Source organism: Myxocyprinus asiaticus, chromosome 17 (genome assembly GCF_019703515.2).
Source record: "Myxocyprinus asiaticus isolate MX2 ecotype Aquarium Trade chromosome 17, UBuf_Myxa_2, whole genome shotgun sequence".
Classification (NCBI taxonomy): Eukaryota; Metazoa; Chordata; class Actinopteri; order Cypriniformes; family Catostomidae; genus Myxocyprinus; species Myxocyprinus asiaticus.
Genome location: NC_059360.1, coordinates 13712240 through 13784328, shown reverse-complemented (window position 1 = coordinate 13784328; position 72089 = coordinate 13712240). Strand labels below are relative to the sequence as shown.

The following is a 72089-nucleotide window of genomic DNA, read 5'->3' as shown; positions in this document are numbered from 1 at the left end:
TTTAACATGTGTATTTTGTCTTACTGTACTGGCAGAGTTTTTATAGTCAAAACAAGTGAAAAAATCTACCAGTACTGAAGAAGTAATCCAAAGTATTTAGAATACGTTACTGACCTTGAGTAATCTAACGGAATACGTTACAAATTAAATTTTACAGCATGTATTCTGTAATCTGTAGTGGAATACATTTCAAAAGTAACCCTACCAACCCTGAGTATGAGCCATGCTTATCAGAGCACAACAAGTCTTCTTTTAGCCCACCCTGAGATTTATGTTTTAAAAATGGCAAAATATTGCTGGTAAAGGAATGTAAATCTGAATGCTTCAGTGGAATCCAGTTGTACTCATCATTTGCAGCGGTGGATTTTTTTGTGCACTGGAGCTTAAATGAGCAGCCATCATAAACTTTACCATTGTCATGACAATCACAGCAAGAGTTAAGAAATGTGTTCTCATAAGGCAACATGTTTTCAAAAATGTAACGTAATGCTTTACATACATAAAAATAACTTTTTAATTACTTTTGTTACTTTTTAAGGAGTAACGCAATATTCTAACGAGTTACTTTTAAAAGTAACGTTACCCACCACTGGTGCTAAGGATGGATGCTATATAATTTGCAGTGTTGCCAGATCTCCCAAGAGAAACAAGTGACCTGTTCTGGAAAAACAAGCCCAAAATAAGGGAATTGCCTCACCAAAAACAGCGAAATAATAATAATATTCGCTGTTATATTAATAATAATAAGTGACACAACTACAACAGGATGACATACTTAAAAAGAAAAGCAAGAATAACAACTCCACACGACCATATTTTGTCATGGAATATAGTACTGTCTCAAATGAAATCAAGCGTATTATCAATAGGAACTGGGGGATTATTCAAAGTGATCCAAGTCTTTGTGAGATTCTTCAGGAACCTCCAACTGTGAGCTATAGAAAGGCTCCCACGACTAAAGATAGAGTTGTGAGAAGTTACTTGCCTGCTATGAAACGGACTACATGGTTGGACAGAGAAATACGTGGAATGTTTAAGTGTGGACGCTGCAATCACTGTGAGAATGTAATTCAAACTAAATCCTTTGTAGATGTTTGCACGAAGAAAATGTATTCAATCAGATCCTTTATTAATTGTAAGAGCACGTGTGTAATCTACAGGCTTCAATGTCCTTGTAATTGTTTCTATGTGGACCAGACTAAGCGTAGACTGCAAGATAGATTATGGGATCACAAAAATGCAATTCGGACAAGAAACGAAGATTACCCGATGACAGTACATTATGCATCCATACATGATTACAATCCATCTACTTTAAAAATTATTGGTTTGGAAACAGTGACTGGATCTATTAGAAAGGGTGATAGATTACAAAGACTTTTACAAAGGGAAGCCTTTTGGATTTTTCAGTTAAAAGCTACCATTTATCCTGGGCTGAATGAAGAATTTGATTTAACTCCATTCTTATAAAACTACTATTTATTATTATGATTATATATATATATATATATATATTTATTTATTTTATTTTTTCCTCTATGCTTTTTTGTTTGTTGTATGTCATATACTTTGTAATGGTTAACAATATTAGGTCCCCCTGCAATGGTTCTTTTGGTTTCTCCCATTTCTATTGAGCAATTAATTACATCTACACCTGCGACTCATTTCTACCTGACACATTCTGAGGAAGGCTGAAGGCCGAAATGCATCAGTGTGCAGTGTTTTAGTCATTTTAATGTTTGTATTGTGATAGCCATGATCTGAATAAAGGCTTTTTAACTTTCTGGGACTGGAAGATGTGCCTTGGACTTTCTTCTAGAGTATATGTTTGAAACTCAACCAAAGAGCACCTTCTGGGATTACTTTACAAGGTCCTTTCAGCAAGTAGCATTCCAAGAAGCTTTCTTTGATCAAGTAAGGATATATATTTAGACATTTTCAAAGACATTAAACAGTATTTTTGTCAAAGTTTAAAAAAAAATTTTGTTTTTGTTTGAGGTGTTTTGAAGGGTCAGTTTTTGCAATGATGCCCCATAAATAATTACCATGGTACTACAAAGACAAGACTTAGAGTAAGATTTTAGTCACTTATTATTTATTTCAAACATCCCAATTTAATAATTCATTAAGTTAATAAGAAGAAATAAAACATGTCAAGAAAACCAACAGCAATAAATGGAAATGAACAGAAATCAACAGGAGTGAACAGTGAACGTAGTACTAGAATAACATTTTGCAATGGCAAACTTGTCATTTTTGCAGGCATCACAGTTCTGAACATTTAGTGAACTGAATAGCAATAAAGAGCAACAACAAATTATTTATAAAATAAAAAAATAAAATAAAACAACCATGGTTAAAAAACAAAACAAGAACAGTAAAGAACAGTGAGAATGATACTAAGTATCAGAAACTATAGTCTTTCATGAATCCACGCACATCTGGCAGAAGGTCACGAAAAAGGTGTGAGCCTTGCAGATGTTTTTTTTTTTTTTTTGCAGTTTGCGCATATCATGCTGCCTTTCACATCCTTTTTACAGGGACACACCTGACACCTTTTGTGAGGCTTAGCTGCTGTGGAGGGGCCTGCAGCTTTGTCATCTTCTGAAGAAGATATATATCAGCCTTTGAACTGTGTGTGTGTGTGTTCATTGTGGATGTGTAATGGTCTCATCCTTTCATCTCTCTCTCTCTCTCTCTCTGTGTGTGTGTGTGCGCATTCATTGTGGATATGCAATGTTCTATAAAAAATGCTCTCTTTTGCAGTCTCCCCTATTCATTCCTGTGTGTGTGTGTGTGTGAGCACATGCGTTCCGCAATGTGGATGTGTTATAGTACGACCCCTTTATTTCTGTGTGTGTTCTGCATTGTAGCGGATTTTATTAAATTTGACAAATAAAATAAAAAAAAACTCTGTTTTTTCATCATTCCCATTCATTTCCAATGTGGGGTCAAATTTGACCCCAAATACCATGAAAGGTACTTTTTTTCACACCACCACACCAACAGAATCCAGCCCAGTTTTTTTGTGTGTGAATAGATAGGTAATGTCAGCAAAGTCATGAAATCTCATGCCACTGAGATGAAGGAAACCATGTTTTTTCAGTTCAAAAGTTCAAAAGGGGTCATTTTTTACCCCAATACCACACAAGGGTTAAGCTTTACTATCGTGATGTACATTGTTTGTTGTTGGTAGATTTTCACTTTAAGGAAAATATAAAAACGGTCCATTCAGACTTTTAGATTTTCCATATTTTCTCTCAGGGGGTACCCCTGAATCTTTCTTTAGTAACATGGCCTGCTATGCCCCTTATTTATCTTGTAACACAAATACTGGACTGCTGTCAATCAGCATAAAAACAAACAGTTGATTTTATCTTTTAATATTCATATCAAAGTGCACTCGGCTGATGAACTAATTGAAATATTTAATCTTTTGGTAGAATATTCCCCAAACCCCAATACTTTGGCTTTGTCTCTGGGGCCCCAATGTCATAACCCTTGCCTAATTTTAAAGAGACTGTTTTGACTTTATGATTTTTATTTTACAAAGTATTATGCTGCCAACTTGTACATTTATAATAACTATTTCATAACATTTATTAAGCATTCCTTATGTCATTTCATTGCTACAGCATACTGACTACTGACACCATGTAAGTTACTGACCTTTGCTAGGAAGGAAATGTAGAGACCGGACCTCTTGAAACTTTAATTGAATACCCCTGCAGTAGTCTATATAAAATAACATATTTTAATAAATATATCCTTAATTTTAAATATATCCCCAAAAATATTTTACATTTACACCTGGCCATCTAAAATCAATTAATACCCTAAATACCCTATCCGATGCTGGTGAGGGTGAGACCTGTGATAGTATCTCAGACACATCAGAATTTCTCCAAGGCATACAGCCATCTTCCTCCTATGCAGGTGGACTAAATAACATGTCTGAGAAAAACCAATGCAATCACCCCTATGGAGGAGACTGCCTCCACAAACCCCAGCATAGACATTGCAGATGGTAAAGTTGTAGGCTGATGCCACCTAGTGGTATTAAGACACTTTTGTAATTTTCAATTTGATGCACTTACAAATGTTCTTTATTTACTTTTTTCAGAAGTTCCTCTTGTGGAGGATGGTGAAAAACACTGCTGATGGTTACCTCTGATTAAAAATGTGACACTGATTGTTTAACCTGACTGTTAATTCAGCATTCTTTTCTGATTTTGTTAAATTACATGGAAAAGGCCAAATTATTTCTCATAGGGAATCACTGCACACTGATATTTAATAAAGAGCACACCAGGGAATGATAGGCAATACAAATAAATCATTAAAACAAAATAAACTCCCAATTTCTTCTCATGGACAAACTATGCATTCCATCATGCCATATTAAGTTATCTATCCAGGTATTCTAAGTTATTTTCACAAGTAACTGTGCTGCAGGGACAGCTTTCAAATGGTATGGACTGTAAGAAGAACAATTTTTTAAATAAATGATATGTCAACTTTAAATTCATTCAAAGTTCATTGTGATTTAAACTTTTTAGCTAATTGTGAATGAAACAAGGGACAAGCTAAAACCAAAACATTATGATGAGCTGGATCCAGAGTAAAAAGTTATGAAAATGGTGTTGGATTGATCCAAAAATCAGTTGAATTGCAAAATGGAAAAAGTTGGAGTGGAGCAAAAATGTTGGCTTGAATCTTGTTGTGGTAATATTTTGGAGCTTGGCCTGCAGCTATATCCTTCTACAAAGTTTGGTGAGAAATCTCACATTGATATGTTCTACGCTTATGGAATCAAGACAATATCAGCGTATATGGAGTGATTTGCAAAAACTTGTATTATTATGAGCAGATTCATAGGAATAGATTCATCTGGTTGAAATTTTCTAGAGCCACCAATTCAGAATGATAAGGTTCTTTAACTGAAGCAAATTAAGCACTGTTCCTGTTGCCGGATAACTGCATGTGGACGGATTATATGAGGAATGTAATAAAGTTTGGGAGCTATCATTTGAGCTCTTCTGTCCTGGAAGAGAAACAGATGATTTATGCATAAGACGGAGCTATGTGGCTTTGAAAGGATTTAAGTTATTGCTCAAAGATAATATCATTATTTATAATAAATTAGAATAATCTTAAATGATAGTGCACTGGCCAGGTTAGGACTATAAATTGAATACTGTATAATTTACAGTTGTTTGAAAGTTAGTCAACTGTAAGGTGGCAAGAATTTGGAAGACTTGTACAAGAGCAACTGAATACTTTAAATGCTTGCTTATTGCAAAGTCCACTGATTGTGTTAGATGGAACCATGGTATATTTAACGTATTTGTCATTAAGCAGGTGATTTTTCTACAAAGCAACTTACAGCACATTACTAGCAGGAACACTATGGGCTTCTCAGAATCTCTGTAAATTCTCATTTCCAGTGATCAGATCTGAAATATCTGAATCAGCCCAGATCTCAAACTAGGCTGATCACTAGATTTACAGAAGGTTTGATGGTGTATAGTTTAAGCATGTCTTCAGAAGAAACTGAGGTTTTAATTAAACCTATTAAGTGAGACTTATCTTCACAAGACAGCATTGAGAAGATATACTGTTCGGCTCAGTAAACAGTAAATCAGTTTTCCCATTATATTACACTCACAGACCACTTTATTATGAACACCTGTACACCTACTTATTCATGCAATTATTTAATCAGCCAATCATGTGGCAGCAGTGCAATGCATAAAATCATGCAGATATGGGTAAAGACCTTCAGTTAATGTTCACATCAACTGACTGGCAGACTGGTTCGAGCTGACAGAAAGGCTACAGTAACTCAGATAACCACTCTGTACAATTGTAGTGAGCAGAATAGCATCTTAGAATGCACAACAAGTCAAACCTTGAGACGAATGGGCTTCAACAGCAGAAGGCCACGTTGGGTTTCACTTTTGTCAGCCAAGAACAGAACGCTGAGGCTGCAGTGGGCACAGGCTCACCAAAACTGGACTGTTAAAGACTGGAGAAACATACTGGTCTGATGAATCTGGATTTATGCTGAGGTACACAAATGTTAGGCCCACTGCAGCCTCAGCTTTCTGTTCTTGGCTGACAGAAGTGGAACCCGATGTGGTCTTCTACTGTTGTTTTTTATCTAAATCAAAGTGATTAAATTTTTCCCCATTCTGATTGTCGATGTGAACATCAGCTGAAGGTACTGACCCATGTCTGCATGATTTTATGCAATGCACTGCTGCCACAAGATTGGCTGATTAGATAATCACATGAATATGTATGTGACCAGGTGTACCTAATAAAGTTACCGGTGAGTGTACAAACAGTGTATATATATATATATATATATATATATATTTATATATAAAACAGCATGAACACAATGACTTACTGACTCACTTCATATATATATATATATATATATATATATATATATATATATATATATATATATATATATATATAACAGTTAGTTCCGGTCATCGAATCTGATTGGACGAGAGACGTTCCGTGACTACTGATGGTCTCACACCATCACTGTGTGTATCATTCCGCTTGTGTTCATGCCGTTTTAAACTAAAGTGTCAGAGCAGTGCAGATGTGTTAAGAGCTGTCTCTTTACATTTAATTTTGTGACATTACATATTTTAGCCGACAGGTGGAGGCAAAAGACCATTTTTGCATGTAATATTAGCCAGTTGGTGACATGAAGTGAGTCAGCGTCAATCAAGTGTTTATTTTCAACAGCAATCCGTGATCGCTCATATTACTACTACACTACTAAAGCTAGAAAATATCTTTAAACAGCTTAAAACTAACAACTTCAGCATTAAGGCTCATCATAGCTGAGAGACACAACAGACTGATTAATTACACAATCTCAAGGTGTTTACCGGAGTTTCCACACTGGAGAGGACAATATGGTGGAGAAGATTGCGGTTTCTATAGGGAAAGACTCTTGCGCACCAGCTAATGCGAAATAGAGAGGAATACCCCCGCTTGGACGGCTATTTTTCCACTGAGAAAATAGAATGAATTTCACCAAAATGACATCATTTTCAGAAAGCTGACTAACAGACTACAGCATCATCAATAGGTGATCACACACGCACATCTCTCTCTTTCTCTCTAAATCTCTTTCTTTCTCTCTCTCTCTCTCTCTCACGCACACACACACACATCCTTGTTTCTCCAAAAACATGTTACAAACAGCCCAGGTTGTGATACAAGTAGTTCTGAAGTGATGTTTTTGAGAGGCTTGGATGCATCATTTGGTTTGAACCAGCAACGGCAAATTCTGATCCATTGCGTAAGAAAGTAGTTTTTTTGTTCATTGAACTGTTGTATATAAGCAATATCACACTCGCAATCATGCTATATGGCCCTGAATCAGCACTGCTGTGATTTGGCCGTAGGTGTCACAGCAGTGCTGATTTAGGGCCATATAGCACTCTTGCTCATGTGATATTGCGTATATATATATATATATATATATATATACACACACACACACACACACAGTTGTGCTCAAAAGTTTGCATACCCTGGCAGAAATTGTGAAATTTTGAAAATATGACTGCAAAAAAAAAACAAAGTACATTTTCAAGGCTTTGGATATCTTTTTATATCCTTTTCCATCTTTATAAAGTTCCATTACCTTGTTACACAAGTCTTTTGACAGTTCTTTTCTGCTCCCATAGCTCAGTATCTAGCCTGCTCGGTGCATCCACGTGAGCGTTAACAAACTCATTGACTATTTATACACAGACACTAATTGCAATTTAAAAAGCCACAGGTGTGGGAAATTAAACTTGAATTGCCATTTAAACCTGTGTGTGTCACCTTGTGTATCTGTAACAAGGCCAAACATTCAAGGGTATATAAACTTTTGATCAGGGCCATTTGGGTGTTTTCTGTTATCATTATGATTTAAAAAGGAGTCAAACAACTATGTGATAATAAATGGCTTCATATGATCACTATCCTTAAATAAAAGAAAAAAGTTTTTTTGCATGATTAGTCATATTTTCAAAATCAATGCCAAAATTTTACAATTTCTGCCAGGGTATGCAAACATTTGAGCACAACTGTACATCTACAACAACTGACCAAGGTTACATAGACATCTGGGCAATATATTTACATGGATAAATGAGGTAAATGACACACAGGTGAGAACGATAGGGAACAGCTGGAAGTGATCAGGGCAGGGGATTATGGGAAGTGGAATCCAGGAGGAACAGATGACAGGTGCCAGGTGTATTTTGTTGATTCATTTCTTTTATTTTGAAATTCTAGTTCCTGTTTCATGTCATGTGTCCCTGTTTCCCTTGTCATGTGATTTCTGTTTTCCCTCCATGTTCTTGTGTCATGTTTTCATTGGGTTATTGTTTAATTAGCTTGTTATGAGTTCTGTTGTTCATTGGTTTATGTTCTCCCATGTCTTGTATTTAAGCCCTCATGTTTTCATTGTCTGGTTGTCAAGTATTGAATGTGATGGTATGTGTTTGGTATGTTGTAGTCAAGTCAAGTCTAGTCTAGTCTAGTCTAGTCTAGTCTAGTCCATGTTCATGTTTTGTTTTGTAGTCAGGGTTATTGGTTTTCACATTCTGTAAATAAACTGCACTTGGGTTCTTCATCTTCACGTCATCTTCGTCATTGTCATCACTGTCAGCAGCCAACATCGTTACAGAATACTCGACCAACCATGAACCCAGCAGTTTTACTTCTGCGCCTACGTCAGGGGAATCGTCCCCTGGAGGACTATGTTGAGGACTTCTGTGGTCTAGCCAGCCAGGTGGACTTTAATGAGGTTGCCCTCAAAGACTGTTTTAGATTTGGACTGAATGAGTCCATTTCTTTTTTGATGCCTGGCGGTCGCAGTTCCCTCAGCCTGGCTCAATATATCGACCTCGCCCTACAGTTCATTGGTTCCCCGTTCACTGTGGGGGAGGCGGATGCCGAGCCAGAGTTCCACGTCATGGCCGCCGAGCCAGAGTTCCACGTCATGGCCACCGCCGAGCCAGAGTTCCACGTCATGGCCGCCGCCGAGCCAGAGTTCCACGTCATGGCCGCCGCCGAGCCAGAGTTCCACGTCATGACCGCCGCCGAGCCAGAGGTTCACAACATGCACGCCGCCGAGCCAGAGGTCCACGACATGGCCGCCGCCGAGCCAGAGGTCCACGACATGGCCGCCGCCGAGCCAGAGGTCCACGACAAGGCCGCCACCGAGCCAGAGTGCCACGTCACAGCAACGCCTCAGCCTGCTCCATGCCAAGTCACAGCAACGCCTCAGCCTGCTCCATGCCACATCACAGCAACGCCTCAGCCTGCTCCATGCCACGTCACAGCAACGCCTCAGCCTGCTCCATGCCACGTCACAGCAACGCCTCAGCCTGCTCCATGCCACGTCACAGCCACACCTGAGCAGTGGGACCTGGAGATGGTTCCCACCCTTATACCAACCCTTAGTTCTCCTGAGCAGGCAAGGGGAACTTTTGGCCCTCCGACCCCGCCTGGACCCTCCGAGCCCTGGACTTCGCCTTGGCCTGTCGGTCCCTCGACATTGCCTCAGCTCGGCGTTCCCTCGGCTCCACTACGGTCCTTCAGCCTGTCGGCTGTGCCAGGGTCCCTCGTCCCTCCAGCTCCTCCTTGGTCTGTCGGTCACCTGGCTCCGCTTTGGCTCTCCGATCCTCTGGCTGCACCTCGTCCCTCCGATCAGTCAGCTTCACCGGGGACCTCCTTCCCTACGGCTCCACCTTGGTCCTCAGTCCCACTGGCTCCACCTCAGTCTTCCGATCCCTCAGCTCTGCCTTGCTCCTCCGAGCCTCCAGCACCGCCTTGGTCCTCCCTGCCATCGGCTCCACCCTGGCCCTTTGAGTCTTTGGCTACTCTCCGGGCACCATGTTCCATGGCTCCGCCCCTCGAGCCTCTCACGGCTCCGCCTTCCATGGCTCCGCCCCTCGAGCCTCTCACGGCTCCGCCTTCCATGGCTCCGCCCCTCGAGCCTCTCATGGCTCCACCCCCCACGGACTTTGCCTTGGTCCCATGCCCCTCGCCCTTTCTCGCCATGCCACGCCCCACCCCACACCTCAAGTCACCTCCCCCAGCTCCCTACAGAACTTTGAATTTGTCATGTTTTACGTATTTTGTTTATGTGTTGGGGTGTCAGGAGCCACCCCTTAGTGGGAGGGATATGTCAGGTGTATTTTGTTGATTCATGTCTTTTATTTTGAAATTCTAGTTCCTGTTTCATGTCATGTGTTCCTGTTTCCCTTGTCATGTGATTTCTGTTTTCCCTCCATGTTCTTGTGTCATGTTTTCATTGGGTTATTGTTTAATTAGCTTGTTATGAGTTCTGTTTGTTCATTGGTTTATGTTCTCCCATGTCTTGTATTTAAGCCCTCATGTTTTCATTGTCTGGTTGTCAAGTATTGAATGTGATGGTATGTGTTTGGTACGCTGTAGTCAAGTCAAGTCAAGTCAAGTCTAGTCCATGTTCATGTTTTGTTTTGTAGTCAGGGTTATTGGTTTTCACGTTCTGTAAATAAACTGCACTTGGGTTCTTCATCTTCACATCATCTTCGTCATTGTCATCATTGTCAGCAGCCAACATTGTTACAACAGGGCAAAACACAAGGCAAACAACAGTGAATCGTCACATAGCCCCCCCTCTAATCAAGGAAGGCTGGTAAGGGAGGTAGGACCAAGATGAAGCCGTAGACCAAAGAGACGAGAGCGGAACAGGTGAAGGGCCGGAAGCCCAGGGAGACCAGAGCAGATCGGGCGGATGGCTGAGGGACCAAGGAGACCAGAGCAGATCAGGCGGACGGCCGAGAGACCAAGGAGACCAGGGCAGATCAGGCGAACGGCCTTGAGACCAGGGAGACCAGAGCAGATCAGGTGGACGGCCGAGAGACCAAGGAGACCAGGGCAGATCAGGCGAATGGCCAGGAGACCAAGGAGACCAGGGCAGATCAAGCGGACCACCATGAGACCAGAGAAGATCAGGCAGATGACCAGGAGACTCAGAAGACCAGAGTAGATCAGGTGGATGCCCATGAGACCAGAGAGACCAGAGCAGATCAGGCGGACAGCCTTGAGACCAGGGAGACCAGAGCAGATCAGGTGGATGGCCAGGAGACTCAGAAGACCAGAGCAGATCAGGTGGATGGCCAAAAGACCCAGGAGACCAGAGTATATCAGATGGATGGCCAGGAGACCAAGAAGACCACCTCAGGAGGCCTGGTTGGCAGCCACAAACTAAAGACAGGGTCAGGAGACCTGGGAGGTGGCCACAGACTAGAGACAGGGCCAGAAGGCCTGGGGGGCAGCCACAAACTAGAGACAGGGTCAGGAGGCCTGGTTGGCAGCCACAGGGCTAAAAAAGGGTCGGGAGGCCTGGGAGGTGACCACAGACTAGGGACTGGAGCCATGGGAGGCTCGAGGAGTGGAGCTATGACAGGCGGAGCCATGAGAGGCTCGAGGGGCGGAGCCGTGGCAGGCGGAGTCATGGGAGGCTCGAAGGGCGGAGCCGTGGGAAGCTCGAGGAGTGGAGCTATGACAGGCGGAGCCATGAGAGTCTCGAGGGGCGGAGCCGTGGCAGGCGGAGTCATGGGAGGCTCGAAGGGCGGAGCCGTGGGAAGCTCGAGGGGCGAAGCCGTGGAAGGCAGAGCCGTGAGATGCTCGAGGGGCGAAGCCATGGAATGCGGAGCTGTGGGAGGCTTGAGAATAAGAGTCCTGGATGACTGGGAAATGACCTCCGTGGTTGTGAGCATGGGCAGAGACTCGGGAACGAACTCTGTGGTCGTAAACATAGGCAGAGACTCTGGAACGACCTCCATGGTCGTGAACACTGGCAGTGACTCGGGAACGACCTCCGTGGTTGTGAACACTGGCAGCGACTCGGGAACGACCTCTGTGGTCGTGATCACTGGCAGCAACTCGGGAACGACCTCTGTGGTCGAGAACATGGGCAGAGACTCGGGAACGACCTCTATGGTTGTAGGCATGGACAGAGACTCAGGAATGACCTCCGTAGTCGTGAACATGGGCAGAGACTTGGAAATGACCTCCATGGAAAGGAGCTCTTAATGCTACTTGTTGTACAAAACAAGACTAGATGGAACTTGTGAAAGGAATCAAGAATTTTTCAACCTAAGTAAGGCACATTTTAATTACCACAGAGGCACATTAAGTCTTGACTACAGTATCACCAACATGCAGAATGAGAAATTTTTGTCTGCAAGTGCTTTTCATGCGGAGTTCAAAGCGCCGCTTGACGCTGGCGCCCTGACATGAATCATGAACGGGCTTCATGATTGCTTTAACAAAGCGGATAGCCACTGTCTGCAGGCTGATAAATATTGTGGAGGATGAGACTTTAAGAGATTTAATGTCCATTGCAATGAATATGCAACCTATGTGGGGACTAGTTCTTTTAATTAGTCAAACACCCACTTAGGGTGCTTTCACACTAGCACTTTTGGTGCGCACCTGGGGTTGAATGATGTCAAAGTTCGGTTCGTTTGGATAATGTGAACTCTGTTTTCCAAAGCGAACTGCACCCGGGTCCACTTGAAAAGGTGGTCTGGGTATGTATGGCTCACGTGAACTCTGGTATGGTTTGCTGCTGATATGAATGCATTCCATACCAAATCACGGAAGTGAACCGCTTGTGATGACCTTTAATTTTCATCTTTGCAGGCTCGCGATCACAATTATTATGGTATAATGCATTTCTTCTACCTGCTTGTGTCCAATACACCGCCTTCAGAGAGCAGCTCACATTCTTCACATCTCTTGCAACGCATCCATGGGCTCGTGGCAGACAAATGCTAATATTCATCACATCATTATCACATTCAATGCATCTGCAGGAGACAAACACAAGTGTTGTTCTGTGCATGGCAATTTTTTGTGGTAAATCCAAAGAGACAAACTTTAATACTTCACTTAACACAGTGACTTTTTCTCGAGTTGCTAACTAGTTACAGTGGTAAAAAGCAGCCACTTGTCCTCATGTTGATGACGGAAACGGACGTGGTTCAGACCCAAAGTGGGTCTGAGCCAAGTGTGAAAGCACCCTTAGACTTTGGGAAACGTTTAATGTTACTTGAATTGGTGATTTTTAGTGCATTTCTATCTTTATAGTGTGGAAGGCTTTGTTTGAAAATGTGACGAGGAGGAGGGTGGGGCCGGGCTGTGACTATGCACGCCCGACCCCCAATCGGGCTAATCAGCCGAGGAGAGGATAAGTGCTGTGGGACACGGCAGTTTGAGAGAGAGAGAGAGCCACATGCAGCTGCCATGTGTGCATTTATGTTTTGTGTCTTTTTGTTTAAATTAAATATTATTTTGACTGTTCAGCCGGTTCCCGCCTCCTCCTTTCCCATGTCAACCTTAACCTTGTTACAGTTTTTTTTAAATAAAGCATTATATTGGGGCCTGGGTAGCTCAGCGAGTAAAGATGCTGACTACCACCCCTGCAGTCGTGAGTTCAAATCCAGGGCGTGCTGAGTGACTCCAGCCAGGTCTCCTAAGCAAACAAATTGGCCCAGTTGCTAGGGAGGGTAGAGTCACATGGGGTAACCTCCTCATGGTTGCTATAATGTAGTTCTCGCTTTCAGTGGGGTGGGTGGTGAGATGTGCATGGACGCCACAGAGAATAGCGTGAAGCCTCCACATGCACTATGTCTCCGCAGTAACGCACTCAACAAGCCACATGACAAGATGCGCAGACTGACAGTCTCAGACATGCAGACAACTGAGATTTGCTCTCACTACACCACCACGAAGACTTAGCGCACATTGGGAATTGGGCATTCCAAATTGGGGAGAAAAATGGGAGAAAATCAACAAAAAAAGAAAAAAGAAAATGAAAAATATTTAAACAAAAATAAAGCATTATATTGTTATATATTGTTTTGTTTTCTTTCCTACAATGGAAATAAATGCATTTTGACATGAACAGAAATATATATAGTCATATTTCAGCACTTTCAAAGTCTGCAATTAATTGTAATTAAATACCAAAAAAATATTTAATCGACTGACAGCACTACTGATTATCTAGCTATCTTACATGTAACCTGTTACTCCTATATCTGTTACTATATATATATATATATATATATATATATATATATATATATATATAATTTTATTTTTTTAATTTTAGTTTTATGGACTGAAGTAAGAAGTTGTAAAGTAATTGTTGTGTTTCTACTCCAAACCATTTCAGAGTTATAATCACTTAAATTTTGGAAGATATAATCCACTTCATTTGCTTTCATTTTTACTTCAGTGCATAAAACTCAAAATGTGTCTCAAAATGATTAGTACATCCTCTGACATGTGTTTACTGCATCCCTTTTGTTTCTGTAAAATATTTGTATGTTAAGCATACTGAACTTTTTAAAAACCACTTCAATAATGATGTAATGCTCCTGGTCCATATAACTATTTGAGAAAAAACTTTTATGCAAAGAATGTTTGGTGCAATACTTCTAAGATAACAAAAGACATATTCTGATGTTACTCTGTATTCACTTTGTAAGTCTGTAATTTACTTGCCATTTCTGTGACGCTTTTCATTGTAAGTGTCTCACAATATGCTAATTACAGGAACAGTCCACCTGGAGCAACCTTAAGTGCTTTTGGAAATAGAGTGTAAAGATGATTAAAATGACACTCATTGCTCGGGCATAAAAACAATATAATATTCAGGAAACAGTCCTGGCATGCTCATGGCAAAATCCTTTAGAGAAAGTTTTTTTAACACATCATCTGGACGAGACTGTGTCAACTTTAATCTGCCCTTTAACCTAGAAAATGCAAGCTGAAGAAGCAAAAAAAAAAAACAAAATTAAAAAAATAAAATAAAAAATAAATAATAAAAAAAATTAACAGTTAATAACAAAATTATAAAAACCTCATAACGGACACCCTAAAATCAAAGGGGAAGAAAATGCTTGCATATGTGACCTGCTTTATCATTCTGAGTAACTTTGTTAAAATCTTTAACATTTTTCAGAGTATTGTGCACTAACGTAAAAAGGGATGAGTTATATCAATCAACATTTAAATGATTATATCTCTGCAATGGTTGGTTTGGATTCAAAATATAATAATACTGTTAAAATGCTGTAACTTTTCTTTTTACAACAGTGAGAAACAAACTTAAGATGTTTCAAAATCAAAAAGACTCCAAATCATGGAGCAGGTCACATATGATTGTTAAGTAGGTGAGCTTTACCATTGTGAGCTTAGTGAGATTTTTCAAATGGATATGCTAACCTCCTTTAGGAAACAAATTATAACATCTCTTTACCAGTTAAAACTGCAGAAGGAGCCTGTTTGGCATGTTTACTGCAGGAGCCTTTTCCCCCTTTAATGAGCTACTCTTTCTCCTTTATTGATTATGGGTGAATTTAGCAGTATACAATGCATATTCAAATTATATACATGAAAATTAAAAATAAAAATATGCTTCTACATAACTCAACATTAAAATATATTAACAGAAATACTGTGTAGGCATCAATACATTGTTATGGTAATTGAATTTCATTTGAATTATTATTTCATATTCATTTATGTAAAATATAGGACATTATTGGTTTTATTTTCAGGAGCTGTAACATTTTTGCATTACTATTATTTAAGCAAATTAATTATAGACTGTCCATCTATAATTACAACTTATATCTAAAAGAATTTGTGAGAAAGAGGAGGATTTTGTTGTCTTGTAAACTACAAACAGTTGTATTTGTACTGACAACAAACTGACAGACCAAAGAAATTATGAGTCGTAGACGATCTCTGACCAATATCTGCAATGCACATGTAGAGAAGAATGGAGAAAACCTGAGAAAACAAATGTGGTCTTATCTTCACCTAAGTCCTAAAAAATAGACACACAAACTGATTAAAGTAATGACAAACAAATAATTGTAGTTCTCATGTTTTCACTGAAAATGTTGTTTAATTATTCACAGTCCATGCTGGAAGAAGTAAGTGAACCCTTGTGTTTAATAACTGGTAGAACCTTCTTCAGCAGCAATAACCTCCACCAGACGTTTCCTGTAGCTGTTGATCAGCCTTGTACTGTATATCATGGAGGGATTTTACACCATTCCTCCTTACAAATTTGTTTCAATTCATTAATATTTCTTGCATGACTAACCCTCTTCAGGTCATGCCGCAACATCTCAGTTGATTTAATATTGATATTTTCTTCCTCTTTAACCATTCTGTTGTTGATTTGCTTGTGTGTGTTTGGGTCATTGTCTTGTTGAATCACCCAACTTTTAGATGATGGACTGCTACCCTGACATTGTCCTGTAAAGTGTCTTGATTCACTTTTGAATTCATTGTTCCCTCAATTATTGCAAGCTGTCCAGGCCCTGATGTGGCAAAACAGCCACCAACTATGATAATTCCTACACCACACTTCACAGTTGGGATGAGGTTTTGGTATGCAGTGCCTTTTTTCTCCAAATATAGTGTTGTTGTTTCTGCCAAAAAGTTACATTTTGTTCCATCTGTCTGAAAATTATTCCAGAAGCTTCGTGGAGCATCAAGGTGGTCTTTCGCAAAATTGAGTCATGCAGAAATGTTTTCTTTGGAGAGCAGTCATTTCCTCCGTGGTGTCCTCTCATGAACACCATTTTTGTTCAGTGTTTTTCTTATAATTGGCACATGAATGGAGACTTTAGCAAGTTCAAGAGATTTCTGCAGATCTTTTGCTGTTACCTTTGGGTTCTTCCTTCAGCATTGCATGTTGTGCTCTTTGGGTGAATTGTGCAGGACGCTCACTCCTAGGCAAACTAGCAAAAGTGCTGAATTTTGTCCATTTGTGGACAATTGTCGTACTGTGGATTGGTGAATATCCAGGTCTTTTAGAAATGTTTTGTAGCCTTTTCCAGCTTCATGGATCTGTACAATTCTTCTTCTAAGGTCCTCTGACATTAATCGATCGACTGGAGTCGTGTAGATTACTTTTATGCTGCCTAGCTTTGCCTTTTGGACCGTCATATAGCCAGCAGTCTAACGTCACCCATTCACTTGCATTGTATGGACATACGAAGCTGAAATGTCCTTATAAACATCTTCACTTCGGTTCTGCTGAAGAAGGAAAGACATACACATCTGGGATGGCTTAAAGGTGAGTCAATCATGAGATAATTTTCATTTTTGGGTGAGCTATTCCTTTAAATTTAACAGGCTCCAAGTTTACCAGAGGTAACACTAATCACCCTAATGGTGACTTCACACAAATCACAACAATCAACCAGCTACAACAAAACAACAACAAAAGTCATAAGAATTAAAACTATATTAAATTAATTTCCCTTGTCTTGACCAAACATATATAATTTATTCAAGTGCAAGGGCTTATATTCCAGACAGCTGCAATTCTGTAGTTGATTATTTTGAGTTAGTAGTACTCGAAGCCAAAGTTTAAAGAACGTATATATCTGAGTTATGATTCCAAAATGTAGCATTTCAAGTACTGTTTAATTAGGACCACTTAAATGTTTTTATTAATGACAACTTTAGGGTTTAGAGTGTTATGGTAACTTGATTAAAACTAGTAAGAATAGTAAAAAAAAAATAAAGCTTACGTTAAGTGAACTATTTACATTTTTTTTTTAGATTACTATTGGTATTAATAGTGTAGACAAGATGATGAAAAACAAAATTGGGTACACTATCCCTTTAAGGAATATTAAATACATATAATGCGCTGTAAATATGGAAAGGCAGCAAGGTACCGTTGAAGTCAGAAGTTTACACAAACCTTAGCCAAATACATTTAAACTCAGTTTTTCACAATTCCTGACATTTAATCGTAGAAAACATTCCATTTTAGGTCAGTTAAGATCACTATATTTTAAGAATGTGAAATGTCAGAATAATAGTAGAGAGAATTATTTATTTCAGCTTTTTTTTCTTTCATCACATTCCCAGTGGGTCAGAAGTTTACATACACTTTGTTAGTATTTGGTAGCATTGTCTTTAAATTGTTTAACTTGAGTCAAATGTTTTGGGTAGCCTTCCACAAGCTTCTCATAATAAGTTTCTGGAATTTTGGTCCATTCCTTTTGATTTTTTAGTTTTATCCAGTGTATTTACTCTTTTACTAGGCTTAGTTAATAGGTTTTTTCATTTATTTATTTTATTTTTATTTTATTTATCTCCTGTGGCTTGCCTTCAGATCCATTTTGTCTTGTTTTTCCTTTCTTTTTTTTTTTTTCTCTCCAGTCTCCCCATCTTCCTGGCTGCTGGACAGTGCTTATCTTCCTGCCACCTCCGGCTTCCCAGCTGCCATCTCCCTTCCCCTTCTCCCCGCCTCACCTGCCACCATTGCCCATTGCTCCCCGTCTCATTTGCCATCATCCTTGACCTCCTGTGCGGACTGCTCTTTGCTGGGCGTTGCCGTTCCATGGACTTTGTCTTTGCTACCTGAGGCCGTCATTGACTGTGGACTTTTTCCCATCTAGCCTTTGCTTCTGTCTGTTACCCCTTGAACTCCCGTTTTCCCAATAAACTGTGTATTACCCTGCAAATTGAATCCTCTTCTTTCTGAACACTAACAAATTTTCCTTCCTCATGATGCCACCTATTTTGTGAAGTGCAGCAGTCCCTCCTGCAGCAAAGCACCCCCACAACATGATGCTGCCACCACCATGCTTCACGGTGTTCTTTGGCTTGCAAGACTCACCCTTTTTCCTCCAAACATAAAGATGGTCATTATAGCCAAACAGTTAAATATTTGTTTCATCAGACCAGCGGACATTTCCCCAAAAACTAAGATCTTTGTCCCCATTTGCACTTGCAAACTGTAGTCAGTCTTTTTTATGGCAGTTTTGGAGCAGTGGCTTCTTCCTTGCTGAGCAGCCTTTCAGGTTATTTCGACTTAGGACTTGTTTTACTGTGGATATAGATACTTGTCTACCTGTTTAGTCCAGCATCTTCACAAGGTCCTTTGCTGTTGTTCTGGGATTAAGCTGCACTATTCGCACCAAACTACGTTCATCTCTAGCAGACAGAAAGAGTCTCCTTCCTGAGCGGTATGATGGGTGCATGGTTTCATGGTGTTTATACTTGCGTACTATTATTTGTACAGATGAACGTAGTACCTTCAGGTGTTTGGAAATTGCTCCCAAGGATGAACCAGACTGTGGAGGTCCACAATTTGTTTTTTCTGAGGTTTTGGCTGATTTCTTGTGATCTTCCTATGATGTCAAGTAAAGAGGGACTGAGTTTGAAGGTAGGCCTTAAAATATATCCACAGATACACCTCCAATTGACTCCAATTAGCCTATCAGAAGCTAATTGGCTAATTGCCTAAAGGCATGACATCATTATCTGGAATTTTCCAAGCTGCTTAAAGGCACAGTTAATTTAGTGTATGTAAGCTTTTGACCAAATAGAATTGTGATATAGTCAATTAAAAGTGAAACAATCTGTCCGTAAACAATTGTTGGAAAAAATACTCATGTCATGCACAAAGTAGATGTCCTAAACGACTTGCCAAACCTATAGTTTACATATAATTTCATTTTTTAAAGGTGTATCATAATTTGAAAAGAACAACAATTGCCCCTAGAAGGTTCCTCTAAACAGAACAATCTACAGCTATTAGCACATTTTACAAAACAATCTTGATTGTATATGCTTTATTTTTTCTTTTTCAATGAAAATGATGAAAAGAACGTTTATTAAAATCGAATTATCTGTTGTGTCCGCACTAGATTGTGGTTCTGCATTCAATCCTGTCAGGCCCGTTTCAATAGTTGACCTTATAAACAGGTTCACCAACATGAAGGACACCGGTTTTCTTGATGGTGTAGTACTGTCCCAATATTGGTGAGGTTTTCTGCTTAGGGTCAGTCAGTCGATAGCTATGAAGCAAAAAATTTAGCAGGTTATGAATAGTGAACTGTGGATACGTTTTAAAGGAATAGTTCACCCAAAAATGAAAATTCTCTCATGATTGATTCACCTTTAAGCCATTCCAAAGACATTAATTGATCGACTGGATTCGTGTGGATTACTTTTATGCTGCCTAAATATGCCTTTTGGACCGTCAATCAGCCAGCAGGCTGATAGCACCCATTCACTTGCATTGTATGGACATACAGAGCTGAAATGTGCTTATAAAAAATCTTCATTTCAGTTCTGCTGAAGAAGGAAAGTCATACACATCTGGTATGGCTTAAAGGTGAGTCAATCATGAGAGAATTATAAAACATTTTTGGTGAACTATTCCTTTAAGAAATGTAAACAATGTAAACTATACATAGGACCATTATATTACCCTGTAGTGACATATACAGAATGAAAATATGCAGTACAGTTTACTAAGATGTGTATAAAAAGTTTTTGGATACCACGTTTGGAAATAAACTGCACTTGGGTTCTTCACTTCGTCAAGATGTGTATAAAAAGTTCTGTGCGGTGTAATGTATTTTTCCACAGATTCAGTCAAAACACATAGCTTTACATTCAAGTCAACAATGACTCTAAATGTATCCAATTACCACATTTCTGTTCTTACTGTTCAAAATTCATTGGTCCATGTTATTTTTAAGTATGTCTTTCTTAATCTTTTTTTTTAAAAACTGTATCTGGCTCTGAAACAAACTTTCCTTTTCATTTGACGTCACAAATGACGTCTGCCTTTGTCCAAGCACTCCCTTCTAAACACATAGCTCCATTCTGATATGGAACACACACTTTTCACAATCCAATCAATTCCCAGTGGATTAAATAAAGTCCTGCACTGCATTTCCCCACTTTGAATACAGTGTCCTGTTAATCTAAATGTAAAATGGACTGCAAACAGCTTTTCATGTTGACATTGAGTCTAGTGTGCCCGACAACATGTAACTGATTAACAAAGAATAATTTTGGCAAGAGGCACAAGAAAATGACTGACTAAACAGCCATGAACCTAAATCAACAAATGATCGTTTTTGTCACAAAACGTAGTTATTGAAGGAATATTCCAGGATCAATACAAGTTGAGCTCAATCAACAGCATTTGTGGCATAATTTTGATTACAAAAAAAATAAAAAATTATTTGGACTCATCCCTCCTTTTCTAAAAAAAAAAAGAAAAAAAAAAGAAAAAAGAAAAAATCTGGGTTAAAGTGAGGTATTTACAATGGAAGTGAAGTTTCAAAAGTATAGCCACAAAACGTAAACAATATGTGTGTTAACATGATTTAAGTGTGATAAAATCGCTTATTAACATTTTCTAAGTGGCCAATTTTACATCTTTGTTATCATGGCAACGTATCACCGAAAACCCTACAACAACCATAAAAACTATGATTTAAACAAAATTACAGCTCATATAAAGCACAAGTTTTAAAAGAAGAATTAATATAAGTGGTTTTATAAAATTATAAGCTTCACATTTCTGCCTTTAAACCTTTTAAAAATTGGCCCCATTCACTTCCATTGTAAGTACCTCACTGTAACCTCGATTTTCGCTTCTTTTTTTTTTTTTAAAGAAAAGGAGGGACGAGTTGAAACTAATTTGTGTGGTAATCAACATTATGCCACAAATGCTGTAGATTGTGCTTAACTTGTATTGAACCCGGAATATTCCTTTAAGACCCGAGTATGTGTATGATCTATGTAATTCTTAATTAGCATTATCTAATAAAAAGCAAAGTTTCTGTCGGTGTACACTTACGTTTTGAGTGTGTTCAGTGGCTCTTTCCGAGTAATAACTCCAGTCTCAGGGTCAACAGTAGTAAAAATGCATCTGTATATTAAAGAGGCCGACAGCACTTATGTTACTAGAGTATTTTGCATTAGTAATGAGACTGTAGAACACTGTATGGTCTAAATGTACAAGTTACCATACCTTCCACAGCCAATGACTCTCTTCATCTCCACTTTGCCAATCTGAATATGATCCCATGTGTCCTATTGTATAAATGATACAATTTTGCTTATCTAATGTGAACATTTTGGACACTGTTTACACCTATATTTAGCACCGACTACTCGGATCACCCCAGACGAATGTTAATACCAGGTGTAAATGGGGTCTTATAGTTTCAATGATGACAATTTTGGTTCATTTTACATATGACATATTTGAAGCATTATATTGAGCTATACCTCTGTGAAGGCTTCACAGTCACTGACCACAATGCTGGGACGGAATTGAGAGATAGTGACCCCATGGTCCAATCTGGTATTCAGATCCCTAACAGAGGCCTCAGTCATCAGCATGATGGGAGCTGCATCAGGATAGGCCACCTGAGAAATTATATAATACATAATGCCAGTGACTGATAAGAAACAACCCAAAATCTGATTAGATCTCTTCTTTACAGTCATTGTGACTAAGGCAAATTAAAATTCAAACTTTGAATATTCATCGAATTTAAAATAAAAAGGAAATTCCAACACTAAAATAAGCATTTGAATTTTGGATGGTGCCAAGCATTGATGATGACGACTTACATTCTTGGGCTAAATCAGATGCAGTGCAATGAATAAAACAGAACGCAAGTGTCTCGAGACGCATTTTAAAGGTTGTATTTCCTTTTAAATGGACCCTTTTCACATATCTGGGTTTGAAATGCTTAAGTAAACAATAGCAGGGTAAACTTGTATAGCGGTGAATGTGAGACCACAGCAAATATAATGTTTGCTTACCCGTTTCTTTCGCTTATCAACAACACTAGAAAAAAATCCACAATTATGCTTTCACAGCTTTCCAAAAGAACAACAACAAAAAACAGATAGTGATGGATTATAGTAGTAGAGAAAAAGAAGCCAATCTTTCAATCTTTCTTTGGTAATCTTTCAAATTTAGTGTATCAGCCCTGTTGACAGCCCTAATGGTGATGGATACTTTTTAGTGTTGCTAATCCTTAATTTTAATCCTTGTTCTTTGGAATGTGAGAAATGAACAGAGCTTTCCATCAAATATCAAACCTTCTCATCCTTAGGAAACAGGGGCTCTTTCTCTGAAGGCCTCTGGGCCCTTAGATGTGGTTCAAAATGGACCAGACGAACGATCTTGTCTGATTCCAGGTATCGAGTAAGCCAGTCAGACACTTCGTCCCCACAGTCTCTGCCCTGGACGTCTACACTAAACACTCTACAGACACAAGCAAAATCATTCATCCAATTTTTCATTTATCGCACCTTTGTCAGCACAATTTCATTTTTTAAAGGTGTACCATAATATAAAAAGAACAACAATTGCCCCTAGAAGTTTTTGGACAGTTAAGCCAAACTTAATGTAAAGTATTAATGTCATCGCATGAGATAACAAAATATTAAACCAAGTGGTATTTATTTTTAAACACAGCAAAAGCACACTTTTTAAGCAAATCCATATCTTTAGAAGCGATATGATAGGTGTGGGGTGAGAAACATATCAATATTTAAGTCTTTTTTATTGTAAATCTCCACTTTCACTTTCTTCTTCTTTTATTTTTGGTGATTCATATTCTTTGTGCATAACACCACCTCCAGGGCAGGGAGGAGATTTATAGTAAAAAAAAAAAAAAAAAAAAAAAAAAAAAGGCCTTAAATATTTATTTGTTTCTCAACCACACCTATCATATTGCTACTGAAGACATGGATTTAACCACTGGATTACTTTTATGCCACCTTTATATGCTTTTTGAACCTTCAAAGTTCTGGTCACCATTCACTTGCATTGTATGGACCTACAGAGCTGAACTATTCTTCTAAACATCTTAATTTGTGTTCAGCAGAAGAAAGAAAGTCATACACATCTGGGATGGCGTTAGCATTTTTGGGTGAACTTTTCCTTTAAGAGGGACCAGGACATTCTTCAAAATGTCTCTCTCTCTTTTTTTTTTTTTTTTTTAAACAGAATTAAGAAAGTCATATGGATTTGAAAGGATTATAGTGAGTAAATGATAACAGAACTTTCATTTTGGGTGAACTATTCCTTTTGAGTGTGCAAATAATTATTGGGGCCACTATATGTCCCACTACCTGCAGTCCACAACTGCATTATTGGGCTGCTGAAGAGGAACCCTCAACTCCTCCATCTGGGGTCCATTGAGACAGAGCTGCCCATCCTCAGAAGTTAGCGAAACCAACACCAGACGAGGCTGCTGTCTGCCTGTTACCATGTGTCCATCTTCAGTGATGACAAGCCAGTGGCTATAACAAAACACAGTCTTTGTACAATTAACACCCCTCAAGAGCTAACTGGCTATTCCTTATGTCGTTCTGAAAATACGCTCCTTCAAAATCAGTAGAGTATATTGAAACAGAATAAGCATTCCAGACAACAACATAACTTCAAAATAACAATGCATCAACTACAAACCAGATCCTTGCAACATTGTTACATAAGCTCACCGATCCTGCAGTTCACCGTATTTTAGTCCCATTCGCAGGCATTCTGCAGTATCTACCGACACAGCTTTCCCAGACTTCATCGGATGAACCAACAGCTGAGAAACAACTCCAACCTGAGTTAACTTCTTCTCTTTACACATATAGTTATACCCAAGGCCAAGTCCAAGCAGTGCAACTGCTGTACCAGCAGCGTAAAATGCGATTTTTCGATTCTGATCAATGAATTTCTCAAAGACCTCGATAAAAGCCATCTTTTTTCGGCAACACAATTTATCAGAGATCTGACAAGTATGGAAAAGTTTCTAGCATTCGTGACGTCTGTAACAGTGTTATTATTGGAACCAATGAAAAAGCGTGTTGCTACTAGGCAATTTTAAAGGGACAGGTCCTCACTTTTGAAGTCGACATGAAATTAAAATAGACCCTATTCACTTTCTTACGGTCTTATTATAAACAATTCACCCTTGCACGATATTCCAAAGACAAAAATGTTTTGGCTTTGTAATCTTCTAACAAAATGTAATAACTTGCTCCGCCTCTGAAAAGACTTTAAAAACAACAAGCCCCTCTTAATTTTCAACACCTTTCCTCTAACTTCTGTCACTTTTCAAGATTAAATCAGTTCCAGATGGCTAAAATGTCATGCCCTGCATTATTTCCCTTTGAATATCCAAGTTTCTCAGAAATACGTCACATTACGTAAGTAAAATAGGTTGCAAACATTGTTTCATGTTGATTTCAAAGTTCTGAGTTCAAATGAAATTAAAGGGATAGTTCACACAAAAGTGAAAATTCTGTCATCATTTACTCACCTTCATCATGTCATCCCAAATGTGTATGACTTTCTTTCTTCTGTAAAACGTAAACGTAGATTTTTTTGGAGAAAATCTCAGCTCTGTAGGTGCTTACAATACTTACAAGCTTACAAGCTCCAAAAGGCACATAAAGGGAGCATAAAAGTAATCCATATGATTGCCAAGTGAATTCCCAAGTGAAAGTGGAGATTTATAGTAAAAAATTATTGAAATATTGACCTGTTTCTCACCCAAAGTGATTGCTTCGCTTCAAAAGGCTTATTCATGCAGTTTTCTGATCAGTCAATCGTGTGGAAGCAGAGCAATGCATAAAATCATGCAGATACAGGTCAGGAGCTTCAGTTAATGTTCACATAAACCATCAAAATGGGGAAAAAATGTGATCTCAGTTCATTCAACCGTGGCATGATTGTTGGTGCCAGACGGGCTGGTTTGAGTATTTCTGTAACCGCTGATCTCCTGAGATTTTCATGCACAACCGTCTCTAGCGTTTACTCAGAATGGTTCCAAAAACAAAAAACATCTAGTGAGCAGAAGTTCTGCGGATGGAAATGCCTTGTTGATGAGAGAGGTCAACGGAGAATGGCCAGATTGGTTCGAGCTGCCAGAAAGGCTCCTTAAAAACCTTTGTTTGTGTTCTGCAGTAGAAATAAACTCATACACATCTGCATGGCATAAAAGTGAGTAAATGAGAGAATTTTCATTTTTGGGGGACTGTCCCTTTAAGCTCTATCGATATCATGCACGCTGATTACCACAGAAAATAATTTGGACAAGTCCATCAGTTTGTAAAAAGAAAATATAGATATTTATAATAATTACACTTACAATGGAAGCCTATGGGGCAAGACATTCCAGAGGAATTAAAATCAATCATGTGAAGCTTGTATTTCCCTGAATTGGCTCTATCACTCTACTCTCTCCTCTCCTCCAACAGCTGATGCATGTGGTGAGCGTACTGGCGCACTATGGCTGCCGTCACATCATCCAGGTGGTTGCTGTTCACTGGTGGTGGGTGGGGAGAGTCCCCTGTTCAGTATGTAAAGCGCTTTGAGTGTAGTGTCAGAAAAGTGCCATATAAATATAACATTCATTCATTCATTCATTTACTCATTTTTGATAAAGCACGTATATAAATTCTTAATATGGTGTTTCTTCAACTTCAGTCACTTTCTTGTCCTAGGGGATGATTTTTTGACTTTTGACTTTTCGTTATATGAAGATCCCAATAAAAACTAAATTGGAAACTTTTTACTAGGCCTTTATCATTTATTTTAGGTATCTTTTTTTATCATTTATTTTAAGCTAAAATCATCTGTTTTAGTCTTGTCCCAGACCCAGACTTTCAATATTAAACTATTAAAAATCAGAACATGTTAAAAAACTATTATTACATGTTTAATTTAACCAATTAGTGAAATGAACTTAAACCATTTCAAGATTTATTGTGTGAAAATAATTTCTATCAGTTTTAAAAAATGACAACTATCCCACAATCATTTTTTTTCTAAAGTTAGTGTACTTGCTTACCAACTCAACAAAAGTGTCAGTGAAGAGCACGATTGAGATGAAATATGAGACGTGATATATGATATGATGTTTGAAATGTAAAAAAAAAAAAAAAAAAAAAAAAAAATCAAGGTAAATACAGTATCAATTTTGTGCAGAATATTTTTATAATACATTGTTTCCAATGAAGCTTTAATTTTGCCAAATTATGCAAAAAGTGTGAACATATTAGTTAATTGTGTGTATTTAGGATACATTAAATGCTAGCTATGAAATTAGCCTTAGCAAGACAAAGAAGTCGGCCAATTTATAAAAAAAAAAAAATAAAAAAAAAAAAAAATCATAGGGGGCCTGGGTAGCTCAGCGAGTAAAGTCGCTGACTACCACCCCTGGTGTTGCGAGCTCGAATCCAGGGTGTGCTGAGTGACTCCAGCCAGGTCTCCTAAGCAACCATATTGGCCCGGTTGCTAGGAAGGGTAGAGTCACATGGGGTAATCTCCTCCTGGTCAATATAATGTGGTTCTCGCTCTTGGTGGGGTGTGTGGTGAGTTGTGTGTGGATGCCGCGGAGAATAGTGTGAAGCCTCCACACACGCTGTCTCTGCAGTAACGCGCTCAACAAGCCACGTGATAAGATCGATTGATGGTCAGATTGAGGCAACTGAGATTCATCCTCCACCACCTGGATTGAGGCGAGTCACTACGCCACCATGAGGGCTTAGAGCGCATTGGGATTTGGGCATACCAAATTGGGGAGAAAATGGGAGAAAATCAAAAAGATTTTTTTATTTTTATTTTTAATAATATCATTCTATTAATCATGATACAGAATTTGAGATGTGGTGAAAATGACACAGTGGTGGGAATTTTTATGATTTCAATAAAAAAAAAATGACAAAAACTACATAAATCTCCTGTCATGCTTAGACTGTTGGACATTGTTAGCAGACCAATGGAAAAAAAATTATGAGAGTGTGAAAATTTTTTTTAAAGGAATATTCCGGGTTCAATACAGATTAAGCTCAATTGACAGCATTTGTGGCACAATGTTGATAACCACAAAAATTATTTTGACTCTCATATTCTTTAAAAAATAAATTCATCTGGGTTACAGTGAGGCACTTACAATGGAAGTGAATGGGGCCCATCCGTAAACATTAAAATGCTCACTGTTTTAAAAGTATTGCCACAAAATGCAAACAATATGTGTGTTAGCGTGATTTTAGTGTGATAAAATCGCTTGTTAAACTTTTCTGTGTAAAGTTATGTCCAATTTTACAACTTTGTTGCTATGACAATTTAACGCCGTAAACACTAAAACCTTTAAATGACCGTAAAAACTACGATTTTAACAACCTTACAGCTCAAATAGCACACGAGTGAAATACAATTTACAGCTTCACATTTCTGTGTTTAAACGCTCCAAAAATTGGCCCCATTCACTTCCATAGTAAGTGCCTCACTGTAACCCAGATTTTTCTTTTTTTGAAAGAAAAGGAGAAACGAGTCTAAATATATATATTTTTTGATAATCAACATTATGCCACAAATGCTGTCGACTGAGCTTAGCTTGTACTGAACCCGGAATATTCCTTTAATGAGACTTTACTTTCTAGAAGTCCATGATGCTAACAGTGCATGCCCAAAGTTGAAGAAACTATCATATTGATGTCACACAAACATGTCGACACAAAGTAAGTGATAAACATTCACTTTATTAAATAATATTGATAAATGAGTTTGTTTCCACATTACATGATATTAAAACTTGTTTAACAAATGCCTGCAGAAACAGGTGTATAAAACATTATAATCTCTTTTGTTAATCGTACACCTGTAGCACAAATGCTAGCGCTGCAGCATTGTTTATCAGTTGGGTTGCTTGGAGACATCTCTATTGAGAGTCAAACCCCTGCTAAGCTAACAGGAGCATTGCAGTTTTGTTTCCTTAAATGTCATCTTCCGAATATCGGGGAATGGAATGCATTTATGGTCGGAGATATCAAGTAGGAATATCTCACATCCAACTTGAATGGAACACAGCATAACCATGTTCCATTCAAGTTGGATTCCCCACACACTATGTTTTCGTCGGGACGAAATGAAATTTATTGCAAGCAACATTTAAATCGCAAATATTATTAGATAGATTTTTCCAGGTATTATAGACCTCCTTGGTAGATTCATATGAAAAATTATGATTTTTGAATGTCTGTTCAGGAGACGTTCATTTCACAAAACAGTCATGCTGCTGTTAAAATTAGGCTTGCTTGAGCATTAAGTGTCGTTTCAAGTTCTGGCTTTCATGCATGGACGTGTTTTTAAAATGTCAATTGGTATTATTAGTTAGCTGTGACATATTGTATGATGCCCAAAGGCATAGGGTGTCCTAATCATTGTGAATCTGTGTTTTCTTAATGGCATGAATCACACTGAAGTCATAGACTGTTAATTCATGGCCCGCCACTGCAGTCTTCTTATTTTGTGTATACTGTATATTATTAGGTGTATATTGTGTTGTGTAACAGATGTGTAAACTGTGTTAAAAATGTGTAAATCAGATGTTTATTGTAATTGTCATACTGCTATGTTGCTTGGAATCGCACCCTAGACTTCCACCCACTGTTGCACTTGTGTATATGGTTGAGTAACAATAAAGGGATTTGATTTTGATATTATTTCTGGACTTCTAGGAGAGAAAAAAAAAAAAAAAAAAAAAAGTTTACAGGAGAGATTCCATGATTTCAAACTAATGGAATCAATGAACAACTAACCTCACACACCTGAGAAGCAATTGATAAGTGTGTCAGACACAAGCTGTAGCAAAGTCAATGAAATGGGGAAGGAAAAAAAAAAAAAAAAAAATTCCCCACACACTATCACACTGGCAAACACTGGAACGAGGCAGAAATAGGAAATAAAACAAACAGTACATCCACAATAGGACCCAATACATGAACAGGAGAAAACACAACAACTGACGAAGACTAAGCAGACATCAGGGCATTATATACACAAGGATTAATGAGGTAATGAAAAACAGGTGAGAACAATTGGGAACAGCTGGCAGTGATGAGGGCGGTGAATTATGGGGAATGTAGTCCGGGGAAAACAGAAGACAGAGGCTAAACACAAGGCAAAACAACGGTGAATCATGACACTAACACAGTCAGAAAGAAATTTCTTGTTCAAGATCACATCTCAGTCCGGCACACTTTACACAACCTTTCATAACTACCAAGTGAACCTTGACAGAGCCTTACAAGTATTGTCAAAGTTATACAACCTTCATGTGAGCTTACTCAAGAGCTGTAAAGATAAACCTTTTCAACTTGTGCAACAAATGTTAGAAATGTTTTTTGAGTAACCAAGACATGTGCACCTTAAATGCTTCTTTCCTTTTGGTGCCTGTTGGCAAAGCATGGAATTCAAACTCATCTCATAACCAGAATTAATTCATATTTTAAGTATGGAAACATCAGTGCTTTAAATTATGAGAAAAGTGGCAACTGCTATAATACTCACACTGCAAGGACTGTTAAACCCTGACTGGCGTATCATAGGATTTAGCCACCTCAGCAAGTAAATGATCTGCAGTTTAGACTGCAGTTTAACACTGGATGCCGAAAGCAGTTGGCACCTGTTGCGGTTGCAACAATATGCACTGCTTGATTTAAAACTCTTAAAATCAATGCATTTTCTGTGTTGGTAACATTTAGTGTTAGTAAAGTTAAACAGAACCAAGACATATTTAAATTTGTGTGGCTTTTAGTCCATGTCTATTAGCTTTGAAGCCATTCTGTAGGCTATGTATGCAAGTGTGCACAAAGTTGTGTTTTTACGTTTTAGCAGATATATGCTGAATTAACAGTCTTTCTCCTCTGGAAAATGGACCTAAAATATTAGGGGTGTAATGGTACACGTATTCGTCCCGAACTGTCACGGCACTGATGTCACGGTTCGGTGCATGCAGTTAGACGAAGAATACATCTGAGTCAGTCACAGGCGATCCACACGTCAATCCAGAAGGGGGCGCGCGCAGTAATGCAACACTGTTTGCTAAACGCCACAACAGGAAAAAGAGCAGAAGAAGAGACCATCTATTTTTTTTTCTTTATATTGCTTTAACCAGTATAACATGACAGACAAACCAACTGAAAGCATAAGAAATAAATTAAAAGTAATAATAATAATAATAATAATAATAAAAGACTTACAAAAAGGTATATCGACAATATACAGATTTCAAAAGGCTAAAAATTATACAATATACAATGCATATAACATTAAGATTCAAAAGGGGATATTTAAGGCTTTATAAAAGTTAATACTCTTTAGCACTTTACTGTTTTTTACTCCTGTTAACAAATTAAAGTAATACTTTACTTCTATTTTGAAGTGTATGAAGTTTGGTTTCTGTGAGGACCATTTACATTTATGAATAAACAAAATTCCATAAATCAACAATAAATTTATAATATACCATGCTTTATGTTCAATTTTACTATCAAAATAAAACAAAACATCCTCTTTCCTTAAATGCACATCAATACCCGTATTCATCTTAATAAAATATTCTAAATCACACCAGAACATTTTTGTATAAATACAGTCAAAAAAGAGGTGTACAAAGCTTTCAAATTCAAAGTTACAAAAAGCACATTTTAAATCAATATCTTTCCTAAATCTTGCAATAACTTGTTTAACAGGGTAAATCCCGTGAATAATCTTAAAGGAGACCTCACGAATCTTATTGGTCAGAAGAGACCATCTATGCATCAACCCAAAACAAGAATGGCTTCTCCTTATGCACAAGTTTTATTTTTCATCATTCTATTTATTTTGTACTTTTATAACACAAGAGATGCTTTTCAGTTTTGTAGCTGACTGTGACCAAATACCTTTTGTTTTTTATCAACCCTACAAAAAAATATGGCCTATGCAAGAGTGCATTCCGTTTACTGCTTAGTGCTTAATACACTAAAGGAGGCTGTACTGTACCAACTACCTCAGGGGGGACTAAATGCTGCTAGGTAGAACAAACTGTAATTTGCACTACTGTCTGTTCAAAATAAATGAAAATAAACCTAGCATTTGGAATTTGTTGCTTTTTCCTGTTGTACCGAACTCGTATTGAACCGTGACCCCAAAACCAAGGTACGTACCAAACCATGACTTCTGTGTACCGTTACACCCCCATAAAATATTGATAACTCATGCTGCACTACACAGATTTTTTTTTGTCCAATCAAATGCTCTCTAGAGGGAAAATGTCCCTCCCCTGCAACCAACAAGCAAGTAGCAAATCATGGTAAACGGCTATAATATAACTAAAGCTTACTGGCTGTTTAAAAAACAGAAACAACCCCTTTGATACACCCAAACTTCCTTGTAAATACATCAACACACGACACAAAAAACAATAGGTTACTAGAGACAGAATGAGCTACCGGGGTCCTGGTAACATCCAGCCGGTAGTAACATACAAAAGTATGGAGAGAAGCCCAGCTGGCAGCAGAACAGATGTCCTGCAATGAAACTCCCCTAAACAGAGTACGCCCGCAGGGCATGGACAGGACACAGAGCATTCAGCCTCTGATCCTTTGCAGAGAAAAAAGGGGGAGAGTGAAAAGAGGAAAGCTCCATTACCTCACATGAGAACGCTGGGAATCATAAAGGCCGGGTTGGGCCTAAGGAAAACCTTATCTCCACTAAGAGAGAATTTAGTACTTGAGGAATGAACAGAGAGTGCATGCAAGTCACTGACATGTTTAGCTAATGCTAAGGCCAGGAGAAAATCTGTCTTGAAAGACAGCAATTTTAAGGAAATACTTCCCAGGGGCTCAAAAAGCTGCTGAGATAAAGCGTCCAGCACCATAGAGAGGTCCCACTCAGGAACAGTTCTCCTAGTAACTGGGAGAGAATGGCGGGCACCCTTCATAAATCTATGAATGAGGGGGTGCTGCCCTGCCATTGAGCAGTCAAACCCAACATGACAAGCAGAAATAGCCACCAGGTAGACCTTAATAGTGGATAAAGACCTGTCCTTATCCATGAGGTCTTGTAAAAAAACACAAAATTCCAGAGACTGAACACTGATATGATGTGGAACCGTGCCCATCACACCACCCTTCAAACACATGCCTATATAAGAACCTTGTGGAGGAGGCCCTAGCATTCTGTAAAGTGGTAACCACACGTGGGGGGAGCCCTATCGAGCTTAAGGTTGTCCTCTCACGGGCCAAGCCCAAAGAGCCACCCCGTCCGGGTGGGGGGTGATACATCTCCCTGTTCACTTGAGACAACAGGTCTGTGCGTAGAGGGAGGGGCCATGACTGGGCATGCAGAAGAGGAATTATCTCTGCCAGCCACGGTGCTTTGGGCAACCTGGGTGCTATCAAAATTAGGGACAGGCCCTGCTTTCTCACCCTGGCCATGGTGGGTATTAACAGGCACAGTGGAGGGAATGCGTAGAGCAGCACTTTGGGCTAGTGCGTCCACGACAAGGGGCACCTCCTCATCCTTTGGCGAGAAGAACATAGGACAATGGGAGAGATCTATGGTCGCCTGTCTGAATCTCTCCCACAACATGCCCACTATCTGAGGGTGGAGGTCCCAGTCTCCATAGAATGGGTTCCCCCTCGACAGAAGGTCCTCACCCCTGTTCAAAATGCCTGGAACATGGGTCACGCATAACGACAGGAAGTGTCGCCTGCTCCACACTAAAAGCCTGTGAGCTAGAGCATGAAGCTTGGGCGAGCGCATTCCGACCTGGCGAATGATATGTGCCACTGCTGTGGTATTGTTGCAGCGAACGAGCACATGATGCCCCTGCAAGCAGGGCAGAAAATTATTCAGAGCTTTCCATACAGTCATGAGTTCCAAATAATTTATGTGGGCTGAATGAAGTTCGCTCGGCCACGAACCGTTCACCGTCCTGCCCTCCTGATTGGCTCCCCACCCTGTTAAAGATTCGTCAGTCATTACCACTTTTTGCAACATAACAGCCCCGAGAGGGGTCCCATGTGCGTAAAAATCTGCACTCCTCCAGTGACGCAAGGCTGCTGTGCACAAACGCGTCACTGTAACAGAGCAACAGAGAATGCCCTCATTCGCAGAAGGCCCAAAGGCTAAACCTGAATAGCTGATGCCATAAGACCCTGTAATCTGAAACATGTGCGAAATTGCACATTCGCCCCCTCCTTGAATAGGGATAGACAATTAATTAGAGAGAGAATGTGCTCTTGTGAGAGGCGCACATGCATGGAGATTGAATTCAGCTCCAGACCCAGGAATATAACATTCTGAGCGGGGGTAAAATTGCTCTTGTTCACATTCACTCTGAACCCGAGCGATGTGATGTGCACGAGCCCACGGCGAGTGTCTTGCACCACTTTCTCCTTGGAATTGGCTATGATTAACCAATCGTCTATGTATATTAGGATCTTTAGGCCCGTTATTCTCAGTGGTGCTAATCCCACCTCTGCACATAGACAGAACACTCTCGGACTCAGCGAGAGGACGAAAGGAAGGACTGTGAATTCGTAACATATGCCCTGATAGGCGAAACGAAGAAATTTCCTGTGCGGGGGGTAAATGTTGATGTGGAAAAAAGCATCTTTCAGATCGACTGATGTGAACCAGTCATTCTGATGAATTGAGCAAGTGAGTGTGGCATTTGTTAACAAAATTGTATTTCCTCAAATGTTTGTTCAACACTCTGAGATCCAGAATAGGATGGAGAGAGCTGTCTTTCTTTGGAACTAGGAAATAACGGGAGTAAAACCCTTGATTGCATTGATCTAGGGGTACTACATGAATCGCCCCCTTCCCGAGAAGGGAGGAGATTTCCTCTTTCAGAATGTGAGCAGCGCTCTCCTCTGTGTGAGAGGAGATAACGCAGCCGAAAGGCGGTGATTTCCTGGCAAACTGGAGTCTGTACCCTGTTCATTATGGTTTGAATCACCCACTCGGGAGCAGACACAGCCTGCCAGTGAACAACATGGCTGCGTTTATGCCTGATTTGCTCATTTGTGATGCAATGGCGCCATCTAGTGGACAACTTACATGTGGGGATGCAGAGAGATATTCTCTCTCTGTAACGAATTCATTTGATTAATTCAATTTTTTTTTTTGTGTGTGTGTGTGTGTTGGGAATCACTGGGGCCGAAGCCGTTATTGAACGGGTAAGATAAATGTAATAGGGGTAGTGTGGTGACACTGCTTGTGTACTTTTTCTCACTCTAAACACCTCCAGCACGGGGAGGTTCCCTGACATGAGCTGGACGGGGGAACACATATTGTGGGGGGCTGACCCCACCAAGAGAAAACCTCCTTTTTTTGAACAGGTGAACTAGGAGGGCAGGATAGGAGTCCGGGGGGCTGGCGGCCTGAAAACATGGACTCAAAGCCCCCTGAGGCCGTGCATCAGAACAGCCGTTTACATTTAGAGTCGGAGGGGGTAGAGTTGGGGGGTTTCTTGGCCGCAGCCACGGCGAAAGACGTTCTCCCCCAGGGCTTAGTGGAGGGTGGGTTACTCTGCTGAGGAGGTGGTTTATTGCATGGCTTTGCCTTACCAGGGTGTTGGAAAAGACACCCTGTGGCAGGAGGGTTGGGTGGCTGCGCAGGGGGTGCCTGGCATGGTGCCGCTTTTCTAGGAAGGCATAATTTAAGCGCTTCGTCCTCCTTTTTCTTGTCATCGCAACGCTGTTGCATCAAGGTGACGGCAGGGCCAAAGAGAGCCTGGCCAGGCTCTACTGGGGCACCCGCAATGTGCCACTTCTCACTGTCAGGGAGGCCCGACAGATTATGGAGGACAAGGTCATTAACTGTGACAATCTCCTTCCACAGAGATGGCGTGGGGGTCCCTTTCTCTAGTTGCTGCCCCATGTTGACCAGGAGTTCAGCCTGGTATGCAGAGAGGAGAGGGAAGACGTTGAGGGCCCTGACAGCCAAGGCCAAGGCTTTGTAAGAGGCCTGATGGATAGAGGCAGAAAAGCGGTCCATTTTGTTGGGGAGAACAGGCTTGGGTGGGCAAGTAGGCCACCTTGAGAGAGATTAAGGTGTCTGGCGATAGAGGGATCGATGGTGGGGTGGTCACCCATGCCAATGGCCATCATATCCTTCACTTCGAGGCCTGAGAGACCATGTTTGAGGGCGAGCGGGTCTCCCCAACAATGCCTCTTATGCTTAACACATGCAGGGAGGACAGAGAGAAGTTGTTTTCTCGGGCAGGGAGGGGGTCCCAGGAATTTCCCGTCATACACGTCCCTCTCTTGGTCAGTGGCACTTTGTAGGGCTGGCCATTTGATATTGAGGAGAGTGGCCACTCGCTCACAAACCTTGATGAGGACGGACTGGGGTAAGGTCGCGGGGACGTTAGCCTGGGGAGTCATGGAAGACGGGATGGCCTCGAAGGCCTGCATCATCCTCATCACCAGAGCCAGCCAGCTCATTGGAAAATGAGGGATCCCCATAGAAAATGTCCTCAAGGAACGCCGGGTTGCTTTGATCAGCCCAGTTGAGAGAGACCGCGCCCCGGGAGGCACTCAGGAGCACGTCGTCGTCACCGTTTCCCCCGTCAGAGTCGGAAAGTTTGAGGTCTGTGCACTGGGTTGCGGCAACCTTGAGCCTCAAGCGCCAGAGTTTTTTGGGCAGCGCCAGGCAGTGGCTACAGTTTTCCGGGAATTCTAGAGCCTCCTCCGTGTGTTTGAGTCCCATGCAAACAACACAGAAAGGATTTTCTCTAGCGGGAAAAGGTTTGGAAAGCGCCATATTAGAGAAATACTCAGTAAAATCCGAGGCGAGCAGCCATGGAGCAGGCGAAGTGGTGAGAGAGAAAGGCGAGCAGCCATGGAGCAGGCGAAGTGGTGAGAGAGAAAGGCGGGCAGCCTGACTGGTAGTTTAAGTGAGCGTGGGCAGCTTGCAGCAAACAGAAACAGCTAACCTGGCTGAAGCAAGACAGTCACGTCTGGCAGAGGCTGATCTGAATGATGTGTCCTCCTGTAGACAAAATTTTGAAAGTCCAATTCCAACCGAGCTGATAGAAACAGAGGTTGTGAGAAGCGAATATCAACTGAGGAACAGCAGCATGTGCAGGTCCTTATATGCTCTTAGGTAAGGGGGCGGGTCCTTACCGGGCATAGGTCATGTGCTTCTGTCTGTCTAGTCAGACTTGGTGCAATTGGATGCTTCTGCAGAGGTCAGGTACAGATGCCCTTCCCATAGGTGGATTTCGAATACGAGATGATGAAAGAGAACTGCCCTCGTCAAGCCATTTCATGGGGTCTTTCATAAATCAACATATAAATCTGTCCACTAGAGATCTGATGTTGCACATACATAAAAAAAAAATAAAATAAAAAAAAACGTAGGTACAAAGTGTCCAAGGTTCTGGATTCTGAGTATGTAAGACTATCAGTGTAAAATAATGCAGAATACAATATCAACTAGCTGTAGCATAGCACACAGACACAGATGACTGGTTAACCCAGCTGTGGGAGCTTTACTGAACACACAGATCAGAATGCAAACAGTAATGTGGGGAGATGAACTTAGCTTGTTGATCACAGAGTTGGAGATCACTGGGAGAATACACGTAGAGTAAGCTCTGGAAGTTGTAGGAAGATGAAGGAGCTTTGGAAGGTCTAGGATATAGGATTCGAGGGAGAAAGTTAAGCTTCACGTTGGAGTAAGGTGAGCAAGTGAGTCTTTGGTTTCCTTGCGGAGACTTGACAAGGATGAAGTGGCGGGGTGAGTACTTATAGTGGTGAGTTGATAAGAGATGGATTGGGAACAGGTGTGGGTAATTAATAATCAGGGGAGAGAGAGTGGAGTATGGAGTGAGAGTGGGAGTCCGGTGTGGATGTGACACTAGCCAATAGATAAAGCACGAGGAAGTTTAAATCACAGCTCTCGCTATTATATCTGAACCCATGTGGCCTACTTATACTATACTAACATAATACTAAAAGCACATATGTGTCTGAAAATTAAATATCTTTTAAGTCTCAGGGTCTTGTCAACTGGCCAACAATCTGTGGCATAATGGTTTTCCTACATGCTTTGAGTGGTTTATTACTGGCACATATACAACTTTTTGTAATCCACAGGAAAAAAAAAATCATAATCTCAATGCCAGCCTGGAGACGTAGTCTATAATCTTCAAAGCTCGTCCTCCCGGTTGGATTTGTCCTCACAATGGAAAAGCCAGCATGAGGGCCACTGTTTAATTCAGCAGTCACCATATCCATTAGCAACCATGAGCAATTTACCAGAGCAACAAATTTTATCTAGCCAGTAGAACAGCTCGGACTACGTCAGAACTCAGTGTGACCCAGAGACGTTCCATGAGGGAATATTTCGGGGAGGCAAATATGTAAACCAGTATTGAAAGATCAAACAATACAAGATTGCAGTGAGTTTAAATATCATGTTTTATTATATGTTTTTTGCTAGTAATTATGCTCCTGCACACAGATGATTTCATCTTCCTGATGTCTTAAAATAGTCTTGATAACTATTGAAGTGTTATAATCTTTCTAAACACTAACCCAACATTTGTCAATACAGTAAACGAACTGAATAAATCACGCAGTGTCATCTACTGACTATAATCAATGCAAACATTTATAAATGAAGGGAGGGCCCCATTCCACAAATAGTAACACCTACTCATACAGTATCTAATACAGTATGTGTAAAGAAACTCCATCCTACATTGCTTCATTAAGTCAAATTTATATATGACATGATTTAATTGATATTTAGGAAAATTTTGAGTATTTGAGTCATCTTAACCACTAACAATCTTGATCACATTAGTTATAATTATAATTATAATTAACTATAATTATAATTATAATTAACTATTAAATTATAATTAATTAATTAATTAATTATAGTTATAATTAACATGATACTGAAAGCTTAAATCGTTACATAGATAATGACTGGTTATGAATGGGGAAGGAGGCTAATTTCATTTTCCCTTCGTTTTGCATTCTTCAGAATTATTTTGGATGGAAGCAGATGATTTTGCATCATTTTAATATCCATTTTGATTATTAAGTTTACAAAGAAGAGGAGGCTTTATGCCATCAGCCTCTTTTGACATTCATACCAATTTATTTACTGATTAAAACTCACATGGGCTACGGCACATGAAAACAACCCATTTTTTTCCATTAAAGGTATCTGTGTTAGTACGTTAATATGTCAATTGAATAAAACAACTGTTAACTTTATCACTTTTGTTGTTGCGTTCATTTGAAATAAATGAATGCAACAATAGTGGTGACAGGTCACCACTGGTGTGGTCGATAAACCTGCAAGTCTCATTTGCCTGTGTGGCATGAAGTACCTCATAGGATGCCAGTCAGTGTATACACTCCATTCCCCTCAAAATACAGATATATCACACAACACAGGCTCCCAGGACCTATTAAGTTTTAAATAAAACGAAATAAAAAAGTATTTGGTCACTTAAAGGATTATTTTGGGTTCAATACAAGTTAATCTCAATTGACAGCATTTGTGGCATAATGTTGATTACCACAAAAAATTAGTTCAACTAAACCCTTCTTTTCTTTAAAAGAAAAGCAAAAATCATGGTTACAGTGAGGCACTTACAATGGAAGTGAATGGGGCCAATTTTTGGAGGGTTTAAAGGTAGAAATGTGAAGCTTATAATTTTATAAAAACACTTACATTAATTCTGCTTAGGTTAGTAAGCAATTTTATCACACTAAAATCATATTAACAGGCATATTGTTTATGTAGCCTAGAGAAGTGAGGTGTCCAAGTCACATCAGCTACTTACTGGGGTACCTCAGGGCTCAGTGCTTGGGCCACTTCTCTTTTCTATATACACAACATCACTGGGACCCAAGGTTCTCTTACCACTGCTATGCCGAAGACACACAGCTCTACTTGTCTTTCCAGCCCAAAGACACCACGGTGACTACTCGAATCTCAGCCTGTTTGACAGAGATCTCGGCCTGGATGATGGAACACCACCTTTAACTTAAACCAGCGAAGACTGAGCTCCTCGTCTTTCCACCCAGCCCTGCTGCTGAACACATCACCGTTCAGCTGTGTTCAGCTACCATAACGCCTTCCAAAATGGTCAGAAATCTAGGGGTAACCATCAATAGCCAACTCAGTTTCACAGACCACATCTCAAAGACAGCACGATCATGTAGATTTAAGCTCTACAATATCAGGAAAATAAGATCCTTCCTCTCTGAATATGCCACACAACTTCTTGTTTAGTCACTTGTCATAACTAGAAATGGATTACTGTAATGCTCTAATTGCAGGCCTCCCTGCATGCACAATTAGGCCCCTGCAAATGATCCAAAATGCAGCAGCACATCTGGTCTTTAATGAACCAAAGAGAGTGCATGTTACACCACTCCTTGTCTCTCTTCACTGGCTGCCAGTTGATGCACATATCAAATTCAAGACTCTAATGCTGGCATACAGAACAGTCACTGGGTTTGCTCCAGCATACCTAAAATCATTTCTGCAGAGCTACGTTGCCACCAGAAGCCTGCGGTTGGCTAATGAGAAGTGCCTTGTTGTACCAACACAAAGAGGCACCAAAACACTTTACTGGACTTTCGGTTTCACTGTACCACGTTGATGGAATGACCTTCCCAACTCCATACGTGAAGCGGACTCACTCTCTGTTTTCAAAAAATGGCAAAAACACACCTTTTCCATGTGCACTTAACCGTTCACTCATATATATATATATATATATATATATATATATATATACAGTGCATCCGGAAAGTATTCACAGCGCTTCACTTTTTCCACATTTTGTTATGTTACAGCCGTATTCCAAAATGGATTAAATTAATTATTTTCCTCAAAATTCTACAAACAATACCCCATAATGACAATGTGAAAGAAGTTTGTTTGAAATCTTTGCAAATTTATTAAAAATAAAAAACGGGGAAAAAAAAAAAAATCACATGTACTTAAGTATTCACAGCCTTTGCTCAATACTTTGTTGAAGCACCTTTGGCACCAATTACAGCCTCAAGTCTTTTTGAATATGATGCTACAAGCTTGGCACACCTATTTTTGGGCAGTTTCTCCCATTTTTCTTTGCAGGACCTCTCAAGCTCCATCAGGTTGGATGGGGAGCGTCGGTGCACAGCCATTTTCAGATCTCTCCAGAGATGTTCAATCGGGTTCAAGTCTGGGCTCTGGCTGGGCCACTCAAGGACATTCACAGAGTTGTCCCAGAGCCACACCTTTGCTATCTTGGCTGTGTGCTTAGGGTCGTTGCCCTGTTGGAAGATGAACCTTCGCCCCAGTCTGAGGTCCAGAGCGCTCTGGAGCAGGTTTTCATCAAGGATGTCTCTGTACATTGCTGCATTCATCTTTCCCTTGATCCTGACTAGTCTCCCAGTTCCTGCCACTGAAAAACATCCCCACAGCATGATGCTGCCACCGCCATGCTTCACTGTAGGGATGGTATTGGCCAGGTGATGAGCGGTGCCTGGTTTCCTCCAGACATGACGCTTGCCATTCAGGCCAAAGAGTTCAATCTTTGTTTCTCATGGTCTGAGAGTCCTTCAGGTGCCTTTTGGCAAACTCCAGGCGAGCTGTCATGTGCCTTTTACTGAGGAGTGGCTTCCGTCTGGCCACTCTACCATACAGGCCTGATTGGTGGAGTGCTGCAGAGATGGATGTTCTTCTGGAAGTTTCTCCTCTCTCCACAGAGAAATGCTGGAGCTCTGTCAGAGTGACCATCGGGTTCTTGGTCACCTCCCTGAATAAGGCCCTTCTCCCCTGATCGCTCAGTTTGGCCAGGAGGCCAGCTCTAGGAAGAGTCCTGGTGGTTCCAAACTTCTTCCATTTACGGATGATGGAGGCCACTGTGCTCATTGGGACCTTCAAAGCTGCAGAAATTTTTCTGTACCCTTCCCCAGATCTGTGCCTCGATATAATCCTGTCTCGGAGGTCTACAGACAATTCCTTAGACTTCATGGCTTGGTTTGTGCTCTGATATGCACTGTTAACTGTGGGACCTTATATAGACAGGTGTGTGCCTTTCGAAATCATGTCCAATCAACTGAATTTACCACAGGTGGACTCCAATCAAGTTGTAGGAACATCTCAAGGATGATCAGTGGAAATAAGATGCACCTGAGCTCAATTTTGAGTGTCATGGCAAAGGCTGTGAATACTTATGTACATGCGATTTTCTTTTTTTTATTTTATTTTTTTTATAAATTTGCAAAGATTTCAAACAAACTTCTTTCACATTGTCATTATGGGGTATTGTTTGTAGAATTTTGAGGAAAATAATGAATTTAATCCATTTTGGAATAAGGCTGTAACATAACAAAATGTGGAAAAAGTGAAGCGCTGTGAATACTTTCCGGATGCACTGTATATATATATTCTTGTTGCACTCTAATCTGTCTTGCATACTACTATTCTGATGATAGTGAAACTTTGTAATGCAGCACTTTTCATAACACTGTCTCCTTAAGATGAATCGCTTATGATGTATTATATAGGTAAAATTTTTGGAGAGTTTAAACACAGAAATGTGAAGCTGAAAATTTTATAAAACACTTACATTAATTCTTCTGTTTAAACTCATGTGCTATTTGAGCTGTAAGGTTATTAAAATCATAGTTTTTATGGTTATTTAAAGGTTTTAGTGTTTACTGCGTTAAATCATCATGGCAACACAGTTTTTGTCATTTTTTTATTGAAATCATAAAAATTCCCACCACCGTGTCATTTCCACCACATCTCAAATTCTGTATCATGTTTAATAGAATGATATTATTAGGAAATACATTTTTATTTTTAAAAGAAAAAAAAATTTATTTTTGATTTCCTCCCCTTTTCTCCCCAATTTGGTATGCCCAAATCCCAATGCGCTCTAAGCCCTTGTGGTGGTGTAGTGACTCGCCTCAATCCAGGTGGCGGAGGACGAATCTCAGTTGCCTCTGTCTGAGACTGTCAATCTGACCGTCAATTGATCTTATCACGTGGCTTGTTGAACGCGTTACTGCAGAGACAGCGTGTGGAGTCTTCACACTATTCTCCGCGGCATCCACACACAACTCACCACATGCCCCACCAAGAGCGAGAACCACATTATATTGACCAGGAGGAGATTACCCCATGTGACTCTACCCTTCCTAGCAACCGGGCCAATATGGTTGCTTAGGAGACCTAGCTGGAGTCACTCAGCACACCCTGGATTCGAGCTCGCAACACCAGGGGTGGTAGTCAGCGTCTTTACTCGCTGAGCTACCCAGGCCCCCTAGGAATTATTTTTTATTTATTTTATTTATTTTTTATAAATTGGCCAACTTCTTTGTCCTGCTAAGGCAAATTTCATAGCCTTTCTGTCAGCTCGAACCAATCTGGCCATTCTCCGTTGACCTCTCTCATCAACAAGGCATTTCCACTGGATGTTTTTTGTTTTTGGGACCATTCTGAGTAAACTCATAGGAAACTCAGAATCGGTTCTTTCAATAACTCCATTTGTCGTGCACTTTGATTTTTGAAACTTTGCAGACTTTTTTACATTCACAAACAGCTATATAACACTACATGAAAAGTAATATTTAAAAAACCATAATAGGTGCTCTTTAACTAGTGTTTATGCTGCCTCATTATCATCAACGAAGCTTGTGCTCGCAAAAATCTGTTCGGGAGATTTCTTTTAAAAACATTAACAAATCTTATTGAACTAAAACTTTTAAATGGTAGTGTAGGTCTAAAGTTTTTAAGTAAAGTCTTTATGTAAAGAAAATGTTTATCAGATTACTTCTTTTAACTTAAACTTGATTTTGTGAATAAGCTACAAACAATACATTCAATCATTAAGTCTCCTCGCATTCATTCTCTCTCAGTCACATTCCTCATTGATAGGCCCAGGGGAGGGGTCTTTTTCTCCTCTGGTGTGAATCACATCAATATTCATGATCATCCACGCCTCCTCGCATATGGCCTTTCTAACACTAAAAGTGTCTTACAAAAGTTAAATGACTATAATAAGTGATCAGAATGGTTTTCACATCATTTTGTAGCAAAAACTCTAGGCTACAAATCCAGCTCTCAAAAGTCTTGTGAACAAATGTTTAGTATGTGTTATATAGCCTTATTAAAGTGACTTAAAATTTTTGTTTTTTCAAAAACCACGCATAAACGTTATTTTCTCAAAAATACAAACATGTACATACATGTTGCTCACATATTACTGTAGCCTAGTTTGTGCTGAATACAGTGTTATCAGACTTTAGCCATTAATATGTTTTAAGCAGCAAAAAAAGCACAAATGTCAAGGCATGTCAATACTTCTCCAGGGCCCAAAACACCCTCAGGCCCCAGAGGGTTAAAGGAAAAGCTCACCCAAAAATGTACTTACCCTCATGCCATCCCAGATGTGTATGAGTTTCTTTCTTCTGCTGAACACAAATGAAGATTTTTAGAATTTAATTAAAACAAGAATACGTAAAGCTTGTTGGTTATTTGAAACTTATACAGGGTTGTATATGTTCAACTTTAATTTCACTTTGCTCGTATTAATACCTCCGAAGAATCAAGGAAAAAAGATGGCGTGGAGGGAGAAGGCCCGGCTGAGACCACAGGCATGCCAGAAGAGGTCATCCCAAAGAAGAGTAATGACCCAGTGCTACTTGTGATTGAGTCTCTCCAAGTTGATCTGTGCAAAGTTAAAACGGAAATTAAAGAAAGCTTGGGAGGAGAGTTGGCGACGCTGAAGAAGAAAATTGACGTGAAATTTGATGCAATGCAATTAATTGTGAATGACCACTGTACAACTCTCGAACACCGCTACGGCCTCGTTGGATGCTGTTGCGACACTGCAAGCTCAAGTCAAAAATCTGTCCATGGAGTTCACAGAATTAACGGAGAAATGCATAGATCTGGAAGGCCGTTCTAAGAGGCAAAATATCAGAATTGCAGGAGTCCGTGAGGGACTGGAACATGGTCAAGGTACTAGAGAATTTAAAGCGAAGTTGCTCATGGAGGTGCTTGAACTAGACGAGCTCCCTGTTCTGGATCGTGCTCACCGAGCGCTCCGCTCCCATCTGAAGGACAGTGACCCTCCGCAATAGCTCATTGTGCGGGTGCATCAAGGCCATATCATGGAAAACTTCATGCGTAAGGTGTCATCACAAAGAAAGCTAACCTTTAACGGCTGTTCCATTCAGATCTTCAGAGATTACCCTTCGGCTGTGGTCAAATGTAGGGCAGCGTTTGCTAAAGTAAGGCAGATTCTTCATGACAAACCCGGTGTGAAGTTTGGCATCCTATATCCAGCGAAGCTGCGAGTGACTTACAGCGAGGGAGAGAAGATCTTCACCGATTCGAATGAAGCGTGGAAATTCGCAATTGAACAGTTTGGTGCAAAGAGCTAGATGATGTTTAATATGCCGAAAGGAACTTATGTTGTTTTGCATAAATGCCTCTTATTTAGTGTACTCAATCTTGGACTTTTCTGAAGCCTCGGAGAAGAAATATTCAAAGGTTGGCTGATCATTTATTCTTTTTGACTCTTATTATATGTTTCTTTTGCCATCTACTTCATGGTAAGTCATGCTGTACACTTGTTTTGTAACAGCTGGTCATGTTTTGTTATTTAGTGTTTGGTTGGGAGGGTGGGTAAGTGCTAACAATATTCATGGTAACAACTTGAAGCAGAGTAAGATGTCTGTCATAATCACTGTCAATGTACAATGAGACGAATCTAAATACAAAGTGGGTTTCTCTAAATTTTTCATCTTGGAATGTTAAAGGTCTGAATGAAAATACTATCGCATTTAAAATTGCTGTCTTCGGATATTATGTTCCTGCAAGAGACTCATCTGAAACATTCTGCACATACTAGACTGAGGACCAATTGGGTTGGACAAACATATCACTCCAATTTTTCTGTAAAATCTAGAGGAACAGCTATCCTTATCCGTAAAGGAGTTCCATTTAAACATAATTTGACTAACCAGACAAAGAAGGTAGATACGTAATAGTTGTGAAGTATTTTCTGTGTCTTTGACATTAGTCAATGTTTACGGGCCATATTATGACAACCCTGAGTTTTTTAAAAAACTGTTTAACCTAATCCCTGATATTTCAGACACAAATCTCATAATTGGTGGTGATTTTAATTGTGTCCTAGATCCATATTTGGACAAATCCTCCTCCACAAAAATAGTTAGCTCCAACTCCAGTAAATTTTTGAATACGTATATAAATAACTCTAATTTGTTTGATGTGTGGAGACTGCTACATCCAACTGCTAGGGAATATTCGTTTAATTCTCAAGTCCATAATGTCTATACCCGAATAGACTATTTCATTCTGGATGGTAAGCTTATGTCCCAGGTCGGCGTGGCTAAATATCATAACATAATGTGGCAGCGGGGGCGTGGTCAAGCATCTCTCCGGAGAGAGAGAAAGCGGTAAGGGCGCTTACACCTGAGCTAAATTATGTCTAACACCTGTCTCTAATTTCAGTGAGCACGGGTAGAGTGGCATAAATAGAACCACACTGCAAGTAGAAGGGAGAGAGCCTGGGCACCACAGACCCGATTAAGAAGCAAAGAAGTTTTCATAGTATACATGATGAGAGTTTATTTTTATGAAGCAGTGTGGTACTATGGATTAACTTAGTGAATAAAGTAAAGACTCTGAGACTGCAATTGTAATACAGAGATAAAATAAACCCTTACCTGAACCAGGAAAGCTGCTTCTCGCCTCCTCTTTACACATAATTATCTCTGATCATGGCCCATTGACCTTTTCGATTAAAATAGGTAATATGGAGAAGCCACTGTAGGGCTTTACTGGTTGTTTAGATCAATGTTACTATCAGAAATAATTAATAATTATTTCTGTAGTTATCAATTAATATTTAAATTAATCAATCGAATCTAACTCATTAAAACCTCATATGGGGCTCCAGTAAATGTAGTGTGCTACGTTTAGGAGTAAGTTTGGTTATTAGCAATAATTCATAATTATCAAAGATAATTATTAATTATTAAAATCAATAGAACATTGATGAGAATCAATGTTAGCTTTTTTTAATCCTTTAAAATCAACAAATATCAAAGATAATCATTAATTGTTGACATTGATGAAACATTAATTAAAATTAACACTAGCTTATTGATCATTCAAATTCAACAACCATCAAAGATAATTATCAATTATCAAAAATCAACAGAATATTAATAAGGATTAACATTGACGGGGCACCACCCTGGAATCAGGGACTAATAACCAAATAGTAAAACAGTCTCAATATTAAATTGTTTTCTTAGGAAAATCGACATCTGAAGAATATCGATTTTCGGGAAAAAAACAATGAATGAAGGTTTGAATCTGAGCACTGACATCCCATCAGCTTGACACAGGCGTATGCAAAACAAACCAAAACACTTCTCTTTGTAATATAGACAAAGTTTATTTATGCAGTAATATCAATTAATAATTAATACAATGCAGTCAATAAACTTCCGACTTACAACTACAAACTAAACAGTGATATGATTAGATATGGAAATAAAATAATCCTATAACACATAAGGTGTGTGTGTGACAGTGTGTGTGTAAGAAGGGATGCGCACAAAATGGCGGACGTGACTCTCGTGGAGAGTATGTCACGCGAGACTTCCGGCCAGGGAATATGACCGCGAATGGGGGCGGAGAGAAACCAGTCAATGGCGTCTACCAAAGCTGGGCTTTAGCATTTAAGCTATCTACGAGCCAAAAATGTGTGCCAGAATGTTTGTGAGGGATCGCGTGCGTGGGTGTGTGGTTAGTACGAGAGAGAGAAGTGACAGCCCTAAAGCCGATTTTGAGGGAGTGACAAAAAAAATGTGGCTTCTTTTTCTCTACTAATGTAATCCATCACTATCTGTTTTTTTGTTTTTTTTTGTTGTTCTTTTGGAAAGCTGTGAAAGCGTAATTGTGGATTTTTTTCTAGTGTTGTTGATAAGCGAAAGAAACGGGTAAGCAAACATTATATTTGCTGTGGTCTCACATTCACCGCTATACAAGTTTACCCTGCTATTGTTTACTTACGTATTTCAAACCCAGATATGTGAAAAGGGTCCATTTAAAAGGAAATACAACCTTTAAAATGCGTCTCGAGACACTTGCATTCTGTTTTATTCATTGCACTGCATCTGATTTAGCCCAAGAATGTAAGTTGTCATCATCAATGCTTGGCACCATCCAAAATTCAAATGCTTATTTTAGTGTTGGAATTTCCTTTTTATTTTAAATTTGATGAATATTCAAAGTTTGAATTTTAATTTGCCTTAGTCACAATGACTGTAAAGAAGAGATCTAATCAGATTTTGGGTTGTTTCTTATCAGTCACTGGCATTATCTGGTGTTTCATGATTTCTCAGGTGGCCTATCCTGATGTAGCTCCCATCATGCTGATGACTGAGGCCTCTGTTAGGGATCTGAATACCAGATTGGACCATGAGGTCACTTTCGCTCAATTCCGTCCCAGCATTGTGGTCAGTGACTGTGAAGCCTTCACAGAGGTATAGCTCAATATAATGCTTTAAATATGTCATATCATGTAAAATGAACCAAAATTGTCATCATTGAAACTATAAGACCCCATTTACACCTGGTATTAACATCTGTCTGGGGTGATCCGAGTAGTCGGTGCTAAATATAGGTGTAAACAGTGTCCAAAATGTACACATTAGATAAGCAAAATTGTATCATTTATACAATAGGACACATGGGATCATATTCAGATTGGCAAAGTGGAGATGAAGAGAGTCATTGGCTGTGGAAGTTATGGTAACTTGTACATTTAGACCATACAGTGTTCTGCAGTCTCAGTACTAATGCAAAATACTCTAGTAACATAAGTGCTGTCAGCCTCTTTAATATACAGATGCATTTTTACTACTGTTGACCCTGAGACTGGAGTTATTACTCGGAAAGAGCCACTGAACACACTCAAAACATAAGTGTACACCTACAGAAACTTTGCTTTTTATTAGATAATGCTGATTAAGAATTACATAGATCATACACATACTCGGGTCTTAAACGAATATTCCAGGTTCAATGCAAGTTAAGCTGTAACGATGCTGGAAACAGGCAGACGAAGAGATGATGGTGAAGACGATGACGATGAAGTGAAGAACCCAAGTGCAGAATTTCCAAACGTGGTATCCAAAAACTTTTTATACACATCTTAGTAAACTGTACTGCATATTTTCATTCTGTATATGTCACTACAGGGTAATATAATGGTCCTATGTATAGTTTACATTGTTTACATCTCTTAAAGGAATAGTTCACCAAAATGTTTTTTATAATTCTCTCATGATTGACTCACCTTTAAGCCATACCAGATGTGTATGTCTTTTCTTCTTCAGCAGAACTGAAATGAAGGTTTTTATAAGCACATTTCAGCTCTGTATGTCCATACAATGCAAGTGAATGGGTGCCATCAGCCTGCTGGCTGATTGACGGTCCAAAAGGCATATTTAGGCAGCATAAAAGTAATCCACACAAGTCGCATGGATTAAATATGCCTTTTGGACCATCAGGTAGCCAGCAGTCTGATGGCACCTGTTTACTTCCATTGTATGGACAAAACTTTAATATGCTTATAAAAATCTTCACTGCTGAAGAAGGAAAGACATGCACATCTGGAATGGCTTAAAGGTGAATCAATCATGAGAGAATTTTCATTTTTGGGTGAACTATTCCTTTAAAATGTATCCACAGTTCACTCTTCATAACCTGCAAAATTTTTGCTTCATAGCTATCGACTGACTGACCCTAAGCAGAAAACCTCACCAACACTGGGACAGTACTACACCATCAAGAAAGCTGGTGTCCTTCATGTTGGTGAACCTGTTTATAAGGTCACCTACTGAAACGGGCCTGACAAGATTGAATGCAGAACCACAATCTAGTGCGGACACAACAGAAAATTAGATTTTATTAAACGTTCTTTTCATCATTTTCATTGAATATGAAAAAATAAAGCATATATAATCAAGATTGTTTTGTCAAATGTGCTATTAGCTGTAGATTATTGTGTTTAGAAGATGATAATTCCCACAGTACTGTGATTATAAAGTGAATAGCATAGATTTAAGTATTCAGTATTTTGGGAACCGCAAAAATACCAGTGTATTGTAAAGCTAATGCTGCTAGTGCATTGTTACGATTATCTAAGTTTCTGCTGAAGCAGTGAGTATTTGCTATATGTTTAATTTCAGCACGTGCCTTCAAATGTGAATCCATATCTTCATGTCATTGTTAAACAAGAACATAGTGTTTTTTTAGCATCTCAACATGTGAAAAGATTGCAACAATCAGACAGTAAACTTTTATTAGTTAATTAGTAGAATTACTAATATTGAGATTTTTAAAAAAGTTCTGACATGCCACAATTTTGAAACTTCAGTGGTAAAATTCTGTTCAATTGGAAAACATCCCATAGATAGAGTCATTCCACTAATTTCAAATTTTTAAAATGGTGGCAGTCCACCAGAGTCACTTCACAAACCAATAACACATTACAAACAACAGTTGAAGTCAGAAGTTTACATACACTTAGGTTGAAGTCATTAAAACTCATTTTTTAACCACTCCACTGGTTCATCCTTAGGAGCAATTTCCAAACACCTGAAGGTACTACGTTCATCTGTACAAATAATAGTACACAGGTATAAACACCATGAGACCATGCAGCCATCATACCACTTAGGAAGGAGACTCTTTCTGTCTCCTAGAGATGAACGTACTTTGGTGCAAAAAGTGCAGATCAATCCCAGAACAACAGCAAAGGACCTTGTGAAGATGCTGGAGGAAACAGGTAGACAAGTATCTATATCCACAGTAAAACAAATCCTATAAGGCTGCTCAGCAAGGAAGAAGACACTGCTCCAAAATCGCCATAAAAAAGCCAGACTACAGTTTGTAAGTGCACATGGGGACAAAGATCTTAGTTTTTGGAGAAATGTCCTCTGGTCTGATTAAACAAATATTTAACCGTTTGGCCATAATGACCATCTTTATGTTTGGAGGAAAAATGGTGAGGCTTGCAAGCCGAAGAACACCATCCCATCCGTGAAGCATGGGGATGGCAGCATCATGTTGTGGGGGTGCTTTGCTGCAGGAGGGACTGGTGCACTTAACAAAATAGATGGCATCATGAGGAAGGAAAATTATGTGGATATATTGAAGCAACATCTCAAGACATCAGCCAGGAAGTTAAAGCTCGGTCACAAATGGGTCTGACTCCAAGCATACTTCCAAAGTTGTGGCAAAATGGCTTAAGGACAACAAAGTCATGGTATTGGAGTGGCCATCACAAAGCCCTGACCTGAATCTGATAGAAAATTTGTGGGCAGAACTGAAAAAGCATGTGCGAGTAAGGATGACTACAAACCTGACTCAGTTACACCAGTTCTGTCTGTAGGAATGGGCCAAAATTCCAGCAACTTATTGTGAGAAGCTTGTGGAAAGCTACCCAAAATGTTTGACCCAAGTTTAACAATTTAAAGGCAATGCTACCAAATACTAACACAGTGTATGTAAACTTCTGACCCACTGGGAATATGATGAAAGAAATAAAAGCTGAAATAAATAATTCTCTCTACTATTATTCTGATATTTCACATTCTTAAAATAAAGTAGTGATCCTAACTGACCCAAGACAGGGAATGTTTTCTACGATTAAATGTCAGGAATTTAAATGCATTTGGCTAAGGTTTGTGTAAACTTCTGACTTCAACTGTACCTTGCTGCCTTTCCATATTTACAGCGCATTTATATGTATTTGCTGTTCCTTAAAGTGATAGTGTACCCAATTTTTTTTTTCATCATCTTGTCACAATATTAATACTAATAGTTATCTAAAAAATTGTTTTTAAATAGTTCACTTAACGTAAGCTTTATTTATTTTTTTTACTATTCTTACTAGTTTTAATCAAGTTACCATTACTATCTAAACCCTTAAAGTTGTCATTAATAAAAACATTTAAGTGGTCCAATTAAACAGTACTTGATATGCTACATTTTGGAATCATAACTCAGATATATACGTTCTTTAAACTTTGGCTTCGAGTACTACTAACTCAAAATTATCAACTACAAAATTGCGGCCGTCTGGAATATAAGCCCTTGCTCTTGAATAAATTATGTATGTTTGGTCAAGACAAGAGAAATTAATTTAATATAGTTTTAATTCTTATGACTTTTGTTGTTGTTTTGTTGTAGCTGGTTGATTGTTGTGATTTGTGTGAAGTCACCATTAGGGTGATTAGTGTTACCTCTGGTAAACATGGAGCCTGTTAAATTTAAAGGGATAGTTCACCCAAAAATGAAAATTCTCTCATGACTGACTCACCTTTAAGCCATCCCAGATGTGTATGTCTTTCCTTCTTCAGCAGAACCGAAGTGAAGATATTGATAAGCACATTTCAGCTTCGTATGTCCATACAATGCAAGTGAATGGGTGACGTTAGACTGCTGGCTATATGACGGTCCAAAAGGCAAAGTTAGGCAGCATAAAAGTAATCTACATGACTCCAGTCGATCAATTAATGTCAGAGGACCTTAGAAGAAGAATTGTACAGATCCATGAAACTGGAAAAGGCTACAAAACATTTCTAAAAGACCTGGATATTCACCAATCCACAGTATGACAACTGTCCACAAATGGAGCACTTTTGCTAGTTTGCCTAGGAGTGAACAATAGTTTGCCTCATCCTGCACAATTCACCCAAAGAGCACAACATGCAATGCTGAAGGAAAAACCCAAAGGTAACAGCAAAAGATCTGCAGAAATCTCTTGAACTTGCTAAAGTCTCCGTTCATGTGCCAGTTATAACAAAAATGGTGTTCATGGGAGGACACCACGAAGAAAATGACTTCTCTCCAAACAAAACATTTCTGCATGACTCAATTTTGCAAAAGACCACCTTGATGCCCCACAAAGCTTCTGGAATAATGTTCTGTGGACAGATAGAACAAAATGTAACTTTTTGGCAGAAACACACAACACTATATTTGGAGAAAAAAGGCACCAAAACCTCATCCCAACCGTGAAGCGTGGTGTAGGAAGCATCATAGTTTGTGGCTGTTTTGCCACATCAGGGCCTGGACAGCTTGCAATAATTGAGGGAACAATGAATTCAAAAGTGAATCGAGAGACTTTACAGGACAATGTCAGGGTAGCAGTCCATCATCTGAAAGTTGGGTGATTCAACAAGACAATGACCCAAAACACACAAGCAAATCAACAACAGAATGGTTAAAGAGGAAGAAAATATATCAGAGTCCAGACGTTAACTCAATTGAGATGTTGCAGAATGACCTGAAGAGGGCTAGTCATGCAAGAAATTCCAGAAATATTAATGAATTGAAACAAATTTGTAGGGAGGAATGGTGTAAAATCCCTCCATGATATACAGTACAAGGCTGATCAACAGCTACAGGAAACGTCTGGTGGAGGTTATTGCTGCTGAAGAAGGTTCTACCAGTTATTAAACACAAGGGTTCACTTACATTTTCCAGCATGGACTGTGAATAATTAAACAACATTTTCAATGAATACATGAAAACTACAATTATTTGTTTGTCATTACTTTAATCAGTGTGTCTATTTTTTAGGACTTAGGTGAAGATAAGACCACATTTGTTTTCTCAGGTTTTCTCCATTCTTCTCTACATGTGCATTGCAGATATTGGTCAGAGATCGTCTACGACTCATAATTTCTTTGGTCTGTCAGTTTGTTGTCAGTACAAATACAACTGTTTGTAGTTTACAAGACAACAGAATCCTCCTCTTTCTCACAAATTCTTTTAGATATAAGTTGTTACTATAGATGGACAGTCTATAATTAATTTGCTTAAATAATAGTAATGCAAAAATGTTACAGCTCCTGAAAATAAAACCAATAATGTCCTATATTTTACATAAATGAATATGAAATAATAATTCAAATGAAATTCAATTACCATAACAATGTATTGATGCCTACACAGTATTTCTGTTAATATATTTTAATGTTGAGTTATGTAGAAGCATATTTTTATTTTAATTTTCATGTATATAATTTGAATATGCATTGTATACTGCTAAATTCACCCATCATCAATAAAGGAGAAAGAGTAGCTCATTAAAGGGGGAAAAGGCTCCTGCAGTAAACATGCCAAACAGGCTCCTTCTGAAGTTTTACCTGGTAAAGAGATGTTATAATTTGTTTCCTAAAGGAGGTTAGCATATCCATTTGAAAAATCTCACTAAGCTCAAAATGGTAAAGCTCACCTACTTAACAATCATATGTGACCTGCTCCATGATTTGGAGTCTTTTTGACCCAAAAACATCTTGAGTTTTATGCACTGTTGTAAAAAGAAAAGTTACAGCATTTTAACAGTAGTATTATTATATTTTGAATCCAAACCAACCATTGCAGAGATATAATCATTTAAATGTTGATTGATATAACTCATCCCTTTTTATGTTAGTGCACAATACTCTGAAAAATGTTAAAGATTTTAACAAAGTTACTCAGAATGATAAAGCAGGTCACATATGCAAGCATTTTCTTCCCCTTTGATTTTGGGGTGTCCTTTAATTTTTTTATTTTATTTATTTATTTATTTTTTTTTGCTTCTTCAGCTTGCATTTTCTAGGTTAAAGGGCAGATTAAAGCTGACACAGTCTCATCCAGATGATTTATAAAAAACTTTCTCTAAAGGATTTTGCCATGAGCATGCCAGGACTGTTTCCTGAATATTATATTGTTTTTATGCCCTAGCAATGAGTGTCATTTTAATCATCTTTACACTCAGTTTCCAAAAGCACTTAACTCTAGGTTGCTCCAGGTGGACTGTTCCTGAAATTAGCATATTGTGAGACACTTACAATGAAAAGCGTCGCAGAAATGGCAAGTAAATTACAGACTTACAAAGTGATTACAGAGTAACATCAGAATATGTCTTTTGTTATCTTAGAAGTATTGCACCAAACATTCTTTGCATAAAAGTTTTTTCTCAAATAGTTATAAGGACCAGGAGCATTACATCATTATTGAAGTGGTTTTTAAAAAGTTCAGTATGCTTAACATACAAATATTTTACAGAAACAAAAGGGATGCAGTAAACACATGTCAGAGGATGTACTAATCATTTTGAGACACATTTTGAGTTTTATGCACTGAAGTAAAAATGAAAGCAAATGAAGTGGATTATATCTTCCAAAATTTAAGTGATTATAACTCTGAAATGGTTTGGAGTAGAAACACAACAATTACTTTACAACTTTTTACTTTAGTCCATAAAACTCAAAAATGTTTCAAAAATGTTGTTTTTTTTTGTTTTTTTTAAAGTGATTCAGTGTTGAGGAGTAACAGATTACATGTAAACTAGCTAGATAATCAGTAGTGCTGTCAGTCGATTAAATATTTTTTTGTAATTACGATTAATCGCAGACTTTGAAAGTGCTGAAATATGACTATATATATTTCTGTTCATGTCAAAATGCATTTATTTCCATTGTAGGAAAGAAAACAATACAATATATAACAATATAATGCTTTATTTGTTTTTATATTTTTTTCATTTTATTTCTTTGTTTATTTTCTGCCATTTTTCTCCCCAATTTGGAATGCCCAATTCCCAATGCGCTCTAAGTCCTCATGGTGGCATAGTGAGAGCAAATCTGTCAGCAAGTCTGAGACCGTCAATCTGCACATCTTGTCATGTGGCTTGTTGAGTGTTACCGCGTAGACATAGCGCATGTGGAGGCTTCACGCTATTCTCTGTGGCATCCACGCACATTCACCAGATGAACCACATTATAGTGACCACGAAGAGTTTACTCCATGTGACTCTACCCTCCCTAGCAACCAGGCCAATTTGGTTGCTTAGGAGACCTGGCTGGAGTCACTCAGTATGCCCTGGATTTGAACTCGTGACTCCAGGGGTGGTAGTCAGTATTTTTACTCGCTGAGCTACCAGGCCCCAATATAATGCCTTATTAAACATTTTTGGTAAAAAGGTTAAGGTTGACATGGGAAAGCAGGAGGCGGGAACCGGCTGAACAGTCAAAATAATGTTTAATTGAAACAAAAAGACACAAAACTTAAACACACACATGGCAGCTGCATGTGGTTCTCTCGAACTGCCGCGTCCTGTTGCATTTATCCCTCTCCTCGGCTGATTAGCCCGATTGGAGGCTGGGCGTGCATAGTCATGGCCCAGCCCCGCCCTCCTCCTCGTCACACTCCTCCCTCCTTTCCCTCAGGCTGGGGAACCCCGGCATGACGTATATCCCCCCCCCCCCCCCACTCTTACCTTTTTTAAACAAAAAGACACAAAACATAAACGCACACATGGTAGCTGCATGTGGCTCTCTCTTTCTCAAACTGCCATGTCCCACTGCACTTATCTCTCGGTTGATTAGCCCAATTGGGGGTTGGGCGTGGGTAGTCACAGCCCGGCCCTGCCCTCCTCCTCGTCACATTTTCAAACAAAGACTTCCACAGTATAAAGATAGAAATGCACTAAAATATCACCAATTCAAGTAACTTTAAATGTTTCCCAAAGTCTAAGGTTGCTTTCACACTTGGTCTGAACCATGTCCAATTCAGTCATCAACATGAGTACAAGTGGCTGCTGTTTACCACTGTAACTACATAGTTAGCAACTCGAGAAAACGTCACTGTGTTAAGTGAAGTATTAAAGTTTGTCTCTTTGGATTTACCATGAAAATTTGCCATGCACAGAACAACACTTGTGTTTGTCTCCTGCGGATGCATTGAATGTGATAATGATGTGATGAATATTAGCGTTTGTCTGCAGCAAGCCCGCGGATGCGTTGCAAGAGATGTGAAGAATGTGAGCTGCTCTCTGAAGGCGGTGTATTGGACACAAGCAGGTAGAAGAAATGCATTATACCATAATAACTGCGATCGTGAGCCTGCAAAGATGAGAATTAAAGGTCATCACAAGCGGTTCACTTCCGCAATTTGGTATGATTGCATTCATATCAGCAGCGAACACTACCAGAGTTCACGTGAACCATACATACCCCAGACCACCTTTTCAAGCGGACCCGGGTGCAGTTCGCTTTGGAAAACAGAGTTCACATTATCCAAACCAACTGAATTTAGATATCATTCGACCCCGGGTGCGCACCAAAAGTGCTAGTGTGAAAGCACCCTAAGTGGGGGTTTGACTAATTAAAAGAACTAGTCCCCACATAGGTTGCATATTCATTGCAATGGACATTAAATCTCTTAAAGTCTCATCCTCCTCAATATTTATCAGCCTGCAGACAGTGGCTATCCACTTTGTTAAAGCAAACATGAAGCCCGTTCATGATTCGCGTCAGGGCGCCAGCGTCAAGCGGCGCTTTGAACTCCGCATGAAAAGCACTTGCAGACAAAAATGTCTCATTCTGCATTTTAGTGATACTGTAGTTAAGACTTAATGTGCTTCTGAGGTCATTAAAATGTGACTTACTTAGGCTGAAAAATACTTGATTTCTGTCACAAGTTCCATCTAGGCTTGTTTTGTACAACAAGTAGCGTTAAGAGCTCCTTTCCCAGGGGGCCTGGGTAGTTCAGCGAGTATTGACGCTGATTACCACCCCTGGAGTCGCGAATCCTTTCCCCATCATTTTATCACTGTTGATTTACGTCATTTTGACTGCTGTTGTGTGTGTGTTTGTAGTGAGCATGTCCAGGCGGACACATCGCAAAGGTTCCACCCTTCCAACAAGTGTTTATGATGGTTTATGCTGTATTAACAGTAAATATGTTAATTGCGATTAAGAAAAATTAACATGTTAAACGTTTCTAATTAATCGCGTGCATTAATGCACTTATTTTGACATCTCTAATTTTTACTATTTTATAGATATTTTAGATTCTTTAACCCTAAACCTAAGCACCTGGATTCTAGCACATGAAACAATTGTATTACTTTAATGATTGTTTATGCTGCTTTTGTGGTGTATTTTATGGTCTTTTTTTTTTTAGCTGCATCATATTCTGAAAACTCATTTTGTGTCCCATGGCAAACAAAATAAAAATGTAATCATTAATTTATGATTAAGAGTCTGCAGAATTATTATTCTTTTTTTAACATTTTAAAGTTTAGTCTTTGTTAAAGTGATGGAATCCTTTAAAACGAGTTGAATATGACACCAGAAGTCACACAAAAGAGAATTAATATATTATGAATATAATATAATAACAGAAGTAATGTTATAATGTCAAATTGGATAAATGTGTCAACTGTGTTAAATAAATGTGAAGACATTGAACATTTAATTAATATTATTGATTATAAATACAATAAAATCAAATGATTAATTTCATGAATTAATTGTTCATGCATTCAAAAAAATTTTTAAACTTTTGTACAGAACGTATCTGAAGTTGTTCATCCATAAAAAGGTTTATGTTTATAAGTTTTAGTGTCTATGCAAACACAAGCAAACGTACAGTATGTGTGCAAGATCAACACTTAAGAATACCTACAAATTCTCATGAGATCACATTGGTAAAATATATAAAGATTCAAAAGAGGAGGTATTACAGACATATTTTGCTTATAACCTATTTTACCAAACTTTCATAAAACAAGCAACATTTATTCACAGTATAATTTTTTTTTCAAAGACCATTTTCATAAAAGGACATTTTGCTTCTGTAGTATGTTCCTTATGTTAAGATACTATAAAATATATGTACGATATTGCAGGTGTGTAGTAGAGAATGCATGGCAACCATGCAACACTGAAGGCAAGGCACAGAACAGCTTGCGATTGGGGTGATTAGGATTTTTAATGATGGATTGGGCTTTTGATGATGTGTAGTTTGTCAGCAGATCATCATCTGTGATTCTCTGTGATGACACAACTTGCTGTAGGTCATTTTTGTTCTTGGAGGGCAGTACCACACAGTGATGCACTAGTGAGAATATTATCCATGTTGTTGTGGTAAAAATGTTATGAAGATTTGTTTTCACATGCCCCATTTTTTTAAGCACCACAATAAGTGCAGCTGTAGCTGCTAACTGTCATTTGGCATTTCATCTTGAAAAAGGGGCAAAAAGCATGTTAATTTACATAGGCGAATTGTTTTAATAAATGTTTTGTTAAATAATAATAATAAAAAAATGAAATTCTCTCATCATTTACTCACCCTCATGCCATTCCAGATGTGTATGACTTTCTTCTGCTGAACACAATATATATATATATATATATATACACTACCGGTCAAAAGTTTTGAAACACTTACTCATTCTTTATTATAATTTTTTTTCACATTTTAGAATAATAGTAACGTCATCAAAACGATGGTATAACATAAATGGAACTATGGGAATTATGTTGTGACTAAACAAAATCCAAAATAAATCAAAACTGTGTTATATTTTAGCATCTTCAAAGTAGTCGCCCTTTGCCTAGATTTTGCAGACATGTACTCTTGACATTTTCTCAACCAACTTCTTGAGGTATCACCCTGGGATGCTTTTTAAACAGTATTAAAGGAGTTCCCATCTATGTTGGGCACTTATTGGCTGCTTTCTTTATTATTTGGTCCAAGTCATCAATTTCAATTTATTTATTTTTTTTATTAAATTTTAGATTTATAATGAAATAAATTAATATGGTGGCACAATTATATTTTTGTCTACAAAACTAATTTCAAACATTTATGCATACGCCTTCAGATCAAAAGATTTTTAAGATCATGAGAAACATTTCGGTGAAGTGTATATCTATATCTATATCTATATCTATATCTATATATATATATATATATAAGCAATATCACACGAGCAAGAGTGCGATATAGCCCTACATCAGCACTGCTGTGATTCGGCCATAGGTAATCACAGCAGTGCTGATTTAGGGCCATATAGCACGATTGCGAGTGTGATATTGCTTATATACAACAGTTCAATGAACACGTCAATTTAAAACAATTAGGAAAAACTGAGTACGGTCACAAAAAACGCATTTGTGCGTGGAACTACTTTCTTACGCAATGGATCAGAATTTGCCGTTGCTGGTTCAAACCAAATGATGCATCCAAGTCTCTCAAAAACATCACTTTAGAATTACTTGTATCACAGCCTGGGCTGTTTCTAACATGTTATTGGAGAAACAAGGATATGTGTGTGTGTGGGTGTGTGTGTGTGTATGTGTGTGTGTGTGAGAGAGAGATGGAGCATCTGCAATCACCTGTTGTAGTCTGTTAGTCAGCTTTCTGAAGATAATGTAATTTTGGTGAAATTCATCCTATTTTCTCAGTGGAAAAATAGCTGTCCAAGCGGGGGTATTCCTCCCTATTTCGTGGTAGCTGGTGCGCAAGAGTCTTTCACTATAGAAACCGCAATCTTCTCCACCATTTTGTCCTCTCCAATGTGGAAACTCCCGTAAGCGCCTTGAGTTTGTGTAATTAATCAGTCTGTTGTGTCTCTCAGCTTAATGCTAAAGTTGTTAGTTTAAAGCCATTTAAAGCTATTTCCTAGCTTTAGTAGTGTAGTAGTAATACGAGTGATGTTGAATATAAACACTGAGTGATACTGACTCACTTCATGTCACCAACTGGTTCATATTACACGCAAAAATTGTATTTTGCCTCCACCTGCTGGCTAAAAATGTAATGTCACAAAATTAAATGTAAAGATCTCTTAACACATCTGCACTGCTCTTACACTTTAGTTTAAAATGGCACAAACACAAGCGGAGAGATACACACAGTGATGGTGTGAGACCATCAGTACTCATGAAACGTCTCTCGTCCAATCAGATTCGAGGACCGGAGCTAACTGTTGTATGTATGTATATATACTGTTTGTACACTCACCGGCCACTTTATTAGGTACACCTGTATATCTACTTATTCATGTGAATATCTAATCAGCCAATTGTATGGTAGCAGTGTAATGTATAAAATCATGCAGATATTGGTCAGGAGCTTCAGTTAATATTCACATCAACCATCAGAATGGGGAAAAAATGTGATCTCAGTGATTTAGACCACGGCATCATTGTTGATGCCAGATGGGCTGGTTTGAGTATTTCTGTAACTGCTGATCTCCTGGGATTTTCACACACAACAGTCTCTAGAGTGTAAAGGTGCAAAAAACGAAAAACAACCAGTGACCAGCAGTTCTGTGGGCTAAATCGGCTTGTTAATGACAGAGGACAGAGGAGACTGACCAGACTGGTCCAAGCTGACTGGAAGGTGACAGTAACCCAAATAAACATGCATTACAACAGTGCTATGCAGAAAAGCATTTCTAAAAATATAACACGTCGAACATTGAGTCGGATGGGCTACAGCAGCAGAAGACTCCTCCTGGTACCAATACTGTCAGCTTAGAAAAGGAAACTGAAGCTGCAGTGGGCACAGGACGATTGAGAAAAACATCGCCTGGTCTGACAAATCTGGATTTCTGCTGAGGTAGCCCCCAAATGGTAAAACTGCACGATTAATCATTAAAAGATCACACTTCAAGACGCGTTTGTAATTTTTGATATCCTTTATATGGCATCTACAAAACACAGTGCTCCTGTACGAGACGCTGAATAAGCTAAAATGCAATGGGCAAAGACGTTTGTCCAGCACAGTGCTTTACAAACTGCAGGGTGCAGCCACGATTGGCTAGGAGTGTGACATAATCTCTGTTCAGTTCAATATTTTAATAGCCACCGATGCTACAAAAATACCAGCATTACCAAGATCTGACTAAATTTGCTATCCGTGCGCTGTTTGATCACAGAACAGCTGTCCTGAAAATATACACATCAGGATGTGCTACCAACGCTATATTTGCACAGTTTTAGGGTTGGGGTTAGGGTTTGGGGTAGGGTTAGGGCTTAGTACAGCCTCACACCATATCACACTATCTGATAGTTATGCTGCTAGCACATCCTGATAGGTATTATCTGCCCAACAAGATGTACTACCTAGGTTTTTAAAACATTTCATACTGTTGTAGTACATACAGACAGGTTCTCACGTGCCGACATGTGCTACCCATGTTTTAACTATACATATCACTGTTTTTACTGCTGGTAGCACATCCTGAGCAGGTAGCACAGATTGTCATAACAGCGACTGCTTTCAAACACTCACATGCGTGTGTCTGCCCATGCACTTGTGTCTTGTGATGAATGCAGCACTCCTGCACAAGACTCTGCGCTGTTCTTAATCAAAATACCCCTCTTTAGGTGATATTAATGTAAACACAGCTGTTAATGAATTACCAGTGTAAACAGACGGGATTAAATCTGCATTATCTTGATGAGATATTAAAGCAAACACAGCCGTTAATGTATAAGCAGACAGGACAAATTCTTCAGAATGTTACATTTGTGCGATGTCTAAATGTATATAAGCTGCATGATGTCTGTTATAGGCATCCATGCATTCTTACTGCATCAAATCAGCATTAATGTAGATCTATCACACAGTAAAGAGTGTCAAATATTTAAGTACATTCATTTGCATTAAATACTCTTTTTTAATGTTTGATATTATAATTTTTTAAACGTTTAATTGCTACTGTTGCTAAAAAAACTTAAAGCACTGTTTACTCTGTTCTCTATTTAAATACTGGTTCTTGAATAATTCCTTTACAAGCTTGAAGCAAGTTTTACAAGAGAAACACAAGGCCTCATTGTTTTAATTTAAATTAATATTTATTAAAAAAAACTTTTGTACAATAACAGTTTTTTTTGTTATATATTTGTTTACAAGTGCAATACCAAATTAACATAGAACTGTTAATGAAGCTTTTTTCAGCTTGTATGCTTTTTAGCATGTGAGAAACAGGTTTTCTTTTTTTTATTATTTACTATGCAGTATTTTAACAGGATATTTATTTATTTATTTATTTTTTAAATCATCACAAGGTGCTGTTTGGTTTATAATGTATTCGTCTCTGCTTCAATCTTTTTGCATAGATTGAAGCAGAAAACATTTGGTCAGAACCTCTAGTACATTACATGTTACTTTGTTTGGTACCCTTATGTCCAGGTTTAAAATCACTGAAATAAGCATTTTTCTTCAGAATCGTGAAAGAATCATGATCTTTATTCTAAGTAAAAAATAAAAAATAAATTGATTCTCAGTTGATCCAGAATTGTGAAGGTCTAACAAATGGTAGGCCCACTACAGCCTCAGTTTTCTGTTCTTGGCTGGCAGAAGTGGAACCTGACATGGCCTTCCACTGTTGTAGCCCATCCGCCTCAAGCTTCGACATGTTGTGCATTCTGAGATGCTATTCTGCTCACTACAATTGTACAAAGCAGTTATCTGAGTTGCCATTATCTGAGTTACCATAGCCTTTCTGTCAGCTCAAACCAGTCTGGCCATTCCCCGTTGACCTCTCTTGTCAACAAGGCATTTTCGTCCACAGAATGCCGCTCACTGATTTTTTTGGGGGGGTTTTCACACCATTCTCTTTATACTCTAGAGACGGTTCCCAGGAGATAAGCAGTTACAGAAATACTCAAACCAGCCCGTCTGACAGCAACAATTATGCCACGGTCGAAATCACTGGAATCACATTTTCTCCCCATTCTAATGGTTGATGTGAACATTAACTGTAGCTCCTGACCCGTATCTGCATGATTGTATACATTACACTGTTGCCACATGATTGGCTGATTAGATAATCACATAAATAAGTAGATGTACAGGTGTACCTAATAAAGTGGCTAGTGAGTGTATACATATAGGCTAATTACACAGATATGATTATTTTGAGTGTATACATATAGGCTAATTACGCAGATATGATTATCAGATATGATACGCATATATTTTACAGCTTTCTGTTCTTGGCTGACAAAAGTGAAACCCAACATGGCCTTCTTCTGTTGTAGCCCATTCGCCTTAAGGTTTGACATGTTGTGCATTCTGAGATGCTATTCTGCTCACTACAATTGTACAAAGCAGTTATCTGAGTTGCTGTAGCCTTTCTGTCAGCTCGAACCAGTCTGGCCAATCTCCACTGACCTCTCTCAACAACAAGGCATTTCCGTCTGCTGAACTGCCGCTCACTGGAAGTTTTTTGGCACCATTCTGAGTAAACTCTAGAGACTGTTGTGCATGAAAATCCCAGGAGATCAGCAGTTACAGAAATACTCAAAAAAGCCTGTCTGGCACCAACAATCATGCCACAGTCCAAATCATTGAGATCACATTTTTTCCCCATTCTGATGGTTGATATGAACATTAACTGAAAGTCTTGACCCGTATCTGCATGATTTTATGCATTGCACTGCTGCCACATGATTGGCTGATTAAATAATTGCATGAATAAGTAGGTGTACAGGTGTTCATAATAAAGTGGTCTGTGAGTGTAATATAATGGGAAAACTGATTTACTGTTTACTGAGCCGAACAGTGTATCTTCTCAATGCTGTCTTGTGAAGATAAGTCTCACTTAATAGGTTTAATTAAAACCTCAGTTTCTTCTGAAGACATGCTTAAACTATACACCATCAAACTTTCTGTAAATCTAGTGATCAGCCTAGTCCTGTGGTGTTTGAGATCTGGGCTTATTCAGATATTTCAGATCTGATCACTGGAAATGAGAATTTTCAGAGATTCTGAGAAGACAAATACTGTAAATACACCATGGTTCCATTTAACACAATCAGTGGACTTTTAAATTTAAAGTATTCAGTTGCTCTTGTACAAGTCTTCCAAATTCTTGCCACCTTACAGTTGACTAACTTTCAAACAACTGTAAATTATACAGTATTCAATTTATAGTCCTAACCTGGCCAGTGCACTATCATTTAAGATTATTCTAATTTATTATAAATAATGATATTATCTTTGAGCAATAACTTAAATCCTTTCAAAGCCACATAGCTACATCTTATGCATAAACCATCTGTTTCTCTTCCAGGACAGAAGAGCTCAAATGATAGCTCCCAAACTTTATTACATTCCTCATATAATCCGTCCACATGCAGTTATCCGGCAACAGGAACAGTGCTTAATTTGTTTAAGTTAAAAGACAATTTCAACCAGAACTATTCCTATGAATCTGCTCATATTAATACAAGTTTTTGCAAATCACACCATATATGCTGATATTGTCTTGATTCCATAAGCGTAGAACATATCAATGTGAGATTTCTCACCAAACTTTGTAGAAGGATATACCACAACAAGATTCAAGCCAACATTTTTGCTCCACTCCAACTTTTTCCATTTTGCAATTCAACTGATTTTTGGATCAATCCAACACCATTTTCATAACTTTTTACTCTGGATCCAGCTCATCATAATGTTTTGGTTTTAACTTGTCCCTTGTTTCATTCACAATTAGCCCAGAAAATTGCAGTTTAGCTAAAAAGTTTAAATCACAATGAACTTTGAATGAATTTAAAGTTGACATATCATTTATTTAAAAAATTGTTCTTCTTACAGTCCATACCATTTGAAAGCTATCCCTGCAGCACAGTTACTTGTGAAAATAATTTAGAATACCTAGATAGATAACTTAATATGGCATGATGGAATGCATAGTTTGTCCATGAGAAGAAATTGGGAGTTTATTTTGTTTTAATGATTTATTTGTATTGCCTATCATTCCCTGGTGTGCTCTTTATTAAATATCAGTGTGCAGTGATTCCCTATGAGAAATAATTTGGCATTTTCCATGTAATTTAACAAAATCAGAAAAGAATGCTGAATTAACAGTCAGGTTAAACAATCAGTGTCACATTTTTAATCAGAGGCAACCATCAGCAGTCTTTTTCACCATCCTCCACAAGAGGATAAAAGTAAATAAAGAACATTTGTAAGTACATCAAATTGAAAATCATGCTACAAATTGTGAGTTACTAAAGTGTCTTAATACCACTAGGTGGCATCAGCCTACAACTTTACCATCTGCAATGTCTATGCTGGGGTTTGTGGAGGCAGTCTCCTCCATAGGGGTGATTGCATTGGTTTTCTCAGACATGTTATTTAGTCCACCTGCATAGGAGAAAGATGGCTGTATGCCTTGGAGAAATTCTGATGTGTCTGAGATGCTATCACAGGTCTCATCCTCACCAGCGTTCAATGGCACACCATTTTGACTTCACGAGTGGCCAGGATATGAAGGTGGATTTTGTTCCTGTGAATATTGAGTACTCCCCAAATCAGCAGGGGGCAGCTCACTTGGGGGCTGACAATAAGGACCACTTACAGCCTCTTCATAAGAGGGAAGTGGTACAGCAATACCATCTACAACCAAGATGTTTGGACCCCGACTGTCATCCTGCTCTTCACTGAAAATGATAAAAAAGTCATTTTAATGAGTAAAGCCGTTTCCATTCGAACTAGACAGTGCAATTTTGTTGTCTGTACCTTGGACCTTGCTGGGACTTGCATTTGAAGTGGAACATCTTGGCTGTGATCACCAGAAGCAGGGCTAGCAGCACACTGATGGCTGTACAAGCCACTACTTTCCATGTGGTTAGTAGAGAATCTTGAAATCCAGGCCAGGTTGTCTCTATGGGAATACAACAGTGCTTATTCACTTTTATTACATGAATAATAGCAGTTTTATTCAATAGGCTTACAAAATAAAACATATGCTCTTAATAAAAAAAATAATAAAAAATAAATAAAATAAAAATATATACAGGTGCACTCGGTTTTTTGTGTGTGCTATTTTCTAAACTTTTAAACAAACAGTGGAATAGTAGTTTTGAATAGTATGTTCAAAACCAAGAAACTAAAAATGGTTCTAAAAATTCTTTGCCTTATTGCACATTGTGGATGTAGCCTTCTGTGACATGCTGAGGAACAGCTATAATTACTACATATAAATGCACAGTTAATCTAGATACAATTAAAAATATTAGAGGTAAAAAGTAAATATCTCAGTTGTTTTTAAGTCTTCGCTGAATTATTGTTAGATATGATGCATTAATACAGATTTGCTGCTGCTGGGTTTTGACTGAAAAGCAGATCTGTAAATAAAATTAAACTATCCATACAGGTAATTATTTGATTATTTGATTTAGGCCTATGCATATGCTATCTGTGGGTACACCAAGGTTTAAAAAATAAAACTGGGCTCGTATAAGGTTTAGTCCAGTGTTTAGGGTATTAATTGATTTTAGATGGCAGATGTAAATGTAAGGATATATTTATTGAAAATATGTTATTTTATATAGACTACTGCAGGGGTATTCAATTAAATTTACAAGAGTTCCGGTCTCTACATTTCCTTCCCAGCAAAGGTCAATAACTTACATGGTGTCAGTAGTCAGTATACTGTAGCCATGAAATGACATAAGGAATGCTTAATCAGTTTTATGAAATAGTTATTATAAATGTACAAGTTGGCAGCAATAGTAATTTGTAAAACAAAAAATCATAAAGTCAAAACAGTCTCTTTAAATTTAGGCAAGGATTATGACACTGGGGCCCCAGAGACAAAGCCAAAGTATTGGGGTTTGGGGAATATTCTACCAAAATATTAAAATATTTCAGTTAGTTCATCAGCCGAGTGCACTTTGATATGAATATTAAAAGATAAAATCAACTGTTTGTTTTTATGCTGATTGACAGCAGTCCAGTATTTGTGTTACAAGATACATAAGGGGCATAGCAGGCCATGTTACTAAAGAAAGATTCAGGGGTACCCCCTGAGAGAAAATATGGAAAATCTAAAAGTCTGAATGGACCGTTTTTATATTTTCCTTAAAGTGAAAATCTACCAACAACAATCAATGTTCATCACAATAGTAAAGCTTAACCCTTGTGTGGTACTGGGGTAAAAAATTACCCCTTTTGAACTTTTGAACTGAAAAAACATGGTTTCCTTCATCTCAGTGGCATGAGATTTCGTGACTTTTCTGACATTACCTATCAATACACACACACACACGCACAAAAAAAAAAAAACTGGGCTGGATTCTGTTGGTGTGGTGGTGTGAAAAAAAAGTACCTTTCATGGTGTTTGGGGTCAAATTTGACCCCATATTGGAAATGAATTAGAAAGATGATAAAACATAGTTTTGTTTTACATAGTGTGCTCACACACACACACACACACACACACACACACACACTCATAAAAAGGAGAGACTGCAAAAGAGAGCATTTTTTTATAGAACACTGCACATCCACAATGAACGCACACACACAATGAAACAGATAAAAGGATGAGACCATTACACATCCACAATGAACACACACACACACACACACACACGCACGCACTTCAAAGGCTGATATATATCTTCTTCAGAAGATGACAAAGCTGCAGGCCCCTCCACAGCAGCTAAGCCTCACAAAAGGAAAAGGTGTCAGGTGTGTCCCCTTAAAAATGATGTGAAAGGCACAAACTGCAAAAAAAATAAATAAATAAATAAAAAACATCTGCAAGGCACACACCTTTTTCGTGACCTTCTGCCAGATGTGCGTGGATTCATGAAAGACTATAGTTTCTGATACTTAGTATCATTCTCATTGTTCTTTACTGTTCTTGTTTTGTTTTTTTACCATGTTTGTTATCTTTTCTCTTTTTATTTTATAAATAATTAATTTGTTGTTGCTCTTTATTGCTATTCAGTTCACTGAATGTTCAGAATTGTGATGCCTGCAAAAATGACAAGTTTGCCATTGCAAAATGTTATGTACTATGATCACTGTTTACTCCTGTTGATTTCTGTTCATTTACATTTATTGCTGTTGGATTTCTTGACATGTTTTATTTATTTCTTCTTATTAACTTAATTAATTATTAAATTGGGATGTTTTAAATAAATAATAGGTGACTAAAATCTTGTCTTTGTAGTACCATGGTATGTAATTATTTATGGGGCATCATTGCAAAAACTGACCCTTCAAAACACCTCAAACACTTTGACAAAAATACTGTTTAATGTCTTTGATAATGTCTAAATATATATCCAAATGCATAACTTGCTTAAGAACTAAAAACAAATCAGTTTGGCACAACCAGACATATTAATGGTCCTCTGCAGCCACCTGCTGGTTATATATTGTAATTTCATGTAATTTTACTTAGTTTTTTCTTACCAGAAGATGGCAGCAATCTGCCCCTAACACATGGCATAATCTCCAAAAATATAACTGAGTAATGTTCACTGAAGTGAATTTAACATAAAAATTCCTTATTTTATATGCAAATTAATGTTTTTTTTTTTTTTTTTTACTAATTTTGAGGTAAATAAATACCACAACCCTCCCAAAAAAACTGCACAAATTTAGAGTTTTTAAACAATGAAGAAAGTGATATAACATTTGTTAAAAAAAATAATAATAATAATTTTGCTACAATCACACTTTTAGTGTGTGGGGTCAAAACTGACCCCCAATACCTTTAAGGTAAAATAAAAATGAAGAGAATACAAGGGTTAAATACTGTTAGCTAGAGTTAAGTAGGCCTATAAATGGAATATAAATATCAAATAATGGAAACATTCTCATGAGAACTCCACTACATTACTAGTAATATCAAATTTCAGGTTGTTTTTCCTTGCCATCTATGACAGAGATGATGGTATCTTTGATTAATTTTCACAAAAATAATCTGTTTGTGAAAGACTTGTCATAATAATCATAATAAAGGCAATTTAAAAAAAAAGAAATTTGTTTAAAGGTGCTCTGGAAGCACGTTGTCCTGTCACAAACCAGGTTTTGCTGAACGGTCGGATTCATTTCAGACCCATGAAGTTCACTTTGCTTCATTCTTGTTTTCTGCAGTGTGTTTTAGCGAAAGATGCCGGTATCTATATTGCTGCTCCCTGTATTTTTCTGCTACGGCCTAATGCCGATTGGATAGGATGTAGATCTCGTCACAAGACTAATTTGCATAAACACGCGATTGGATAGGACGCGGCCAAAGGCTGGTGTTTCTTCACCACTGCTAGAGACAGAGAGAAGCTGTGCTGCACTTGGTAAATGGCGCCCAGTCAATCATGTTTGAAAGCTGTCTGAAATTAATTTATTGACTTCGATATCATTATGTTTGGTGCTGTTCGGTCCATACTGACCCTTTGCTGGGTCCGGACCCTGGTCCGCCATTTGAGTATGACTGGACTACTGTATATTATGCTTGTTTTTGTATCCCCTTTTCTCCCAATATGGAATGCCCAATTCCCACTACTTAGTAGGTCCTCGTGGTGGTGTGGTTACTCACCTCAATCTGTGTGGCGGAGGACAAGTCTCAGTTGCCTCCGCTTCTGAGACAGTCAATCTGTGCATCTTATCACGTGGCTCATTGTGCATGACACCGCGGAAACTCCGCATGTGGAGGCTCATGCTACTCTCCGCGATCCATGCGCAACTTAACACGTGCCCCATTAAGAGCAAGAACCACTAATCGCGACCACAAAGAGGTTACCCCATGTGACTCTACCTTCCCTAGCAACCAGGCCAATTTGTTTGCTCAGGAGACCTGGCTGGAGTCACTCAGCACACACTGGATTTTAACTTGTGACTCCAGGGGTGGTAATCAGCGTCAATACTCGTTGAGTTACCCAGGTCCCCGTATACTATGCTTGTTAAGATTTGTATGCTGATAATTCCCCCACATGGGAAAACAATTTAATTGCTTATTTTCGCTGTTTTTGGTGAGGCAAGTCCCTGATTTTGGGCTTGTTTTTCCAGAACAGGTCACTTGTTTCTTTTGGGAGATCAGGCAACACTGCAAATTATATAGCATCTATCCTTAGCACCAGTGTTGGGTAACGTTACTTTTAAAAGTAACTTGTGTAGGATTATCCATGAACGAAGCCATCAAATGAACACAACACCACATTCCACAGATCAGAGAGATCCCCACCGAGCCATTAGAGAGTCATAAAAAAGAATCCATGGCGCCTAAATTGCTGAAGGAGACCATCTCTCCCATGCTTGCTTAATCTCAAACTAGGGTTTGTAATGACAGAGCTGACCAATAAAGACAACCCTTCTTTGTTCCACAAACTTAAACCCTCTGTAAGACCAAATGGTCAAGTAACACCTTGTGACCTTAATGCATAAATCCGTGGCCATATCAGGAAGCAGAGACTCATCGAAGACAGTCCCAAGGCCCCTCAGCATGACCTTCTGAACTTCCACACAGAGCAAAAGCAGGTTTTCTTTGAAAGGTTCCCTTGTGAGATCCTCCTGAATTACAATGTACAAAACAACACCAATTCTATGACTCTTTATTCTGGATGATAATTAGTCATGAGATCCTCATTATTCTGCAAACAGCAGCTAAAAGGAATCCATGAACGCTGTATTTCACTGAGTTAACCCTCTAAAATGTTCACACACCCAACGGGAGTCACGAGTCCTCCTTGCGGAAGGCCTTGTTTCAAAGCCCACCTCATCATGCATCCAGACAATACCTATCCGCGATCATAACAGAGTCCAAGACATAGACGGAACGAACTTTCTTCAAACGCCAAAGAACCAAGCAACACAAGGAAACGCAATGCAAGGAAACGCAACGACACGCAAGTACATCTCCAGACTTTTGCTCAAAGTGCTGGTGTATTAGTTAAATACTTTGGGTAATCCGATTGCAAATCGATTTAGACTCAAAGAAGGATAAATGGTTCTTAAGGCTTTGTCTACAGACTCCAAGAAGTTCATTTTCTCTGTATTGATTGTTTATTTCACATTCTGTCACTACACACCAACCTGTTTCATGTTGTATGTGTTAGATTAGTTTTATGTTTAGAATAGCAATAAAGTATGTCTGTATTCAAAGATGATTTGACTGTGGTATATTTTGATAAATAATCTCATCCCTGTTTTTAAAAGATTTCGCTTCAAAGCTACAGTGCATCCGGAAAGTATTCACAGCGCTTCACTTTTTCCACATTTTGTTATGTTACAGCCTTATTCCAAAATGGATTAAATTCATTATTTTCCTCAAAATTCTACAAACAATACCCCATAATGACAACATGAAAGAAGTTTGTTTGAAATCTTTGCAAATTTATTAAAAATAAAAAACGAAAAAAATCACATGTACATAAAAGTATTCACAGCCTTTGCCATGACACTCAAAATTGAGCACAGGTGCATCCTGTTTCCACTGATCATCCTTGAGATGTTTCTACAACTTTTTTGGAGTCCACCTGTGGTAAATTCAGTTGATTGGACATGATTTGGAAAGGCACACACCTGTCTATATAAGGTCCCACAGTTAACAGTGTATGTCAGAGCACAAACCAAGCCATTGTAGGGCTTTACTGGTTGTTTAGATCAGTGTTACTATCAGAAATAATTAATAATTATTTCTGTAGTTATTAATCAATATTTAAATTAATTA

The 72089-nt window shown here is 38.7% G+C and overlaps 1 protein-coding gene and 1 pseudogene across 1 annotated transcript; both read right to left on the bottom strand.

The window, feature by feature from the left end:
• Nucleotides 1-17942: 17942 nt before the first annotated feature.
• On the bottom strand, nt 17943-24718 carry marc1 (mitochondrial amidoxime reducing component 1). Its single transcript, XM_051723015.1, has 7 exons — nt 24406-24718; nt 24034-24204; nt 22996-23161; nt 22171-22311; nt 21911-21972; nt 21737-21808; nt 17943-19934 (listed from the first exon to the last, which is right to left on the bottom strand). The coding sequence occupies exons 1-7, from the start codon at nt 24654-24656 to the stop codon at nt 19820-19822; spliced, it is 978 nt and encodes a 325-aa protein (XP_051578975.1). The 5' UTR covers nt 24657-24718; the 3' UTR covers nt 17943-19819.
• A 40820-nt stretch (nt 24719-65538) lies between these two features.
• LOC127454718 (sushi domain-containing protein 4-like) overlaps nt 65539-72089 on the bottom strand; it is a 16139-nt pseudogene continuing 9588 nt past the window's right edge.

Coding starts and splice junctions, on each gene's coding strand:
- marc1 (XM_051723015.1), bottom strand. CDS start 24,656: ATGGCTTTTATCGAGGTCTTTGAGAAATTCATTGATCAGAATCGAAAA. Junction 22,312..22,995: donor TGTTTCCTAAGGATGAGAAG/GTTTGATATTTG, acceptor ATAATTTCTCAG/GTGGCCTATCCTGATGCAGC. Junction 21,973..22,170: donor ACTGTGAAGCCTTCACAGAG/GTATAGCTCAAT, acceptor TTTATACAATAG/GACACATGGGATCATATTCA.